The 72,089-nt window shown below is 22.2% G+C and overlaps 6 protein-coding genes across 6 annotated transcripts; 2 read left to right on the top strand and 4 right to left on the bottom strand.

Annotated features, from left to right (window-relative positions):
* Positions 1-3,774: 3,774 nt before the first annotated feature.
* Positions 3,775-4,862, bottom strand: LOC128952799 (heterochromatin protein 1-like). The gene has a single exon (XM_054298247.1). The coding sequence runs from the start codon at positions 4,664-4,666 to the stop codon at positions 3,830-3,832; it is 837 nt and encodes a 278-aa protein (XP_054154222.1). The 5' UTR covers positions 4,667-4,862; the 3' UTR covers positions 3,775-3,829.
* Positions 4,863-8,847: 3,985 nt separating this feature from the next.
* On the top strand, positions 8,848-10,426 carry LOC128952093 (isatin hydrolase-like). Its single transcript, XM_054297432.1, has 3 exons — positions 8,848-9,334; positions 9,623-9,672; positions 9,748-10,426. The coding sequence occupies exons 1-3, from the start codon at positions 9,093-9,095 to the stop codon at positions 10,389-10,391; spliced, it is 936 nt and encodes a 311-aa protein (XP_054153407.1). The 5' UTR covers positions 8,848-9,092; the 3' UTR covers positions 10,392-10,426.
* An 11,358-nt stretch (positions 10,427-21,784) lies between these two features.
* On the top strand, positions 21,785-61,466 carry LOC128966322 (hemicentin-1-like). The gene is made up of 19 exons (XM_054313172.1): positions 21,785-21,841; positions 40,394-40,456; positions 55,822-55,856; positions 56,000-56,077; positions 56,198-56,231; positions 56,365-56,409; positions 56,494-56,637; positions 56,813-56,923; positions 57,014-57,091; positions 57,166-57,291; positions 57,559-57,708; positions 57,801-57,935; positions 58,301-58,462; positions 58,580-58,736; positions 59,622-59,759; positions 59,831-59,946; positions 60,021-60,362; positions 60,468-61,115; positions 61,180-61,466. Exons 2-19 carry the CDS (start codon positions 40,402-40,404, stop codon positions 61,446-61,448), a joined length of 2,823 nt encoding a protein of 940 aa, XP_054169147.1. The 5' UTR covers positions 21,785-21,841; positions 40,394-40,401; the 3' UTR covers positions 61,449-61,466.
* Positions 61,467-63,524: 2,058 nt separating this feature from the next.
* Positions 63,525-66,281, bottom strand: LOC128952829 (double-stranded RNA-specific editase Adar-like). Its single transcript, XM_054298283.1, has 6 exons — positions 66,096-66,281; positions 64,734-66,017; positions 64,505-64,635; positions 64,240-64,428; positions 63,933-64,142; positions 63,525-63,860 (listed from the first exon to the last, which is right to left on the bottom strand). Exons 1-6 carry the CDS (start codon positions 66,187-66,189, stop codon positions 63,525-63,527), a joined length of 2,244 nt encoding a protein of 747 aa, XP_054154258.1. The 5' UTR covers positions 66,190-66,281.
* Positions 66,282-66,627: 346 nt separating this feature from the next.
* On the bottom strand, positions 66,628-68,211 carry LOC128952818 (tigger transposable element-derived protein 4-like). The gene is made up of 4 exons (XM_054298271.1): positions 67,471-68,211; positions 67,155-67,428; positions 66,727-67,064; positions 66,628-66,678 (listed from the first exon to the last, which is right to left on the bottom strand). The coding sequence occupies exons 1-4, from the start codon at positions 68,209-68,211 to the stop codon at positions 66,628-66,630; spliced, it is 1,404 nt and encodes a 467-aa protein (XP_054154246.1).
* Positions 68,212-69,237: 1,026 nt separating this feature from the next.
* LOC128952190 (kielin/chordin-like protein) lies at positions 69,238-70,863 on the bottom strand. The gene is made up of 4 exons (XM_054297539.1): positions 70,818-70,863; positions 70,158-70,697; positions 69,601-70,074; positions 69,238-69,527 (listed from the first exon to the last, which is right to left on the bottom strand). Exons 2-4 carry the CDS (start codon positions 70,324-70,326, stop codon positions 69,283-69,285), a joined length of 888 nt encoding a protein of 295 aa, XP_054153514.1. The 5' UTR covers positions 70,327-70,697; positions 70,818-70,863; the 3' UTR covers positions 69,238-69,282.
* Positions 70,864-72,089: the final 1,226 nt, after the last annotated feature.

Genomic DNA, 72,089 nt, shown 5'->3' with positions numbered 1-72,089 from the left:
TCTTTAAGCAATATATATATATATAAATATATGAGAGATGTGATGATGTGATGGTGTGATGGATATAAAGAGATGGCAATTCATATCAAGTGAATCCATGCGATAAAATAGCGCCTCTTTTTTTCTCACACAAGCCTTCAATACATTTTACTTTATATTTATATATATATATATATATATATATATATATACTGTTGTCTCCACAATATATTTATTATAGTTTATATTTCTACAATATATATATGATATACATGTATAATATAGTGAACAGTCAATTGTGTTATAAATGGCACACTTTTTCACAATATCTCTCTCTCTCTCTCTCTCTTTCTCTCTTTCTTTCTCTCACTTATAGACAATAATATATTCACACAAAACTCTATTACATAAACAGTAATTCAATTTTGGTTTCCATCGACTGATTGATTCGCTTATATAAAAGTATATAACATTTATATACTGTATATATATACTAATGAATAAATTTTTTTTTCTCAGTTCCAAGTAATTCAATTTAAGTAAAAAGTTTAGCTATATTGCTGTTATTATTATTATTATGTTATATATATATATATATAGTATTGTATATAATAATGTTACTTATAATTAATAATTTACAATCTTTTGGGGTTATCTTAATTGCATCAAAATATTAAAATTTTAACACATAAAGTATCTGAAAAACAAGTATATATATATTACAATAGTACTGTATTTCTTTTAATAGGTGTAAACTAATTAATATATCAATAAATTTTAATGTACTAATATATTTATATACAGCAGTAAAAATTGATATCACTTAATTTAAACTGTGCACATATATTTAGTAGTATTAATATATATATATATATAAATTACAATAATAATAATAATAATAATAATAATAATATATTGTTTTATTCCCCCCGACTTATGTGTAACTCAATATGATTCGTATGAATGATTAAATTAAATTAAGTTTTACAATGTATAGAAATACATGTTTAAAAAGATTGTCTATATATATATCAAAAAAAATAAATCTTAATGAAATATATTTAAATTTTCAAAATGATTTTACAATGATTTCAATAGTTGTTTTTTTTTATAATAATGATGAAACAATCAATTGTCTAATAATAATAATAATAATAAGATAACGTTAAATCGATAGACAATTTTATTATTTTATTTTTTTTGCTCACTAAGAGATCGATAGGCATTGGGATATGGATGGCTTGGATGGCATATAGATTGTCTTCAAATGTATCAAATGATTTACAACCTTTTTAGTGGTTAGACATCAATCATTAATACAGTAACGCCAATGCAATATATATATATATATATAGTAAGCAAAACTTGAATTACCATAAAGTCATCACTTACTATACCGTATAGTATACTATGGTGTATATTAACTGTATATTACTTGTAAAAAATCATTTTACACTATATTTTTTTTAAAAATGTGTATAACTATATCATGATATGGATGTCTTATTAAGAGAAAAATATTTTTTTTCCTATTTAAAAATAATATAATAAAATTGACAACTTTTGAATTGATAATTTTATTTTAAAATCAATAATTTACAAAACTAATGTATATAATTATAATATTCAATATATCGATATATAAATGCTATGATATAAAAATAATGCCGTATCGAGAAAATAATTTTTAAGATATATAATATATAAAATAAAAGTTTATATATAAATATTTATAAAGTATATTTATTTGTGAATAAACTTTTTTTTATTATATTATTATTATTATTAATTTGTATAATGCATTTTTTGACTGTTAATTATAATAAATGACAAAACACGCAACAACAACAAAAAATAAAACAAAAGTTTTTATTATACTAAAAATAAATTATATATTTTTTAAAAAAAAAAATTTATGACAAAAAAAAGATATTATCATCAAATTGTTTACTACTAAATAGATTATGATCGACAGCATCAACAACAACAACAACAACAAAATATTAAAGTATTAATATTTAATAAGTCTATACATAATCATAATAATGTAAATACCCTATTGTGTTATATACTGTAATATATTATTATGTAATGTATAAAAAAACAATGCATTAACTCAATTAATATTATTTATCAAATTTGGATTCAATATATATATATAGTGTGTTATTAAGTAAGTGTGTGTATGTGTGTGATAATGATGTGAAAAACTTTTTTTTATATATAGCAAACAACCTTAAAAAATGATTGATAACTTCAAACGCCTTTATATAATCATATGGTTGTCCCTATCGGACGGTATGACTTCTTATATATGGCAATTAGAGAGAGAGAGAGAGAGAGAGAGAGAGAGAGAGAGAGAAAGAGAGAGAGTCTCTGGTATGTGACTCTCAAAAAAAATGAGATGACATTAAATAAATTGATGTCAAATAAGTTTTATATATAATAATAATAATAATAATAATAATAATAATAATATTATTATTAAATGATTCGTTAATCTCTTATATTATCTAATATAAGCTATCGTTCAGTTTTGAGATCTTTTTTTTTAATGATCAGTCAATTTCAATGTCTTTCAATGAATTATCCGTTTGAAAAAAAACACTCAGACATAGACTTTTAACTCCTTCCAACAAACTTGGGTCCAATATATTGATTATCTCCTAAATATATATATATATAAAAATAAAATCAATAAAACACTTGTTTTTACACTACTGTCTCCTTTTAATCATACTCTTCATCCTCTCTCTCTCTCTCTCTTTCTCTCTGTATTTAACTGTCAACTTACTGGTAGATATCAACAACAAAAAAAATAAAACACATTGATTTTGAACCAGCTCTGCCCTACCGTACCGGGCACCCGATGCTGATGACCTTACCAAACCAATTTAAGGGTTGTCCATGTTGTTTATTTAATTGAATAATAAATTTAATAAATAAACAACATAGATTTTTATTAAATAAATTTGTCTGTATATGTATGCATAAAATTTTTTATATTGTTCACATATACAGATATATATTACATATATTGTATAATTTAGTATTAATAATTTATTTTTAATAATAGTTGTTTACAAATAGTTTAAATACATTTTATATGTTTATATATATATATAAACTTATATATTAATTTATTAAAACAAAATAACATTGCTTATAAAAAAAAAACCAAAGCAATAAATTAATTAATCCAAACTAAAAGTATTGGTCACAAAAAATTCAATTAATTAAATTAATTTCAACTATAATATATATATATATATATATAAAAGTTAAGGCATACATACATAAAATGATATTTTAAATGATTTTAAAAAAATAATATTTAATTAATTTTAAAAAAAACATTTATGAATTATCCGATAAAAAAACAATGTGAACAAAATCACACAAATTTATGAAAACATGAAATAAAAACTTATTGATTATCAAAGTATATGATATATAAAGTATATTACTGTATAAACTTAATGAGGTATATATATAATAAAAAAATATGATATCATGAAATCACACAATTGTAATTATAATGCCAACAACAAAAAATTGATTTATACTATTAAAAAAAATCAATGATTGATTGATTGATTTAATAATAATTATTTTTAAAAAAATAAACTAAAAAAATATTATGCAATTGATTATTACAGTATTTATATATATTTTTTATGTATCAGCAAAAAAACTAATAAATAATTTTACCGTAAATTTTTATTTCCTCTCCAAAAATATCACACACAATATATATATATAAATTATATATATATATCAATACAAACAACTAATCAATTTAATAATAATTTAATTATTATTACCGTATGATTGTCTTAAAATTAATGAATCAATCAAACAATAGCCGAGACTCATAGTATTTGATAACCAATTGCGGACAAACAATGTTTGCCTGTTTGCCCAAAACAATGGACACCACCTCATCATCATCGGAGTCCGCGGTGTCCAACCATTTAATCCAAAACCAAATGTTTTTGCCGTCAAAAGCTGCCTTCACTATCTTCTCGGGTCTCAATCCTACCGGGAAAACAGTGTACACCACATGCGGACACCAATGGCACGGCTTTGAACAGCTTTTGGTGATAACTCGTTTGATTGTTTGACCGCAAGTGGTATTATTTGGTTCACATATTGATGACGATGTGGTTGTCTCCAGTCTATCATCAGTTGTTTTGGTGGTCACCTCCTCCTCCTCTTCCTCACTGACAACTGTCTCGTCCGAATCGGTGTCCGATAACAATACTAAGTCGCCGTCATTTTCATCGGTTGTATTATCGGCTACTACTGTGGCCGCCACTGTTGTATCGGTTATCGTCGTTGTAGTTGTCTCTGTCTTGTTGTTGTTGATGATGACCTCATTGTCCTCTGGAGGCGGCGGCGACGCTGGTGGCACATGCATCGACTCAAACTGTCTGATCAAATGATGACAACCATCGATAAGATTATCGATCGGTTCCCATGTGTTGTCCTTTTCGTCAAATTCGCGCCATTTAACCAAATACTGGACCTCATCGTTGACTAGCCGTCGGTCGCGTATCTGTTCGACAACAAACAACGATTGGCCAACCAATGGTTGGCCATCGGCATCACTATCATTGCCGTCGTGTCCATCGCCACCACCACCAACACCACTACCACCAATCGGATTAACCTTTTTCTTGCCCATCAATCACTTGTTTTGTGGTTATAACATATGCACTGATATATCATATGATATGATTGTATTAGTGATTAGTATTCAACAATTAGTAAACAACATGTATTGCAATCATTGTAATCACATATAATTTAGAAGATTGTAAACACATTTTTATTAATTAAAAACTATAGTACTGTTTGTTACAAAACAAAACAATTATATACTGTATATTAATAATTAGTTTTTAAACAATCAATTTATTATTATATTTATTTTGTTGTACGTATTATATTATTGTTGATGCAATAAATTGTTTGATATTAATACTATACTATACATAAACACTGTATTTTTGAAACACACATAAACAACAACTCATATCATATATGACATCACATACTGTATTAATACAGTATAAGCATAGGATTTGGCGCACAGTTTAAAAACACACAAATGTTTTATTACAATAACATATTTACAGTAGTATTATTTAAATATATTTTTTTTAGTAATTTTATTTGTAAAAAACAATTTATACATTATATATATATATATATATATATACACACATATATATATTCACAATGTATATATATATGAATTGTTTTTTACAAATATAATTATTAAATAATATTTAAATAATACTATATATAGTATATATATATACTAGTATATTATAAGTTACATATATGTAATACGTATATGTAGTATAATGTATTTTACTGTATATGTAATATATATAAATAATATATTTATATATATTTAGTATGCCAAAAATTAATATATTGATAGTTGAATATATATAAATAATTTAAATGTTTTTCAAAAAAAATCTAAATAAATAATTTTTTAAAAATATGTGCAATAAATGAAATTTTCAATCAAAAATTTTCAAATTTAAAATAAACAAGTTAAATTACAACATTGATAGAATTAATATATATATATATATATATATATATATATAATTATCAGTTTAATGTAAATTTTGCTATATATATATACAATATAATGTAGTTATATTGATTAAATTTTATTACATTAATTTAGATACTATATTATATACGGTATACTTTTTACTTTTTACTTTTTATTTGTAGATAATTAAAACAAAATTAAATTAATTAGTGTTCAAACCTAAGTGACTTCTATACTATACTATATACAGTATATACTATATATATATATATATATATATATATATATATATATATATAAGTATAAATTTTTGATAAACAAATTATTTTTTGAATATTTAATTGAATTATGAATATATTATATTTATTATACATTTGAAAAATGTTGTAAATAAATAAATATACTGTATATTTCAGTACTATAGAAACTTAATTAGATTTTTATTTTTAGATAAATTTATTAAAAATTAAAATCTATATGATAGTATCATATAATGATAGTACTTAATGCTATAATTAATTTTAAGTAATAATATATTATACATATCTACTGTAATATAGTAACTGTATATCAATATTAATGTATAGAAAATATTGACTTAATTTTTAAAATAATTATAAAATATATAAATAGATTTTTAAAATTTTGCATAAATATTGTATAAATTATAAAATGCTAATAAAAACAATTGTCGCTAATTTTGGATTCAATTATTTTATTATTATTTTTTTTATTGAATACTTTTTTTGGCTGTTTTTGTTTTAACACTAAAAATTTCACAAACAAAAGGCTATATAATAATGTATGATATAATGAAATATAATATTTGCTTAATAAAAGAGAGTTTTCATTTTGGTTATAGAGTTTATAATAAATGCAACAAAAAAACAAAAAAATATAAATTAAATATATATATATATATATATAATATATTTTAACAGTTGAATGAAAGCTATTTTCATTGATGTTATCTTTTAGTTTTGTGTTACGTATATAATTGAGTTTATTTTAAATGTTGAGATAATTAAAGTAATTTTCTCTCTTAATAATTGACTTTAATTAAATTAAGTTAAACAATATAAACTCATAGACAGTTTTTAAAAATACAGATTAATATACTGTATAATAATAATAATAATTTAAACTAGCACTATGAAATCTAAATTAACAATGACATCATATACTGTATAATATAATATATATATATTAATTTAGTTATAATTAAACATTTTTTTTGTTGTTGAAATAAAACAAATAAAAAGTATTTAAGTTGAATAAATTAAACTAAAGTGTTGTCTATAAATTAAAAATAATAAAATAATTAGTACAGTATTATCATAATAATCGTTTTAATAATGATGATATTTAAAACATATATATACAATTATAGTATATTATATATATATATATATTAGCAATTTAAAATAATCATATGATATTAATATATATATACGGTATATATAAAGATAAATTACTTAATATATGACTGACTATTAATTATTTGAGAAAAATATTTTCATTATTCAAAAAATTTTTATTAAAAACTATTTGTTTGTGTCCTTCGACTTGAATCTGTTTTTGACATTTCAATAATAGATATAAATTTACTTATTATTCTAAGATATTTATAGAGAAAAATTAAAATTAAATTATATTCAACAACAAAAAAATTATGATATCTATATATTATATCTAAAAAAATAATAATATAAAATTAACCTTAATTTTCATTAATTATAATTATTAATATTCAAAGATTTCCAACAAAATAATAATATTAATGATAAATTGTAATTATATAATAATATTCATCTATTAAAAAAAGTTTTTTTTAAATTTGATAATTTAATATATAATTAATTTTAGTTTAATAATTATTATATTATATTATATATCATTAATATTATATTTTTGTTTATTATATTAAATTTTTATAAAAAACAAAAATATTTATTTTTAAAATTAACTAAAATTAATTGTTAAATAAATACTACATTACAGTATATAAATAAGATAGATTAGTTTTTATATTATAATTTAATTTAAAAATAATTAAACATTTTTTAAATTTCTATATAAAGTTATATAATTACTGTATAATATATAATATATATATATATACTGTATATAATTATAGTAATAATTAAAATGAAACAAATCATTTTGTTTACATTGTATATTGTATTGTAATCATAATTTTCAAGTAATAGATAGCCAGTTGTCTATGTGTTTGTATGTATGTGTTTGTATGTATGTGTTTGTATGCATATGTTTGTATGTATGTGTTTGTATGTATGTATGTGTTTGTATGTATGTGTTTGTTTGTATGTATGTGTTTGTATGTATGTGTTTGTATGCATATGTTTGTATGTATGTGTTTGTATGTATGTGTTTGTTTGTATGTATGTGTTTGTATGTATGTATGTGTTTGTATGTATGTGTTTGTATGTATGTGTTTGTATGTATGTATGTATGTGTTTGTATGTATGTGTTTGTATGTATGTGTTTGTATGTATGTATTTGTATGTATGTGTTTGTATGTATGTATTTGTATGTATGTGTTTGTATGTATGTATGTATGTATGAGTAATGTTTTATAAGTTGAAAACCAGATTTCTTCTTAAAGAAAGTGTTCACAAAAAAGTGGATATAAATTGGATACAAATGTTTTGCCTCTAAAAGAAAAGCCAGTTTTTTGTGGTGGTGTTTGTGTGAGAGACACCACCCGAGGCATTGATTACAATAATACCGGTATATGTAATACATTGTCACAAACACACACACACATTGAGAGAGAGAGAGAGAGAGAGAGAGAGAGAGAGAGACTAGACATTCATGTTTGGTTAGTAAAAGTATATATAATAACATTATATACTAACTCAAAGTTTTGTATATACTGTATATATAAATTATGCCAATATATATATTTATTGACCATTTTGTTTAAACTATCACAATTATTTACTATTTCATTATATATATATATGTGTGTGTGTTATCTTATTTAATCAACAATTATATAAATATTATATCATAATTTTGTTGTTGTTGTTGTAAAAATAAGTATTATTACTATCGTTTATATTTGTTTATATAAATGGTTAATATTTTATCACATAATTTATACTGATGGTATATTATTAATAACATATTAATATATAAGAAGTTATTAATAATTATAACTAAATGATAGTTAAATAAACTATTAGTTATTGTATATACAGTACATATACTGTATATGAAATGATAAAATATAAATAACTTAAATAAATGGTTATTTAAACATTGATTATTGAAACTCCGATACTATGATGAGATAATGAGATCTAATGTCTGGCTAGTAGTGAATGTCTATAACTTTTAAGTAAACTATAAGTTAGGACTATAACTAAGTGACTGACTGTTGATAAGTAATAGTTTTAATTGAGTTTAACAGTGATTACACTACACTAGTGATTGTATTACTACTAGTATTTAGTATTAGTAGTGTATTATTTTTAAATGATTGGTATCATTACCATTACGACTAACTTTGATGTCAGTATCGATAATAATAATAATAATGCTAATGAAAGTCATTTGGCCGGTTGTTATGTTATTGGCATCACTGGTAGTGATAGTCCAGTCGACTGAGACAACTACTGTAATCAATGGACAAACAGTTGTGGATTTAACTCATCCGCTCAATAGTCAAACACTTCACTGGATTGATGCCCGAGATTTTGAGCTTAAGATCACTGTTAACGGCACAGTTAGACGGGGAGAGTCAAACATTTGGTACGTTTACAGTATTATAAATATATAGATATATATATAACAATTATTTATAACTAATTTCATTAGTTTATAATATATTTACAACTAATAGCATTTCTATTACTAATATTTTCATTATTATTGTTGTAGTGATAAATATCATTGAATAGCAAATTATAATATAAAACTAAAAAATTATTGAAAAAAATAAAATTAAATAAATTTATTATATAAAACAACAAAAAATTATATAACAACTAAATTTTTGTTTAATTTACAATTTTTGTTTATTATTATTATAAAATCTAGGGTACAGGCTGATGAAATATATATGGCTACACATACGGGCACACATTTAGGTACTACCATCTCATGATTATCATAAACTTAATTAATTAATTAATTAAATATAAAATGTATATATTTATATCTAGACGCTCCGTGTCATTTTGCCCGAGGCAAGTGGTCAGTGGCCGACATACCGATTGTAAATTTTGTCCATCGGCCGGTTGCCCTAATCGATATTGTCGACCAATCGATGGCCACCCGTGACTATGAACTATCGGTTCGTGATATTCACGATTGGGAAAAACAAAACGGTCCAATAGTTGACGGTTCGGTAATATTGGTACGAACCGGTTGGGCCCGATTTTGGCCAAAAAAGTTGGAATATTTCGGTACGGAAACCAAAGATGAAGCCCTACTACACTTTCCCGGCGTACATCCTGAAGCCGCCCAATGGATTGTCGACAATCGCCAGATTATGGGCATCGGTATCGACAGTCCGAGTATAGATCACGGCCAAAGTAAACAGTATCGATCGCATCAGATATTTGCCCAGAAAAATATCTATCATTTAGAAAATATTGCTCAAAATATACACAAATTACCAGCAGTGGGCGCCCACCTAACATTATTACCATTGAAAATAGATGGGGCCAGCGGTACATCGGTTAGGATAATCGCCGAAATTGGTGTCGACAACACTATGGCATCGATTTCAAACAGCCAACAATGTTTTGCACCAAATTTATTACTATTGCTATCATTTGTTACATTAAGATATATTATCTCCTAAATTATCGTATATATATATATATATATATAGTATCCTATCCTATCATATCTATCGTATCTATTATTTTTTATTATAGTAACAAAAATAAAACATTATATTATATAGATTTTTTATTACAGCAATTCACTCAACATATTATATTTGCATCATTTCATACCAACTATTCATAGCATATATACTATATATATATATATATATATATAATATGATGATATTGTCATACAGTTTTGACTCTCAAACTCACTCATCATCCGATATTTTATATACAATAGATATATATATATATATTATATGATATTAGCTGAATGAGTGACTCTACTATCAAATAACATTTATTGGCCCCTAAATTGAACTAGTTTAGATATACCACCCAGGCAACATTTATTATTGCTTTATTACCAAAACAACAAAACTAAAATAACAATCTTCAAATTACTATACTGTACTGTATATATATATCATTATACTTAATATATATATATACATTATATATATTTTATATAAAATAGTAAATAAAAAAATTATCAACTTTATTTTTATGAGTTCAACGGCATAATAATAATAATAACATTAAAAATAATAAATAAAAAGTCATTTTTGACATTTTTAGTTAACAAAAATATTGTTTTTTTTGTGTGTAATTAAATTGTGTCTATTAGCTATTTTTATTATATTCAATATTGATTTAATAATACTAATAATAATAATAAAAATAACTAATTAAATAAAATTAACAAATTCCGTATTTCTAATGTATTTGAATTTACATAATAAATTAAATAAATAAATAAATATTTATTAAAATATATATATATAATGTATGTTTTTATAAAAAAAAGTGCTATCTAAACAAAACCATTGTATATTGCTATATATAAATTGATTTCATATATATATATATATGAAAAAAGATATACTATATTTGATGTTTTTATTATTATTATTATTTTTCTGGCCATTTGTATTGTTATTTTTTGTCTTTACAAACACATACACACACACACAGACACACAAACTGCTAGAGTGAGGCTCAACTTAAATATCAATTTGAAATATATATATATTGTATATATATTGTATATATAGTAATAAATATAACCAATTGTGATGCTAACCATTATCTGGTCAATTTCAGTTTGCTATACTAGATATATATAGATATATATATATAAAATATAATCAAATTTAGATTCACTATAGTTTCTCATCTAATACTGTAAAATGTCGTCAAATATTATTATTGTTTGTAACAACTAAATCTGTTATTTTAGTTTCTATATTATTATTATTATTTATTATTATTATTATTATTATTATTATACTGTAAATTTATTATAATTGTAAATTTTATTAATATAAAATACTATATATATATTGTATTTAGAAAATAAAATAAAATACTAACAATAAAATAAAAACTAATTTACATAAAACAAACAAATTAGTTGTAAATATTGTGGTAATACTATAATTTAAATTATAAATTTCTATTGCATTTTAAAATACATTTAAATTAAAGTTTACTTTACAATTTCTACAAAATTTATTTATTTATTTATTTTATTATAAATATGTTTATCAAACAATTTGTATAAACAAGTGACTAATGAATGAATAAAATGTAATTATTGTATTAATTGCTTACTATTTATACAAATGTATTATACCAGTGGTTTTATTTACAAAATAATAATAATAATAATAACTTATGAATTTTTTGTAAACTTATAAGTTTTAATTTTAATTTTAGTATCAGTATAGTTTTTATTATTGTTGCAATATATCAATATACTGTATAATAGTTTTCAAGTAAAAAAAATCTTTATATAATCATTTTATTTCTAAATTTATTATATTAGGAATATATTAAATATAGTCCTATTTTTTATTGCATCAGAGTATGTGAGTGAGTGAGTGAGTGATTGAAAGAGAGAGAGAGAGAGAGAGAGAGAGAGAGAGAGAGAGAGAGAGAGAGAGAGAAATAAAGAGATCAATAAATGTCTGGTAAATGACAAGAATAGCTAATATAGAAACCAAAATGTTATCAAATAAATTATAGACTAGAGATGAGAGAGCAATACATCCACTAAACACAGTGCCCACTATATACAGAATATACTGTATATATATATATTGTACACTATGTTTGCCTAACCATTCCCACGACGACTAGTTTATATCGATAGATAGAAATATACGAAATATTATTATTATTATTATCTAATATTAGATGAAACGAGAGATCAGTTAAAATATATATATATATATAAAAATAGATACAGAATATTAAACGGAATACAACAACGAAACAAAATAACATATAAAAAATGTATTCAATTTTATTTTCATCAATTAATATATATATATATATATATATATATATATATATATAACTAATTTTTAGTTGTTTTATATATTATTTAAATTTATATCTAATTTTTGTAGTTTGTACACTAATAATACTAATTAATTATTCGCTATATCATATTTATCAATTTTTATTTTGTTATTGTTACATACTCTACATGTTTATTACACAATTATACATATTTTTTATTATACATAAATTTTTTCAAAATGTAATTTATGACTTAATTAATTACACAACTTTTATACATATAAAGGTTAAAATATAATTATAAGTTATAAACATTTAAACTATATCATGTCATTTATTTTTTTTATATATATATATGAAAAAATTTATTCATATCTAAAAAATAATTTTATATATGAATTCAAGATTTATTTTCTATAATAATACTTATTTTAATGTGCTTTCTTTAATACATATACTATACAACAACAAAACTACTAACAAATAGAAGATTTTTAAAAATAAAAATTTACAATCATATAATATATAATAATAATACAATATATAAAATATAGTATACTGTATATCAATAATACATTGTAATCTTATGAATTTTTATAACTATATTGTATATATATATATTATATGCATTCACTTTATTTTTTTATTAGTTATTGTAAGTATACTGTACATGCATTATATATATATACAACAAAAATAATTCAAATGCTAAATAAAATTTTTAGGCAACACACAAAACAAAAAATATTTACTATTTACGATTATAATATTAAAGTATCATACTATATATATATACATACATACATATCAATATATACGATTAAATTGTATATAAATATATAAATATGATTATGTTCATTTAAATAATAGAAAAAAATTATAGTAAGCATTATATTATATTATATTATATTTAAAACCTAAGCAAAAGCATGTATTTGCATATATTATATCATTTTTTAAAAATTTGTCTCATGAGATGTAAAATTTTTCAAATCAATACCATAAATGGTTATATATATATATATTTCAACAAAAGATACGAAAAAAAACATTTATTTTGTTCACAAAAAAAAATAAATATCAGATAAAATAAAAAAATAAAAAGAAATATTATGTTTTTGGGTTATGGGTTTGGGCTGAGCTTATGTGCTGTCATTTTAGGGCATAATATTTATTTTTTTGTAAAAATATAAATATATATAAAAAAATTTATTCAACAAAATAAAACTAATGCAATGTTGTGTGTGTGAGAGAGAGAAAGAGAGAGACAAAAATATTTTGTTTAAATCATCAATAAATAACTTAAATATTTTGCTGAATATGTAAAATTTTTGATACAATTTAGTTATGGGAAATTATTATCATTATAATAATTACTATATATATGTGTGATAGTATATTATATTTGTAGTATATTGGTAGAATAGTAAACCAATAAAAATAATTATATATTTATACAGTATATATTATAATACAATATAATTTAATTATATGTATTTAACACAATTTATATATTAGTTTTTCATAATTATATAATACAATTTTATATATAATCCAAACTAACTAAAAGACTAAAAGACTAGTTAAATAGACGTCAAAGTAATTAAAGATTTTGTAATTTTAAGATTTTATTTTTTAAAAACTTTTCCTAAATAATTGAAATGCCTTTTTCTTTTGTATATTAAATTATTATTATTATTATTATTATTACTACTACTACTATTATTATTTTATATTATATAAATAGAAAATGGGAGAAAATTTTGAGAAACTATAGAAAAAATGTTAATTACAATTTTAACACAAAATTTTCAGCAAAACAAAAACATAGTGAAAAAAATATGTTTCACAAAAGTGTCAAATAATTTTGTTATACAATATATATATACACTATATTCTCCTCTAATGTTATATAATATAATTGTAGCAAAAATTTTTCAAAAGTTTAATTTCAATTTAAGCTCATTAACTCATAATAATAATAATAATAATAGCTGTAAAAAATATAGGGATTGTACTAAAAATAGCATATATAGCATATATGTATATTATTACACAATACATGACAACACAACGGGAAAAAAAATGTTATATGAATTTTCAATTATGTTTTCATTTGGTGTATATAGTTTCATAATTTGTTTGCAACTAAAAATAATAATAATAATAATAATAATTGTTTATTACTACTAAAATTCAATTATATGTAATTATTCACATATTTATAATTTAATTGGAAATGTCACATTGTTTAATAATAATAATAATAATAATTAGTTGCACACAAATTGTTTTCAAATATTATATGCTTAAAATGTTTTAAACAATATATAGAAAATAATAATTATATAATATATTGTGTTATTATTTTTTTTAAAAAAAATACAAAAAATTAATAATAATATTAATATATTAATACTATACTATTAATATATAAATTGCTACTAAACATGTGGTCACTTCAAATAAGACTCTATCGTTGATATACTACTACTTTATTATTATTATTATTATTTTTTGATAAATTATTAAATCTATCCAAAATAATCAAATATAATAACTTTATAAATATTATATGCTTACACTGTATATATATATATAAATTTATTGATAATATACTATATATATATATATATAGTATTTTGATGATTACACACACACACACACACACACACACACACACACACACACACACACACACACACACACACACACACACACACATACACAAAGTGTGCAAAGCCTTAAAGCATATGAACTGTTGACAAATTATAGTCTACAGCCATAAAAACTTATATATCATATCATATTATATTATACAGTATATACTGTTATAGTAGTGTTTAATGTATTAAATGAAATTTTGTAAAGATTTTTTTTGTGCCTGACTCTATGTCAATAATATATATATATATATAAAAAATAAAAGTTATATCACTTTCTGTTAGCAAAAAATATATATATATAAATATGATCGTCATGTTATATGTTATATAATGTTTTATATACACTTTATAAATACATGGCATTTATGGACACATATATACAGTAATATATAGGAAATGTCATTCAATTGACTGTCCCTTTTGTGTAGTGTTTCAACGTTTTATTGGCATCTTATCAAAGACATAGAGATATCTAACACAACAAATAAATAATAATAATAATAATATATAATATAAAAAAAAATGCCAGAAATAGCCGAAAGACATCATAATTCTCACTGTGTTTTCATATTTTCAATCTAATGGACTCTTAAATACATATATTAATGAATATTTATGTTATCTTTATTTATATATTTATTTATTTTTTTATTGCTCACTAAATTATTTTATTTTATTTTTTGCTAAAAGTTATTTCATCAATCAAATTGTTGATTATATATATATATATATATTTACATTCATTTACTACTAAATATGACTACTAAAATTTTATATTTAATTTTCAGCTTATATATATTTATATAATAATATTTAATAAATTATAAATACTGTACAGTGTATATACTGAACTATAAATTTTATGTTTTTTTATTTAAATATTTTTAATGTATGTATATGTATGTATTTATGCAATATATATTGTACTATACTTAATGATAAAGTAATAAAAAAACTTTATTTTTTTCATAATATACAGACTTAATAATCGCATTAAAAAATTATTTGATTTTTTTCATTAGTTTAGAAAGATTTTTTTCATATAAAGTATAAATTTGAAAATTAAATAAGTTTATAAAAAAATTTCAAAATGCAATCTGTTTTTTGAGTATTATTAAAAAAAAATTTATATACAATAACTAAAATCTATATTAATATATCTAGCAAAAGTTAAATTAATATTAATAAAATCATGATTTTATTATACTTTATATTTAATACTTAATATAATTTATTTATATTTTTTTATATAATATATTAAATAAAATAGCATTAGATTATTAAATTTAAGCTAAATATTTATTGAATTTGTGCAAATAATTTAAATTCAACCTAGGTTATTTTTTAATAAAATAAAATTACTATACTGTATATTGTATCTATATTATTAATATCTTATCTGGTTTATAAAAAATCAAATTATAAATATAAACAAGCTAGTATTGTATAAATTTATATATTATAATTATTGAACAATCAAATTATATTAAACTTATTGCAAATTATTTTCTAAAAAGCTTTTTATTATTATTATTATTAATATTATAACAATGTATTTGTTAATTTCTAAAATATTTTTGCAACATTTGAGCAAAAAATTTTTACGACAATAACACAAAAAAATATTACTGTTTATAATGTCTTCATATAACTGATATCTCCGGGCTATGACTGATAGCAAACAATTTATTAAAAATAGTAAATTATTTTTAAAGAATTTTATTTATGGAAAAATTACAATATCTTGAAGCTATAGAATATTTTATACAATACTATATATATATTCTCTATAATAATAATAATAATAAGTATTTGATATATACTATATTATCATTCAATTTCATTTATACATTACATGCATACATACAGTACATTAACAAATGTTATGATGACGTAAAGTAAATATTAGTTTGGGTATCTACACATTAATTACTATACATATATTATATACTGAATATAGCAAACTGTTTGCCATTAATTTAGATAAAATGTTAGCAATTTTTATATATGTAAAGAATGTTTAACTTAGACACACATAGAGAGAGAAAAAAAAATTATTGAAGAATTTATTTTTAAAACAAGAGTTAGTGTTCACTAAATTATTAAATGAGATGTTGTACAGTATGTGTGATAGACAACACACACACACACACACACATATATATATATATATACATACATACACACACACACACACACACACACTCACACACACATACATACACACACACACATACATACATACACACACACATATACATACATACATACATACATACATACATACATACATACATACATACATACATACATACATACATACATACATACATACATACATACATACATACATACATACATACATACATACATACATACATACATACATACATACATACATACACACACACACAATACATAGACAGACAACACACACACACTCACTCACAAATTGAATCATTGCATGTGTGAAGTGCTAACAATGCCAACAACAGTGCCTTAAAACAGTGTGTGTATGTGTAATATACAGCTAACATGTCATTAAATATTATCTTTGAATTACTTTCAATAAATAGACAGTGCGTCTAAACTACTAAAGGACTAAAAGTATTGAAGATAATTAATGTTTTGTTATTTTACAATTTGCAATTCACTGGAGGTCTATATAGTATTAATCGTTATACCGTTACTCCGTCAACATTGCACTGGCATCTCTCTCTCTCTCTCTCTCTCTCTCTCTCTCTCTCTCTTCATACATATGGGTTATCAATGATAGTTCAGTAGTGTTTGAGCTCAGTTATGTAGAGCTCAAATGGTAAGTCCAACGTTAAGCCCAATGAGTTGCTGCAATCATCTTCTAATGCAATATTCTTGTTTTAATGCAATCAATTGAATGTCCCCTTTAAATAATATATAAAATATATATATATATACAAAACATCAGGTATAGCGTTATAGGTAAAGCCTTATAGAAAATACCATACAATCTTTACAGAGTTTATAAGTAATGCCAAAATAAACAGCAAAATGTTATACCAAATAGACTAACGTACTAAACAGGTATATATATATATATGTAGAATATTCTATATATAATATACAGTATATGACTATACAGTATAGATATACTGTATTTTATATTGATATATATATATATATAGAATATTCTACATGTTTAGAGTTTATAGACTATACATGTATATATATATATACATATATATACAGTATCGTATAGTTCATGGCTTACTACTACTACTACTACTACTACTACTACTACAGTATACTGTTTTGGAAACTATACGGTCTAAACATAATAAGCTGTGAGTCTTGTATTTTTTAGTTACACTACTTGTTATACAGTATTACTGTTTGGTATATATATATAAACTGTATATATTTTATACACTATTTTCTTTTCTACTATTTTTTTATTATTGCTTTTTTTTGTTGCTCTCACTTTCGTTGTCTAAGTAATTGTGTTGAGCACACATAGACTATATAACAGTAGACTACTCTCTATATATAATATTAGTCAGACTTTCAAGTTATACATGTTATTATTGAATTCAATTTATATTAGTTTTACTATACATTACTTACTACTCTCTTATCTCTCACTATATGTTTTTTTTAAATATATATAATGTATATATCTTTTATCAATTGTTAACTAAATGCTAGAGTAAAAGTTCACACATCCAAACCAAAAAAAATTATCATACAATTATTGGAAGTAATTTTTATCAATTTATTTATTTATTTTTTAAAAATTTCCTCTAATGATGTATATATATAAATGAAGTGTTATGTCAATTAATAATGATTATCTAGTTGTCTATATTAATGCATACTCATATTAATATTATTTAAATGATTTAAAAAATAACTATTTATTTATTTATATCGGCACCTAATCACACACACACACACACACACAATAATTATACTTAATGTTTGTATCAATTTATATATATATATATCAATAAAATGATTAATGAAATAATAATGAAAGTTTATCAAATAAAATAAATAGATATATTTATATTACAGTATTATATAGTAAAAGAAAATTAAATATAAATTATTACTATCATGAATCATATTATATATATACAGTATATAAAACAAGATTTTGTTATGCAAACACTTATATTATTATTATTATTTTATTAAATGTAAAATATAATATACTGTGTTAAATTACAAAAAAAAATAATTAGCTATTTAAACTATAGTGTTAATAATAAAACAAAATTTTTAATCAACTACTACAACTAATTTAGACACTTTTTGTTGTTTATTTTGCAATTACACACTTGCAATAAAACTCAATGCTGTTCAACATTGCATTAAAAGTTGTATCGTATTATATATATATATATGTAAAATAAGATTAAAAAAAATTATTATTGAAACATATACTATATCTTATTGTCAATAAATGTAATCAAACAATGAATTAGCTTAAGTTAAACAAATATTTGATAAACACATACATACACACACATAATAAAAAAAAGATAAATAATTAAAAATAAAGCAAAACAAATTGTTTTATTATTATAATAATAGACTACATAATAGTCTAGTAAAACAACATGACATGGTGTCATTTAAAAATAAAATGTTTCACCATGCTCAAACATTGCATATACATTACAGTATATATATTGTATATATTATACATTATTGTACATTTGATAATTAAATTGAAATTTTCGGCTCTAATAAAATAAATGATAGTTTTAGTGTGTATTTAAAAAAGTGATAAACTATGCATTGAATTCCCAAAGTATTGGTTCACTAAATTTATAATTGAGTTGAAGTTTAAGCTAAAAGTTTGAACATATATACAGTATATATATAGAGAGAGAAAAGAGAGAGAGAGAGAGAGAGAGAGAGAGAGAGAGAGAGAGAGAGAAGCATCACTACACCAGTTACTACTGACAATAAACTGTATGTACATATTATAAGTTATTATAGCTACACATACACATACACATACACATACACATACACATACACATACACATACACATACACATACACATACACATACACATACACATACACATACACATACACATACACATACACATACACATAATGTTAAGCATATATATATATTGTATCATATTTTTTGACTAAAAGTGTACGTAAAAATAAAACTAACGGTGTATGAGATGATGCAGTATATGAGCTATTGATATAATAGCTAACAAATATATATATATATATATATATACTGTATATATCTATAGAGTATATTGTATTATAAATGTTATATAATATGTGTAGAGCAAACTGTATTGTTTACATGGAAACGGTAGGTATAGTTCATGCGCTTACAGCTATAGCTATACACAGCAATATTGTCATCCTTACACAGCGTCTGTATCTCTCTAATGTTGTACCGTATATATCATCCAACTGTGTGTATGGTATGGTATGTATGTATGTATGCGTTTATTGTGCTCCTATGTGTTAGTGTTGTTGAACTGGTATACAGTACAACATATAGACAGCACACACACACACACACATACACTGACAGTATAGCTATCACTTGGTTTTTTGTTGGTGTGTCTCATATAAGCTAACAGTGACTGACTGACTGACTATCAATGAGTAGCCACTCTATCATCACATTGAATGCATCGTAAAGTTTTCATGTAATTGTCATTTACTTAATTTAATTGTTTTCATCGCATCATTTTGTCTATCATTAACTCTATTATTAAAAAAAATAAGTTATAGCTATTCATTGATTATTATTACTGATACAATATATTCATCAAAAAAATATATATAATTAATTTATTTCATGGCACTACTACTACTATATAAAAACATATTGTATTTGTGAAAAATTAATGTTATTATATAATAATAATAATAAATGACAGCACAGTGTAGTTCAATATATATACAGTATTTGTATATTATATACAGTACTGTATATTGTGTGTGCAATTTATTTATAATTTCTTTATATAAATAGTAATGTTATTTAAACTAATCAATTGTTTTTAAAAGATAATAACTTGAATTGATTATTATTATTATCAATTGTGTTATTACATATACTGTACTGTTATATATAAAAACACTAAACGGATATAAAGTATTAGGAAAAGTTACTAATAATAAATAATACACAAAATAAAAGGGATTAAAAGTTATTCAAATACTTATTAATAAATAGATTGAGATTTATTAGCAAATAGACAGCTAATGTGTGTGTGTTTTATGTATTTTAAGTATTTTAAGTACTAATATACTAATAATGAAAACAATAATAACTACAATGAATATGTATATAAAAAATTATAAAATTCATGTGATTTATGTGCTTATGTTGATGTCATCAAATCATTTATGTCTTGTGGGATGTGTCGCACCGGCACTACAATCACAATCACCTGCCAGTGCTGATAGCATTGCTGGTAAGTGCCACACATTTGCCATTTATATATATATACAGGATATGTATAAATAAATATTTTATATATATACAGCTATAAATATATATGTATATAAATTTAATATGATTTGAAAAATTCAAATACATTTGCAATCAGTTATTCATAACTCGTGTCTTAACAATATACTATATATCTATATATATATATATATATCTAAACATATTAAGCATATTTTTTGTGTGTATATCTCTAGTGTCGACAAAAAAAATAAAAATAAAAGAGATTTTCTTCTTTTAGTTAAAATCAATGTTTCGATCAGTGAAAACAACTCTTCCTATAAATAATATAAAAAAAGAGATTTGCATTTCTTCGTCAAAATTTATTTTTATGATTTTGTTGTTGTTGTTGTTGTATATAATTTTGATGTCTTTTGAATTTTTCATTGTTTTTATATTCGCCAAAAAAATAAGAAAGAAATTCATATATACATTAACATATAGTGTAGTATAGTATATATATATATATATAATGTTTATAAAAATTTTGATTCATATAAATAAATAATTATATATATATATATATATCTTTTATATTTCACATGATGTCTATGTTTGTTGATTTTATCAATAACTCAAATATATAAAAATGTTGATATACACTGTATATGTATAAATTATATTTATATTACTTATTAATATATTACAATATATATATATATATATATATTATATACAAATTTATATATTCATAATTTGAATCAATCCAAACAGCAGTTATGTTTATTATTTTTATATTAATATATTAATAATATTTGTTTATTTCCAAAAAAATGTTTTATTACAATATATATATAAGCCGTTTCTAAAAACTAAAATCAACAAATAATAATACATTATTATTATTATCTATTAATACATTAGAATAATACTAATAATAAGTATTAGTTAGTTTTGAATTTTAGTTTAAATATTTATTATTAAAGAATTTGTACATTTTTAAATATTTAGTTAAATTATTATCCAAATTAATCAAACTGTATTATACTGTAAGTGTTAAAGCTATAAAATTAAAAATAAATTATTATTGTTAGTGATATACATGTACCTATTATTATTATTACAATAGCACAATCATAACTAATGTTTACAATTTTTTTCGTGTAAATTAATTATTATTTTTTTGAAATTATAAACCACACCAAAGTATAGTAAAAATAAAATATTTAACCAAATAATTTTTTTATTAATAAATAAAATTTTTTTAAAAATTTATGTTAGTGGAAAAAAGTGATAATTGGGTGGTCGTCCCAAACCCACCCCCTTGGTTATGTTGGTGACCATATAGATATATATATATATATATATATATAATGTCCATCCTGTGTGATCATCCCTATGTTGTTATTGATAGCTATCTCTCTTTTTATACACAACTATACTGTCCTCCTCTATATATACGGTATAATAACTTATATACAGAATGGTGTATGTCTTTAGTGATCGATTGTGTCGACAAATTAATATCAATTTTTCTCTTTTCTCTCTCTCTCTCTCTCTCTCTCTCTCTCCATTCACTCACTAACAAACCTAACTTACATTCACTGTTTCACTCATTCATATAATGACTACAGTAGTCACTCAGTGTCTCAGTTACTCACATATATATACTCTCAATCTCTAACTGTAAGTGAGTTTTAGTATTAGTTTTCTTCCAGTGTTTCACTTTTCTCTCATCTTTTCTTTTATTTCTCTCTCTCTCTCTCTCTCTCTCTCTCTCTCTCTCTCTCTATCATGTCTTCTTAAACTTGATGTTCATATAGTAGTAGTTATACTCAATATTATATATATATATTTATATATATAAACACAATATATATGAGATTTTACTGTTTATAAGTACACTTGTGTTCACTCTTTTCTGTAATATTTTGTTTCCTTTAAATGTTTTGATAAGAAATGAATGCATTCTTACAGAAAATATATTTAAAAATAATTTATATTTTTATGTTTCGCTTAGTTTATCATGAATTCAATGAATTCAAACATTTTTTGATCTTTAGCTTAATATTTACAGTATTATTATTATTATTATAAATTTAATTTAAATATTTTTATAGCACTTTTATTTAATCTTTTATTTGTTTTCAAATTATTGTTTTGTGTAATTTAAATATATATATTATATTTTAACAGTAAATTATACTGTTTTGTAACAGAAAATTAGTTTTATTTTTAACTATTCACTTAAATAGATATTTATTTGAACAGCACTTTACTATTAATAAAAAAATATAAGTAAATATTTTTTCAAGAGAAATATAAAAAAATCAATAAATTAATAAATAGATCTCATGTATACAACAATAATAACAAAATATACTTTAAAATACTTAATTCATACTTCAAAAAAAATTATTAGATAACAAAATATATTTTTTTCAACAAAATTTTTGGAATAAATTTTTTTTTTACTTTTTTCTATTAATACCGTATACGATAGCAAATTAATTATATATGAATTAAATTTTCAAAATGCAACATGATAGAAATAATAATAATAAAAAAAAGTTAAAATTATAATCTAATAATAATGATAATAAAAAAAACCCTAAAAGATTTAGATTAACTGATTATAGACTACTATAAAGTCAAATCAATATATTTAGTGGTTAGGCATCGAAATAATGTTATCATATTATATCATATAAAGTATAAGTTACAGTATATACCATACATTTATCAAATTTCAACAATTTTCACTCTAATAAATCTTTAGATTTTTAACTATATATTGTAGAATAGTCTCTCTCTCTCTCTCTTTCTCTCTCTCTCTCTCTCTCTCTCTCTCTCTCTCTCTCTCTACTCACTTACTCACTCACCCGCACATAGACTTTCTATGTCTCAAACAGACATCAATTTTTTCTTATATAACTTCATGAATCATTTGTATGTGTGTGTGTGTGTGTGTGTGTGTGTGTGTGTGTGTGTGTCTATAAGTCTAAAGCAATATCAATGATATCAATCTACTAATGATAATAATAAATGTTAAATGAAAAAAAGTGATATGTATTAATCGTTTCATTTAATTTTTTAAATTTGCCAAACAATTATTATTTTAAATTTAATATTTTGTTGTTGTTGTTATTTAGTCGTTATTAAAAGTGACAGTTTATTTTAAAAATTAAACAAAACTTGTAGACATGTAGTCAACTATAATAATAATAATAATAATAAATATAATTCCTAACAGACTATATATATACTGTATATATAATATATGTGTAGTATATGATGAAAAAAAAAACAAAATTCAGATATAATAATAAAATTGAGTGAACACAATGCAAAAGTAAAATAAAAATTTGGCAAATGGTTGATGTGGTGGTCACACAATAAATTATATCTAAAATATAATAGTAATTGTGATTTTTCTATATTTTCTATATATATATATTGCTATAAATATATATCTGCTTTATTCAATATTTTTCTAAACTATACTCTCTTTTATATGTAATTTAATACAATACAGTACAGTAGTGTTGATGTATTACACTTTGATTGTATTAAATGTATTATACGATTAAATCGGACGTAGCATTTGAAGCACTATTACTATTATTATTATTATTATTATTATTATTATTATTATTACTACTACTACTACTACTACTACTACTACCATACAGTATAGTATATGTTCATTATTTTTGTTATTTACAAGTGTTAAGAAAAATATATATGATTTTTCTATTGACTACAATATATTTCTAATAATTTATATGAAAAAATACCCACAATTACAAACTAGTTGTACTGTATATATTGTACAGTTGATATAATAATATTATAAATTGTATTATATAATATATTTAGATATATATATATATGCACTTAACTTTTTTATATATGCACATCTAATTTATTGACAATAATCATTAATAATAGAGAGTATTACATATTTAAGACATATGCATCATATTTTATATATATTAATATATGAATCATAGACTTATATAATAATAGTATTATAAAGACAGATATATTTATACCGTAAATATTAAATTAATGATTTCATATTTATAAATATAAAGTTAGATATGTTATATAATGTTATATATATATAAATCTAAGCATTTTCAATTGATTGTTTTATAAATATATGACATTTTGTTTATAAAATTAGATTTATTAGTTTTTTTAAACTCTAATATTTATATATGCTTTATATGTTACACACATAATAGCTAATTGTACTAAAACATATTTATCAAACAAACAAAAAACTATCTATTATAATATATATAATTTTTATAAATTAAAAAATAATATATATACTATACATATATATATAATTCATAATATTGTTTGACATTTATGTTGGATATTAATAAATTAATATTTAGTTAATAAATAATACATTAATTAATTTAAACAAATCTAATAACTATAAATTATGATAAATCATTAATATCTAATTACAATATTACCTATGAATTTATTTTTAATAATTATTAGTTTTTTTATACATTATTGATTTTTCTATATTTATTATTTAATATTATTTAGTACTATAAATTATATACAGTTCAGAAAAATAAGTTTATATAAATATATTTATACTTGAATAAGTTAATATTAAAATCTTTTAATATTAAAATTTATTTATAAAAATTATAGATTTAAAATAAATTAAAAATTTAATTCAAATGGATTATTAATCTTATTAATAAAAAAATATATTAGTTTTTTAAAAAAAAAAAATCATTATTAATTTAGATTTTAAAACTTAATTACGGATTAATRTCTTTTTTATACATAAAGTATTTTTAAAATTAAAATATCATTAATTTTTTTAAAAATTCACTAGCTATAAGCTTATTTAAAATAGAAAATAATAATTGAATATTTGCAACTATAAATATAAATTTTAATAATATTTTTTTGTTAGTTTTTTGTCAAATATTTTTTTGGGCTTCAAATTCTAAGAAAAATACAAATAAAATATTTTGATTGTAATAATTTGGTTTCAAAAATTTGATATCTATAGTAAATAAATATAATATCTATTTATTTTCTAATAATAATCATCAATTAGTATTTATACTACAATTATAATTTAATATGAAATTCAATAGTTATTGAAAAAAATGATTTAAAATCATAACTAAATTAAATTTATCTTAATAAGTGGTCTATTAATTATAAATAAAATTGTATAAATAATTGTTTTAAACAAAAATTATCCAATTATTGATTACTATTAATCATATTAATAAATAGAAATACAGTACTAATTTATTGTACACAATATTGAATTTGAGACAAACAAATAAGTAATGTATTTTAAAAGCAAATCATTCAACACAACAACAACAATGTTTTAATTGAATACACAATATAATTGATGTGTTGTTTTTGATTAACACTGAAAAATACTGTACTGAAATAAAAACATTTATTTCATTTGCTTTGAATATGTTTGCATTGAAAATGTGAAAAATACTGGAATATATATATATATATATTGTTTGCGTATGTTTTTCTTTTATTTATTATACAGACTCGACTCCCTGTCCCATAGCTATAATCAATCAATTTTTAAAACTATGTTTTCACTAATAGTATTGCTATATATATATATATTGTATACAGTATTTATTTAATACATGTATTTTAAACACAATATAAAAAAACTAAATATATTATATACTGTATATATACTGTATATAAATAGTATAGAGAAGTATAGCATCGTATACTACTGTAAGATATATAGGTAATGCATAATATTTATACTAATACTATATAATGCATACAAAACATATACAGTATAGTATAGTATAGTATAGTATAGTATAGTATAGTATAGTATAAACATATCATCTAATGTTACATAAGTAAGGCTTGCCATTTAGGTAAAGGATTGTCACTCTGTTGTTAATGTATTGTCACAGTTATGTTGTTAAAGGAGTGACTGACTCCCAGTGCAAACGAGTGCCAGTAGTTGACTATTGACTGATTAATAACTGTTAGTTTGTCATTGACTGCCAAAAAGCTATACATCTAAGTGTTAACCACATCTCACTTACAATTGAGACAATGAATCAAATATATATAATGTATATATATATATATATATATATATATATATATAGTGTTTGTTTGCGTGCCATTCACATCATTGACACTATAGAAAAGTGTTTCTCTCTTTTAACACACCATAGACACCAAAAAGCAAGCAATGGCTGATAATGCCTGAGCCCGAGTTAGCCCCAGAGCCTCAGTGGGCATCACTTCATCACTACATTTATTACTCTCTTGAATCACATGAATAAAGCAATTATTCTCTTTATCTCCCTTTCTCTCTCTCTCTCTCTCTCTCTCTCTCTCTCTCTCTCTCTCTCTCTCTCTCTCTCTCTCTCTCTCTCTAATTCTCTCTTTCTTCGTCTTTACTATTATATAGACTACTGTACTGTCAAATCACTTGAATCCATGCATTGAACCACTCATTCAAACACACTTTTTTCTCTCTTTCTGTATTTTTCTTCATTTAATTTGAAATTGTTTAGTAATAATGAATCCAAAACTCTAAAAACTAATTTTCGTTTTGTTTTTTGAAAATTGATTTTTTTTATTATTATTGTTGTTTTAACTTTGATATAAATTTACTATAAGCTCATCTGAAATAACATTGATTATATAAATTCAATGTTTAAATCTTATTTTATTTTATTAAATTATTGTGAATATTATTTTTCACTAAAGTTTGTTTTATTTTTGTTGGTTAGACATACATGTGATTTATAAAACTATATGATAAGCAAACAAAATCTAATAAATTATGTATTATTTATTATTAAATATAAATATTTACGATTTCTATAAATAAAAAATTTTATTTTTTAAAATAAATTATAAAACATACTGTTATAACTAACAATATATATTTATAGCAAAATTTAATGTACAAAATATAATAACTTTTATATTAATTATTTAGATATAATTTAGTTGATTATATGACGATTGTTTATTTTATAGTTAATATTCATGTTTTAAATATTTAATAAGTAATAACAATAACAATAATGATAAAATTAATAAATAAAAATTTACTATTAGCTAATATTTAATTAACTTTAATTTATTATTAACCATTGAGTCTCTTTTAATATATTTTTTAAATATTTATGGACAAATATTTATTAATATAAAATTTATTGATTTTAAGGGATAATAATAATAATAAAAATTCCAGAATAATCTATTAATATTTAGTATACAAGTTTGTAATGCAGTCAGAATTTACAAAATAAAAATATTTGAAAATTTCAAATATATTAGAAAATTTCAAGGAAAATTCTATGTTATGTTTATTTTAATCACTAATTGTAATCACCTGTAATATTTTTTAATAACTATAATAACTACTGTAAACTAATATTATCAGATAATATTGTAAATTAATTAATATCCAAAGTTACTCGGAAACTATTAAATTTTATCAAATATTTTTTGGTTAAATTTTCAAGATTTTTGTTGTTCAACATTTTATGATTAAATTTAAGTTAAAAGACTAAAATTTAAAAACAAACAATACTTTATTTTAATTGTATATATATATAGATTATAATTAATACTATAGTGTTTTAGTATATATATAGTATAACTATTATGAGAATCCAATTATATAATAATATTAATATTTTAATATTTTATTTATGCGAAACATATATTTGGAAATTTTTATTTCCCAATTTCTCTCTCTAAATGTAGTAATAAAAACAATAATTATTACAGTATTTAAAAATACACAATTATATAGACATATATTAGTATAACATATTAAACCTGTATATAAAATTCTAACAATTAAATTAATTTTTATTAAATTTTTGGATTATTTTATTTGTAGTAACAGAAACAATAAATGACCAAATTTTTTGTTGTTGTTGTAAGAAATAGGATATGATTTTTGTATTTATATAATATAACTGTTGTATTGTTTTTCATATATATATATATATATATAGTAGATATATATATATATATATATATATGTCTTTATTTTTATTTTCTTTAATCCGATTTAAAAGTAATTCTTTATATAAGACTTTATTTTTTGGTTTTTAAAACGTCTTATTTCGTGATATCATTAGATATCTTCATTTCTCTTTCTCTCTTTACTCTCTCTCTCTCTCTCTCTCTTTCTCTCTTCTGTTTTTTCTAATAGCTTTTAAAAACTTAATGACATTTTTTCTTTGTTTTGTCTTAAAATGTCATTTATATAGACATAGACTAAACAGTACACACACTAAAAAAATTATTTCAATTTAGAAAACATTATTGAAATTTTTTAATATAAACTATAAATTAATTCTTAAAATAATAAATAAATCCGTTTTAATGTATACAAAAATAAAAAATTAAAACTTAAATAATATTTACATTAATTAAATTTAATTTAACAGTATTTTTATTCAACAATAAATCTAATGGGAATATCTTATATTTTATGTTAATTATTATTGTCTTTTTTGAAAAATACATTAACTTTAAATAACATAAATTATTATATATCTATTATATTATGATTTAATTTTTAATTAACTTAGATTTGATATTTCTAGTAATTAGTAAATTGATTTAAAAACAATATATTAATGATTTATTTTTCAGTTAAAGTATATTTAGATTCTCTTAATATTTTGTTTTATAAAAATATTGTTTACAATTGAAAATTATATTAATATTATGACTATTTAAATACAAATTAGTAAATCAACAAACATTTAGTCTAAAAATAAATTGTTAGCATAAGCTTATTATTATTACTAATATGTATAATAAGATTAAACAATAATAAATATTTTAAAATTTATATATATATATTTATATATAATTATTATACTGTATTAATATACAGTGATTTTTAAGTACATAAGCAATGGTAAATTAAAGCTCATTATAAAAGTATATATATATATTGATTATTTTTTGTTACTTAAATTTATTAATTATAAATTATGCATTACATCACAAAATGTTATGATATTAGAGTTTAGTAAAAATAAAGTATATAAATATATAGTAATATATATATATATACCGTACTATTAAAACGGAAGTTTGTTGTGTTTGTGAGATAAGATTATTATTATTGGGTTTAAAAACAAAATTTAATTATGATTTAATACGAAATTAATGAGCAAATTACAATATATAAATAGTGTGATAATTTAATAATGTTTATTTTGTGATAGTAGTAGTGTATTATAAAATGATAGATTAATTTTTCAGCATTATATTCTAGTAGTCAATTGTGATTTTATATATATATACAAATATATTATAAACTTATTATATATATGCAAAAATTTTGTTTTGCAGCCTCATTATATGCAATCAATAATATTTAATACATTTTATATTACTCAGTATTATTATTAAATATTATGTAATCATATTGATTCACTTAATTTTATTAATAATAATTAAAAAATAAGTTGATGTGTTTGTAGTATATAACAGTTAATTTGACTTTAGATTATAAATCAAATTAATAATAATAATATTTTTGTGTAAATAATTTTTTTAAAAAATACTTATAATTATTTTATAATGAATTGCATTAATTGTTTTTTAATATATTTGATTCTTGATTATTAAGTCTAATATGTTATCATATATTAATTATATATATATATATATCTATAAATTGACATCAATATCACTAACTGTAAAAAACATTTGTGGTTAATATTGCGATAATAATGTGCTATCATTTGCCAAATTAATATATCGTAATATATATTATATATTTGTCCACTAATATTATTGACTGTAATATCTATTGTGTAAATCTATTATTTTTATATCAATATAAGGTATTATTTCATGTTTTATTGAATTATTTGCTTCATGTTTCTGAAATGTCACTAATTTACTGATGATATATATATATATATATATATAGGGTATATATACAGATAATATTTATTTATATTATCAAATATATATTATCAATGAAATGTCTTTATTAGTTAATTATAACAAATTATAAAACATTAATTTACTTTTAAACAATAATAATAATCTATAATTAAATAAGTAATATTTGTTTTATAAAACAAATAAAAAACTGTTTGATATTAAATTATTTGACATATCAATAAATAAATGACTTTTTATACTAAAACTAGTATTATTATTATTATATATATTTATATACTTTATATATATATATAGTATATTGAGATAATTTTACAAACATATAACACTAAATTTTTATTATTGAATTTTTGTTTGGGATTTAAAACCATAGGATTGAAAAAAATATTTTGGGCTTAGTTTTTGAAGTTTAGTTTCCCTTAAATTTAGTTTTCAATTTTTTTAGACTTAAATCCTTAAATAAAAAAAATCTTATCGATATTTATATTAAATCTACAGTCATAAACACTATAGTATAATATATAGTAATATAAGCGATAGGAGTATTGTTTAACAGTAAAGTTTCGCATACAATGACATTGAGAGTTCACATATATATAAACATTATTTTAAGTCTCTCTCTCTCTCTCTCTCTCTCTCTCTCTCTCTCTCTCTCTCTCTTTCCTTATATAATATAAAAAAACTTATTGTATGTATGAATCAAATGTAAGAAATGCTATAGAAATACAATCAATAAATCATAAATTTTTAAATGTTATCAACAAATTCGACGACATTTCGTAAATATATATTATACATATAAACTATTATATATATATATATATATTATCATCTATATATATATATATATATATATATAGCAATATATAGAAATATGAATCTTAAAATTTTAAAATTTTTTTTATTTCTCATGAATAATAGTGAACATTATTTTCTTATATTCAATATATATATATATATTGTATAATCTCTTATATTTAGCATAAATGACTATATTTCCTACTAATACAGTATAAACTAGTATTTTGTAAATTTAAAAAATACTAAAATAAAATAATATTAAAAAAATTAGTTTGGCTAATTTATATTATGTTGAATAAGCAATTTAGACTATTTAACAAAATAAATAAAATTTATTATTCAATAAAAAATATCACTATTTTTACAATAAAATATAATAACTTATATATATATAATTTATATACAGTAAATATATATATATACTTTGTATATTAAACACTACTATAATTTAAAACCTAATTTAAATGACTTAATTAATGTTTTTAAAATGATAAGTATTAAGTTAGCAAATATTGATTTTAATTTAACAAAAAAAAAGAGAGAAAATAATGATAATGATTGAAATAACAATTGAAAATTATAAACTAAAATTATATTATGATTGTAAACGTAATTGAATGCTATAATCATTTGGACAAATACTATAGACTATTTAATGATCAAAACATTTAGCTTGAAATTAATTTTTTTTTAAAATATCACACAAATATCAATTACTGTTTATAATCTCATTTAAAAAATATATCTTTATTATCGTTATTAATAAAATAATTTTAAAATACTTAAAATAAAACATATTTAGTTTGATTTCAATCGTATATAATACAAAATACTACTGTAATTACTATTTAGTTAATTATTTTTGAAAATTTCGTAACTATTATATAAGTTGTTTTTAGTTGTCTAAATAATAGCAAATTTGTTTTTCAAAAAATAGACAACCAATTTATATATAAAATATAATACTGTTAAAATAAATTAATAGATAATTATATTATACTGTATATACAATTAAAGGTTTATCGGCTAAAAGTTATTATAAGTAAAAATAAATGGATCTGTGATTAAAAAGTGACACAAAGTCTCAAAGCTATGTTTTAAACAATGTTTTAAAATAACAAAAAACAAATTATTCTGTATTTTATTTAAGTCTTGATTTGCATCATAAATGAGATGAGATTTTTCATTTGTATTTTCGCTATTTATTGTCTTTATATATATATATATATAAAAGACAGTGAATAATAATATAATAATATAATGTTGTTTCATTAATCTAATGTTTTTTTTACTAAAGTTTCTGCTAAAATTTAAATTTTAACAAACATATAATATACTACTAATGTATACACTAGTATACAGTAGTGTACAATTATTTTCTATAAAATATATAAATCTTTATTTTATTTTAGTTAACTTTATTTTTATATATATAAAAATAAATTTCTATACTAAGTAATAGTAAAGTAATAATAATAATAATAATTCACTTAATGCTATTTGGTGTGATTTTTGGGGCGCAATTTATAAGTTTGTGAATACTGGTATATATATATTGTACTGTACACTGACATACTATACAATGTTTTTTTTAAACAATATTACTAGAAATGACATTTTGTTGTGGAAATTGACAGCAATTCATAGTATTTGTGTCTATCATTTGATGTTTTCTATATATATATTAGTAATCATACAGTTTCTAATAATATCAATATTTTGTATAGCCTTTATACTGTATTAGTAACTTATCTTTATAAATAATCATTGATATTAAACATTGTATAGTATATTTAGCTGACAGTATTCAGATGAAAATTTTTTCAAATCATCTAAAATATATGACATACACAACAATACAAGTATATAAAAATAAGTAGTCGTTATCTTGAAATTAATAGAGAATCGAGACTATAATGAAATATTTTTAAAAATAAAATCATCTTTTAGTAGTGTTAATAATAAAAATATTTATTATAATATAAATACTTTTTAAATAATTGATGACAAATATATATATATATATATATATATAAATTTATATATATGAATGAATGAAATCTATACTTATTATTTTGATAAATAATTTTATAAATAAAATATTTAATTAATTACAAACTACTAATATTCGACATAAATAGTTATATTTATGTTTGTTTTCTATAAATAGTTTGCAATTTTTTAAAAATTTATTATATTATTATTTGTATTAAATACAATATATATATATCTAGAATTAATATTAAAAAATTTATCTAAAAAATACTACTAATAATAATATGTAATATTTTATTTGGAAAAATATTTAATATAATAATTTTTTAATAAATGTCAATTTTAAATTGGTTCAATTTTATTTGATATCAGACATAATGTACAATATAATACTAATACTACTACTAATAATAGTTTATGTCTATAGAGTAATATAATATTGAAAACACAATTTTTCTCGTTGAATACCATTACTGTTTATGTGGTCAATATATACGAGATATATGCCGTATATATACAGTATTATATATATATATAATATACAGTATATCGATCTACAGTAGTATTGCCCGCAAACTCAATAACTCACTAAAAGTTTGGCCGTTTTTGGTGTAAATGGTTTGGCAGTACTAATAATAATAATAATAATAATAATAATAGTTTGTTGGTATTAACCAGTTTTTATTCAAATGATTGTACAGTATTATCTATTAGAGATACTTTTAGCTAAGTCTACTTATATTTTCATATATTATTATTATTGATATTTATATAATAATATCATTTTTTAATAATATATAATATTTTATATAATATATAATAATATTTTAATAATCTTAAACATTATAGAATTAATATCTATATATTAATATATAAAAATACAGTATAATATTTTTAATAACTATTTGATATACCGGTTGGTATTGTATATTAGCATATTATATATTATATATTACATATTATATTAATATTGTATACATAAATTTGTTAAATTTATAAAGAATTAAAATTAATTATTTGTTAATTTTAATAATATTAGTATACAATGGATTTTTCTTGTATTTTTTTAAATCTAAAAATACTATAGTATTAAGTATTTTATTTTATTAATATTGAATAATTTGCTGACTTGTATTAAGTATGTATTAAGTTGTCTCCAGTGTTGTAAATATTTTACTTATTAAGCATATTGTGTTTAAGCATTTAACTTATATATATTTTTCGTATTTTATGTTTAAATCTCTTAATGATATTTTGATAGTATTAGACTAGACTGTACTTTACTGTACTGTACAAAGTGCCATATATTGTAATGTTATTTAATCCAAATGCAATTACTTATTATCGATAAAACATTAGACATAATTTTATTTTTTTCTGCTGAGATTATTGTGTATGTGTTATCTATTTATATATATATATTAATATATAAAACATATATTTGTAAATACTATTTACTTTACAACAAAATTGATATTTTATATATTATTTTTATAAAATAATAATAATTTGATGCTTTCAAAATTTTTAATGATTAATTTTAATTTAATATTTAGTGTATTTAATAATAAAAAACAAAAACTTTATTACTATTTTAATAGGGTATAAATTTATAGATATATAATTATTGTATGTATTGAGTAGTATATATATACCGATATATTGTTATTTGTTTTGTAATGATTATTAGGATATTAATGAGTTTAATAAATAGATAAGCAATTGATTATTAAGTTATAATTATATTATGATAGTAATTGAATGAATAATTGTTTAAAAATCAAACATTTTATAACTTTATTATTAACTTACTGTAAATTACTGTGCTCTTTATTAATGTTATATTTTTTAATATATTAAAATTGTTAAATTTATTTTAATTTTTATTTAATATGAAGTATATGTATAAAATAAAAATAATTATTTTATCTATAATATATTAGAGTTTTAATCTTATGCTACAATAAATTTCAATTATATATTTAAATGTGTGTGTATTCTTATAAATAGGTATTTATTAAAATAATTTAAATGTATTTTTACAAAATATAGATATATCATAGAGAATATATGATACAAATTTTTATATATATAACAGAATTGTATATATAACAGTATAAATTATGTATATTGTATTATATATACAATTTTTATTTTATAATAAATTTTAAATTATGATTTTATTTAAAACGAAATATATTTATATAATGTAAAAATTATTTTAACAAAAATTCAATGGTTTAGTAGAGAGAGAATCTCATAAGTATTAAGTCGAGTGTAATGTTAAAGCATTTATTGGGAATCTAAAAGTGAAATTCACTATAAATTTTTACTGTATGTATGTTTGCGTGTCTTTTCAATGTCTACATACATGTAGTACTGTATATACAGAGCATAGTATTGTACCTTAACATTACAAATGCATTAATAATAGTCATTTTTTAGCCAATTGTATTGATTATATTGCATTAATATTTCAAATATTAAGCCCTTAATAAATAAACTAACAAAACGAAACAAATTATACAAATTTAATCATAAAATATAGAATTTTTTTATAATCAGTTTTTATAATCATTTTTTATATAGTCATTCAACCTAAAAATTATAATTTTAATAACAATTGTATAGTTAAGATATTCTTAAAAATATAGGTTTTATTATTATCTAATTTCTTAACAGTTTTGTACTAATATTATAACTATTATTCTGTTTTTCATTAAAAAAAAATCTATTGTTGATTACAATTTGTAGTTTAAATAGCATTCTTTAAGTTATATATTAGATTTGATTATACTGTTATATAATTTTGTTATTATATAGATTTTAATGTTTAACGCTATTGTTTTTTGTTGTTGTTAAAAATATGTATTACTAAAACTGTATTAATGTGCTGTATTGAATGTATAAATTTTACATTACAACATTGTCTTATATAACATATGCATATATAGCGTGCAAATTGGTGTTTAAACAAAAAAAATAAGCAATAGATTTGATTGTAACTTATCATTAGTGGCAAACATTATAATATTTATACTCTATATTGAAGCGACCCATAGGTTTCAAGTGATCATCATATCATCAATCTTGATGGAGGTGTAAATGCTAGAGTCATCTCTAACACCAGTCACATATTTTGCACACACATACACACACACACACAATGCCAGTATGTGTGACTAACTCACTTACTCACTCACTCACCCACTGTTCCCTCTAAGTGTCAGGTGATGCTATAGTTGGCAATAGTTTAGGTGTGTGTGTGTGTGTGTATGTCTGAATGAGTGCCTATTGCTTTCCATACCAGTCCATGCTATCATCGACTCAATTGATGATCACTTTTTTAGTTTTGTTGGCCACTATTATTGTGATTGCATTTTATTGTGATTGTTTTTCAAAGAGCACTGTTAGCAATATTGATAAAAACATTAGCAATCATTAAAAACTGTTATATATATTATATTGTTTGGCATATATTTATTATGAATGACTCGATTGTATTTTATTATTTGATTCATTGATTATAATAATAATAGTACTGTATTTATTATATAACAAAACTTAAACGTCAAATGTATTGATAACATAGCCTTTATTGTTATATACTACTAAAATTAGCCCACATTTGCCTACTACTACTACTACTACTACTACTACTACTACTACTCGTTGATTATCTATCGATATAACTTATAATAATAGATGTTTAACTGATATTAATACAATTGTCAATAAAAATCCAGTATAACAATTGGACATTAGGTTGAAATAATTGTGATAAATGTTTAACACAAAACAAAAAAAATGTGATGATTATATAGTAAATAAAGGTATCAAATAATAATGATTATAATAGACGATGTAGTACTGCATTGAAAGAAAGTGCATTGATTTATATGATGACAACAAATACATTATACAGTGGACTGTATTGTAGTGAATGTGTGTGTCATTTGGTTGTCTATGTTTTGTTTGTACTAATCATTTCCTATTTTAGTCCATCACTTCCTCTACTACTGAAACTATTGTCTAAATGATACTAAATTTTTGGATTTATTATTAAAGTAAATGCAAATATACAGTACTGTATTGTATATATATTTACTATACTAACCACTGGTTTAAATTAAACGTTATCTAAAAATACTAAATGTATTTGAATTATATAAATACAGTACTCATATTAACAAAAAAGTTAATATATTTCCTGTCTAACAATTTGTTTGCATTTTTATCTTAATTTAATTCAGGAAAATATAAAAAACATAATAATAATAATTGTACTTTTCTATCACCTTTATAACTTATAAATATAATAAATAGTATTTAAGTATTTTGTTGTAATAAATATTTTTTATTTTATATGATTAAGTTTTTACTAATATATTTATAAATATAAAACTTATATTTATTAACAAAAAAATTTTTAATTATCAATATGATCAGTTATTAATAATTAAAATTATAATGTATTATTTAAAATTGTCAGTATATAAATTTATAAAAATTTGATAAATACTTAGTTAAAATTATAAAATTACATAAAATATAAATTAACAAATATCATGTCAACAATTTAAAAAAAACTTATAGATTATATCTATATTATTTATATAAAGTAATTATATTATATATTACTATTTATATGTATAAAATTTTGGTAATAAATTATTACCGTATAATAGTAATATCATAATCTAAAGTGATTTAATTTTATAAAATGTGATTTTAAATTAATATAAAATATAATATGCATTATTAGTAATAATAATATAACATTATATTAATATATTACACATCTTAGTCTGACATCTATATTATATATAAATAAAACGATTCTTGTATTTAAAAAAATCAATAAAATATTTCGCATTTTCTACAATAGGTTTCACATTAGTATACAGAATGTGTATTCTATATATAAAAATTGTTTTTTAAATATAATAATATATTCTTATTTTGTTATATAAAATATAATATAGTATTTATTTAATTAGATTTAAATGTTATCTATTTAACACTAATCAATGTATTTTTAATTTAGTAATATATATTGTATATATATAGTATATTAAAATACTAATTAAAAATTGTAATTATTTAAGAAAATGCAACTATTTTAAAATGTTAATTAATTTTTCTCATTAATTTAAGCAAATACATTACATTAAAGTGATAGAAAATTGTAAAAATATTTTATTTTTTGTAGAAAATGTATAATTTAATTTTAATAATACTCTTTTACTTTCTCTATAGGAATCATACGGTATTATAAAAATAAAATATTTGTTTAGTCTTATAAAAGCTTTAAGTATTACATTGAACTAAAGTTTGCATAAATATTTAATAAGAGGCACACATATTGTTATAATGATAAATACAATAAAGTGCTTAACTGACATTGCATTTGTATTTTTAGTGACAAATTAATATAAATGATGATAACATTTCAGATTTTACTAAATATAACAATCATAGAAAAATATATACAATTTTTAAAAATTTTACATATTTTTTTATTATTTAAAAATTTTTCTTTGATTGTAAATTAATATAAATGTATATATATATACTGGGCTATCAATCATTAATCATAAATTATGAAACTATTGGATAAAATTTGAGAGATGCTTATAAATTAAATTATGATTACTAATATATAATTTGATGAATAGACAATGTTGATATAAACTTATAAAGTTTTTTTAATAAATATATGACACAAATTTAAATTACAATATAATAATTTAAATACATAAAATTAAATGTATTACTTATAATATACTAATTAATATGTTTTATTTGTTTGTTTGATGTCCAGGTGCTAACATGCAAACTGAGCCACGATCATCATTGGCTACTCAAAAATTTTTATCCCAAACACGTAAGTATATATATATAATATATATTTAAATAGTTAATTAGAAATATTTTAATTAAAATCTAAATTAACACTATTAGTTATTTAAATAAATTTAATTCAAAATATTGATAATTAAAATTAACTCTTCAAAATTATAATGTTAATAAATTAATAATAATAATAATAATAATAATAAAACAAATATTTACATTGAAATTCTTAATTATATGTTTATATAGTATTTCTATATATATATTTCTATAAATATATATATGTTAGATATTATACGAATTAATGTATTAATGTATTAATTAGTATATATTTCAAAATCACAAATATATACAATAGAAAGCGTTATTTTCAGTTATTTATATAATAGTAGTTTACAGTGATATGATATGATCCTTCAATATATAGTGTATATCATATATACAATATAAAATACAGTATAAATACAGTATATTTACGCTATTTTTATAAATTTAGCACACGTTAGCACTAAAACAGTAATTGTTAGAAATGTATAATTTTAAAAAATTCTTGTATTTATTTATGTAATTTAATATAAACTAAACAAGAGTTTTACGCTCTGAGCATATTTAATGGATACAATAAAAACATTATCTATTCAAATATATAAACAAATATTTTAGTCTAATTTATGCTAAAATTAAACCAATTTTTACAAACTAATACAATCTAATAATAAATAGATTTTTTTTAAATATAATAAATAAATTACATATCTATAACTTAATTTTAAAGATTAAATATTAAAAATATATATATTTCTATTCTGTTAATATAAAATAATATAAAAATTTATAATTATAAATAAATATGTAAAAGTGTATACACAATATATTTGACATTTTAATTAGTTTGATAAATTTATCATAATTTTTATATTTACAAAATTTATAATTTGTTTTTTAAATCTATCAATTAATATATATATTTATATACAAAATAAATAAAACAATAATTAAATAACAACAACAATATATATATATATATGAAAATATATATTATTATCGATTACACGATATAAAGGTGTAGTTTGTTTGAAAAAAAACACAAGAGATAGAAAACTTGGCCCTAAATATTGATCGATTGCGCCAAACGTTATGCGCGTTTGCTTTCAATAAGAGAGAGAGAGAGAGAGAGAGAGAGAGAGAGAGAGAGAGAGAAATAAAGAGAGAGAGAGAGAGAGAGAGAGAGAGAGAGAAATAAAGAGAGAGAGAGAACTGTAAAAGTTGTAGTGAAATATCGGTACAGTTTCTGACAGTTCACTGTTTGCTGTATTTTCTCTCTGTATTTGTTAAGTTAGTGTTGTGACTGTCATAATGTTGCGGCACTGGTATGGCTTTGGTTGATGGCATTGGTGGCCACCGATGCCAGTGACAGATATTCGTGCAATTCTTTTATCATTTATTGAGAAATTGTTTGTTAAAAAAATAAAAGTTTGTATCTTTTGTAACGCTTCTACATTTTGTTGCAAATATTTATTATTATCTATTTTGTAATTCAAATCTAATCTTTACGATTGAGAGTATTTGAGAGATAAAATTAAATAAATAAAATTACTTTACATCAATAAACAATTAATTGAATAACTTTTTTTTTAAAAAAACTAATTTTTATCAAATTATCAAAAATATTATTAACTATTTCAAAAAAATGTATAAACTAGTATTGATTAATAGTTAACCAATAGATAAATTGGAAATATTAATAATAATCGGTAAATATTGTGTGTGTGTGTGTGTGTGCTTTTTGTTGCTTAACACTAATAATAATACTAATAATAATACAAATAATAATAATAATATGATAGACATGAAGTTGTGTCAGTTTATTGATATGAAACTAATAATAATAATAATTATGATCATCATATCAAGTCATGTAATAAGTGTGGTGTGTTCAACACAGTCACAATCACCCGCCACTAATGAGCAACCATTTGGTAAGCATTGCCAGCTCTCTCTCTCTCTCTTCTCTCTCTCTCTCTCTCTCTCTCTCTCTCTCTCTTCTCTTCAAGTCATTTTATATCAATATATATATATATATATATATATATATGTTTCAAATTCAACGGCAATTGCTTTCATAGAAGTGAAGGTTTTTTTCAATGGAAAATCAATTTTTCAATTGAATGTGAATTTATGTTAAATTTTGCTGATTTTTATAAAAAGTAGCCCTATTTCACATTTTTTTATTTTTTATATTTATATAACAACAATCTATATTGCAGTAGTAGTAGTACACTTGCAGTTTGTAAGTTATGTATGTATGTATGTACAGAATCTACTGTATCTATGATATTGCTTTTTTTGATTAGTACAGTACAGTTGATCTGTTCATTCAAAATAATGATATGATTATACTGTATTTAATAACGTATGAGTGGAAAACAAAATTTGCTTTTGGTGTTGAATATAATTGTAATTTTAGGAAATAATAATAATAATAATAATAATGCTACTCTTAGCATTTATAATTTTAACATTTTTTTAAATTAAATATATTTTTGATAAATTTAAAACAAATTAACAAATAAGATATTAATTGTAAAATTTTTATGTTTAGTCAATTAGTGTTTTAAAATGTGTTTACTTAATATACAATAATAATAACAACAAAAAGTTTTTCGTTTTTAAACAATTTTGAGAATTTAAAAAAATATATTTTTGATAATTTCATTTTACAGTAGAAATAATAATAAAAATTGCTATTAATTTAAATTCTTATTTTCCTTCCAATTGGGAACCAAACATCCCTTTAACTCATGTCTCAGAAACTATAATATTGTTTCCCATTTGTGTCATTAAATTGTTGATTGAATGGACAGTTGGTCACAATGACCCCAATTCAACAATTTTTGACATTTATCATCAAAAAGATTAATTTCCTATGTTTTCAGTTTTCAATAATATTTTACTTCAATGCTATAAATTTTCTTTTTATTACTGTTTATATATATATATATATATATATATATATATATTATTTGATACTTACTTTATATATTTGTGTTTATTGTTGATATTTAAACATATAATACTTTACTGTCATAAATATGAGTATTATTAATCTATTTTACAATAGAGAATTCAATAGTGATACACAAATTTATCATTACTTACTATTTATATAATAATAATATATATATAATATCTTATTATAGATAAAATCAGTCATTTAGTATAAAAATCTAATATAAATTAATAAACAAATAGAATTTATATATTTTTAAAATTTAAAAATATTTACTTAATAAAAAAACAATTTAGTGTATATAAAAAAAATTTATAATAAATAATATCCAAATAAATTTGTTTAATACAAATAAATTATAGATAAAATTAAATGATTTATGGTTATATAGTTTTAGCAAATCTAGCTAGATCAACTAAGTATTACTGGTTGTCTATTTACTATTTATATTATATATATATATATACACTGTATAGACAGTATAGAAAATACATGTACAGCTATATGTTAGGTATAAATTTATACTGTTATGTGTGTTTGTGTATGTATGTATGTATGTGTGTATGTATGTATGTGTGTATGTATGTATGTATGTATGGATGTATGTATGTATGTATGTGTGTGTGTGTGTGTGTGTGTGTGTGTGTGTGTACTATAAGGCATCACACCGTTAGTGGAAAACATATGAGACATAGTGTATACTGTATTAAAGGCATAGGAATACAGTATTGTTGAAAAGTGTTTCACGTTTGGCACATTAGGCACTACATACTAACTGTATGTCTATACAGTCTAGTTCTGTCACTTTCCCGACATAAGGCATACAATAAAGATTTACTCACTTTAGCCCTTATTGTTGTCTTTTAGTGACAACACTAAACATATAGACTGTGTTAGAGAGAAGATCTCACTTTGGTTTCGACTCTCACATCCATTTCCATCCATTTTTCTCTCTATTTTTCACATCACATCACACTTTCCAATCTTGTCATGTCTTTTAACCGTACTTTTAGTCATATCCTAAATATTTTTTTTATTATTTACATACATTCAAAAATACAGACACACACACACACACACACATACACACACACACACACATACACACACATACACACACACACATACACACACATACAAACTATAGATTATTAATATAAATATTTAATATATATATATATTATATTAAATTTGTATATTGTATTATCTTGAATAACATGAGTGTTAGTCAATTTTTATATAAATTAAATTATTAAATTAAACATAATTTGATAATTGATTATTAAACAACCTTAAAAATTATTATAATTATTAAAATCAAATAATGCTTAATTGCTATTAATTTATTAATAGATGTAATTAAATGTGATGTCATATTAATTGAAAATTGTTAGACTCGAAGACAATGGTTTTACGATATGATTAATGAATTGATTGAGTGTAGAGTTAATACAATGGAAAGTCTATTTTATTTATAAGTAATAGAGTTGTGTGAGTACTGTATACTATCATATAATTTATATATACTATGTATATATATATATATATATATATATATATATAGATGAATATATAGTGATAGTATAGTTTGTAGTGAAAAGACATGTTAGAATTGGTCACATTTATAACCACTTATTCTCATTAAATGATGGGACAGTCGTGTGTGTGGCACGACATTCACCAAATCAGACTCTTGGGAATCAATTGATATGAGTGTAGAAAATGTGCTGCAAATGGAGTGAATGCCTTAGCTCTCTCTCTCTCTCTCTCTCTCTCTCTCTCTCTCTCTCTCTCTCTCTCTCTCTCTCTCTCTCTTGTTCATAGATTGAGTATTTGTTATGTGAGCCAACCTTTAACCCAATATATTGTATATATGGAGACATTTCGGTTCAATATATATTAGCTGAGAATCACATTTATTACAACATAAAGCTAAATATCATCCCTAACTCCTATCTCCACTTTTCATCCACTGTCTGCCACACTCTCACTCATACTATCACTCACTAACTCACTCATTCACTCACTCACTCACTCACTTACTCACACATTCAGTTTCTCACTAAACATTACTAATAGCAATGTTGTTGTACAATACATATTAAAGTACAGATACTATATATATATATATGTATAATAGTAAGGATGGAAAAAAGGTAGAGAAAAGAGTATTGCCTTTTATAATATGGATTTTCGTAAAAATAACTTTTCCTCCCATTTTTCTAAATGAGTTTTCATATACACTATAATATTCATCCTCCCATTGTTTAGTCAGCCATAAAATCTGTATTATAGTATTATGTATATATATTTGCAGTATTTGCCACATACAGTACAATTGCATACAATTTTATACAATTTACACTTTGTTTGTAAGCTATTGCTATTGTTTTGTTTAATATTGGTTACTGAGAGAGAGAGAGAGAGAGAGAGAGAGAGAGAGAGAGAGAGAGAGAGAGAGAGATTACATTTATGTAAAATATAATATTATCATAAGTTTTGTACATTAAAATATATAATGATACACATTATATTTCTATATTCATATCTAATTTGATTAATATTTAATATTATTAATTTAATTGATAATTTTTAATAAATTTGAAAACAATTGTAAAATTGGAGTTAAGTTTATATATAATAATAATAATAATCTATTATTGCCAGTGATTTCCAAATGATAATTATATGTTTAACATGTTTTGCCATTAGGATAGATGTGTAGCACAACTGCTAATGAATGTCTCTTTTTATCTAATTTTATGAACAATTGATTTTCCAATCGTTTTACTTATTTCTCAAACGTTGTTTCAAACTAATAGTTTCATTACAAAATGATATTAAAGTTAACAGTAATAATAATAATAATACTACAAAAAATCAATATCTAATTAATATTTATATTTTATATCCGCTTTATAATATTTATATACTATAATAATAATAATTAATTCAATTTGTTCGCTTTATTTTTGTTATTTGATAATAAAAATCTTCTAATATTTTGTTTATTGATTCTAAATTATTTTAGTTAGAAAAAATTTAGTTATAAAATATATAAGTTTTAATTTAATTAAGTACATAATAGAAAATCTATGTTGTGATTTATTATTATTATTATTTACATAATTTTTATAAAAATTAAATAGTAATTTACTCAATTAATTAACTAACTATACATTGACATAAATGATTTATAAAATTTGAGTATTTATAATAGATTTTATATTAATAATTTAACATTAAGCAAAATATGATAATATATGACAGCTGTATTATTTGATTTATATTATAGTTAATTAATTAATATTGATAAATTATTTAAATTTTTATATTACATCTATACTTATTATATAAAAAATGCCGGCCATTTTGTCCACGGTTATATATAAAAACAATTTTCATTAGTTTACCAAAATATAATATCACTTAATATTAGTTTACATTTTCATCAAATATCTATTATCAATAAAATCTAAAATAACAATATAATTGCTTTAAATCTAAAAAAATAATTATAAATTATATTGGACTTTATATTTTTAATATAAAATATACTGTATATTTATATTGATAATATAAATTTGAAATCATACTATATTATGATTTATACAGTAATACACTATTTTAATATATGAAATCTACATTATGTATGATATATATATCATAGGATTTTAATGTAATAATTGACTTTTGTATATCAAATATATAATATTTGGTATAAAATGTGAAACAATGCAAACATTTGGTTGTTTAGCACTACTACTGCTGTACTACTCATGAATGCAGCCATACGTGAGGCCAGACTTTTCAATGATGAACACAAACACTGAAATCTAATCACGTCTTTGACTCTCTCATAGGATTACATTATATTTTAGTTTTATATATACTGTATATATATATATATATTTATGTCTATATTGATCCATCCATACGCTTAATTAACATTTAGTTAATTATTTAAGTTAAAAATTTTTATTAAATAATTTTTACTTAACACAAACGTCACAATATATATAAATATATTATTACTAACATTTATATATATAATGAAAGATTTAATGTTTTACTATAAAATACAATTAATATAAAAAATTAAAATTTAACATGACAATATATATATAATTAAGTTAATCGTTGTTGAAATCAAAAATATGTTTTATTTAAATAAATTATATTAAAATTTTTTAACATTGTTCAATGTTTTATATAATACAATGTAGTATCAAAGTAAAAAATTTAAATAATTTAAAATTATAATATCTTCAACAAAAAAATGCATTATTATTAGTATTATTTTGGCCATAATTTACTATAAACTTTTGGTAACAATAATAATAATAATAATACCAAACTATAGTACTATTGATTGTACTGTAAGTTTTTCGGGAGACAATTGAATCTTATAAAAGTATTATCTATAATATGAATCATTGAGTGTCTGAATGAATGAATGGCTCATCAAAAGTGAGGCTCAATTCACAAGAAAAGCAGATCTTTTAATAAAAAGAAACGGAAGAGAATTGATGTTATTATATGGCAACGGATTAAATGAGTTCAATAATAATAATAATAATAATAATAATAATAATAATAATAATAATAATAATAATAATAATAATAATAATAATAATAATAATAATAATAATAATAATAATAATAATAATAATAATAATAATAATAATAATAATAATAATTGTATTGTATATCACAATGAATCATAACTACTGTATACTGTAAATGAAAGCAAATACTAAAGAACTTTTATTTTTCTAAGATATTCAATGCAAACCATACAATCACTTTCTATAGTATTATATATATATATAAGCTTATCAAATGATAAGTTATAATTTTTATTATTATCATTATTAAATAAAATTGTTATATGATTAACTAATTTAGTTAGATTAACTTAAATGGCTGTATATTGTTGGCTATTTAATAACATAAATTTAAATTTGACACATTTTAAACAAAAATGTTTATTTTATAATATTCTAGTTATTATTCAATACACACTATTTGCAACTACTTATAAGATATTTATGTGTAAAATATATTAACATTTTATTTATAGTTAGATCACATAATGTATTCATTTATCTCACATTATTATATAATACAAACACATATTTTATGTGTCAATACTACAGACACCCCTCTACTGTTGTATGGTTTTTCTTGTGTTGTCTTTTAATATATTGTATATATATATCCAACAACATATAACATACAGCACCGGCATTATTATATAATACCAATGTTAAAGCTAAACGTTGCCTGTATTTTATCAGTTCAACTCCTGTATGTATGGTGTGTGTGTGTGTGTGTGTGTGTGTGTGTGTTTTGGCACATTTAGCAACCATAAGCCATATATATATTAAATGTAACATATATACAGTATATATATATTGTGCACTCAGCAATATTGGCAATTTTTCAGACCACTTACTTTTGCAACGAGTTTTCAATTGATTAGAAAACCGTCATATAATTGCAGAGCACATATATAAAACACATACACACAAAACAAAACTATTATAAGTTAAATATATTGTTTGGACAAAATGCCAATACTATCATCAAATATTATATAATTTAATGGCCACTTGACTTGTGTGCCACTATTACTATTACTACTACTACTACTACTTGTGATTATTTGAACCAATGCCTAGATTTAACATAAGACTCTTTGACCAACTAATTAATTACAATATATTATTATTATTATTATTACACCAAACTACAGTATATTACACACTAAACATTAAACAATAAATCATTTTATAATATAATTAAACTATATATTAAATTGCTTTAGAAATTTAATATATAAACACAAACACATAATATTTATATATTCTGAATATAAATATATTTTTCTGTTTTTTATATTATCTATTATATGACTTATCATTAATTGTCACAACATTATGATTCATATATACTGTATATATACAATACTGTAGTATGAATTTATACAGTATATATTAAATATAGTGTAGTTTATTAGCAATAATAATAATCCTTAAAAGACACTTTGCTGTAATATTTTGTTTTTTATTATTGTTGTACTATTAGTAATCATTTTCAATACTATTTTGTTGTTTGTTTTTTAAGACATTATATTATACTTATATACAGTACTTATACTTAAAAAGTAATTGTATTTGAAAATACTGGCTAACAAATAATTGTTAACAAGTTATCAAATTTTAAAGGACTTTATTATTAATATATTTAGTATTGTGAGTGATACTTAAACAAAAAGCTTATTTCAAATACTTTAAACTATTTTTTTATTTTGAAATACAATGACATTTGCAATAAGCATAGTATTTATTTAATATTCGGAATTGTATACATGATATACAATATATATATAAGCAATAGTCAATAATATATATTTTATGAAAATCACGTTTATTTGTGGTAAACGTGCCATTGATGTTTGACAATATAGCAAATGCTAGAGTGAAACACATATATATACAGTAATAGTTAGTAATATAGTAGTGAATGTATGGGTATGGGTATAAGTGTATTACAGTAGGTATGACTATATATATATATGTTTGTATATACGATATATACTTTATAATATATATATGATATAATATATAAGTTATTTGCTGCCATTTTATGCTTTTGGATGGCTTAGTAATGCATTGGACGACTGTCTCTAGTATTTCATGCTTTTCTCCACAATTATTGATAAAAAAATTTTTACTCTTCTATTTGTGATCTCAGGCTTTAGGAGCTGTTTATCTAATACTATAACATATTATAACAACAACACAGTAGTAGTAGTAGTAGTAGTAGTAGTATAGTGTATATCAAAAGAAATAAAAGTCATTTATTCTAACCTTAACGTTGAGATGCCTTTCTTTTTATAACATTAAAAATGACTTCATATATACCATACACTACTGTATATGCTATGTAATGTATAGTAATATATAAATACTATATATATATGATATATAAATAAAAATATATATAAATATAATATAAAGAGAATTTTATTCTTTATTTAATATCATTGCAGACTATGTGTTGGGAAAAAACTGTTATTTTATTATTTTTTGTGTCGACTATCTGTTATCACTTGTTTTTATATATAATTAGTTTCATATAATTCAATGTATGGGTTTGTGTTTTTTAGGTTTCACAGTTTATTGACTTTTAATTAATTTTTTTAGATTAGCTTGAACATTACATTAATATTTGACTTGATAAATTTATAAATAAATAAATATTTAGACTACATTAAAGCAATAAAAATAATACATAAACATAAAAAATACAATTGAAATATATAACAACATTAAAGCAAATATTATTTACACAAATGTAAATTACAAACAAAAAAATGTATAAAATATATGAAACACATTGCAGGTACAGTATTATGTATACTATACAATATATCCAATAGATTGTTGGTGCATATTATTTTTTTATTATATATCTATTTTTTACTGTTTATAGGCTTTAGCAAAAAATAAATGCCAAACTATAATATAAATTATAATATAATCTTAGATGTAATGTAATGTAATCCCCACTTAAACCGTTGATTTATACAATGCTTGAGTGAGTTCAACATTTTTAATGCTTTATTTACATAAAGAAAGGAATTTTTATAATTTATTTGTACATAAGTTTAGTGATGATATTTTTTCATATATATATTATCATATAATATATATATATATAAGTCAAGCTTTTTTATATAATATATAATAATAGTCAATACATTCAAGTAATTTGTTGAACCAAACAACAAAATTTAAGTTAAACTAAAAAATTTTCTTATTTAACACATGCTATTGTAATAATTAATTGAATCGCTTGTGCACACAATTACAAGCCATATAATAATACAAAAAAATTTAGTGAAACAGTTAATACCGGTGCTCAGTATAGAGAGAGATATAGAGATATACAATATATACCAGTTCTTGAATGTTGGATAAGTCGCTACAGTTTCACAATTGCTTTATTATTGTATAAGAATATTGAATGCAATTGAATTGCATTTGTTTGTGACTTTCATTTCACACACAAAATACTCAACTAAACCATTATTACATTACATCGTTATATCGTTATATAGTTATTGATTACTCCTTACCCAACAACACACACATAACGACTAACTATACCGTCAATTGATGCTCATTCTCTCTCTCTCTCTCTCTCTTCCTCTCTCTTACCCATTGAAAAGTGTGGTCACACTTTGTTTATATGTTAGCAAATATAGTAATATATGAATGCATTTTTGTTGTGTTGGTATCACTATTAATGAATATTATTATTAGTATTCAATTTGTCAAATCTGCAAATACCATGAAATAATTACTGAAACCTACTATAGTACTACTATTATATATAATATCTCAAGTTATCTCAATTTTATAATATTATATTATTTCTGAGTACCGAGTAAATACAGAGTAAAATATTTTTTAATTAATATAAAAAAGTAATAAAAATGCTAGAATTATTAAGTAAATTGTTTAAAAAAATATATACATATACTATCATACAATGTTTAGTTTAAGTAATTTTATTTTTTATATATATATATTGTATATATAGATATAAATAATTTATACAATACAGTATATAAAAATTATTTAAATGTAAAAATATATATATTTAGTATACACACTGTGTATATACTGTAGTAATAATGCTTAGAGCAAACAAAACTATTTTGATTATTTAATGTCATTCATTCACATTTGCATTGCTATACAGTATTTGTAGATAAGATAATATATTATATAAGACTCTCAGTTAACTTAGTATTAAATGTAATGCCTTTTGGCCAATCACTGCATATGAATTCATCGCTACTTATATACACCACACATACAGTATAACGATATTACCATTTAATATATATAAAACTTAATATTTATAAATACAATATATATATTATAGTATAACATGTTATATAGTTTATATGTACTGTACATTACATAATATACTACCGATATAACAAACATATATATATATAATATATATATACATGTTTATATAAATTATAGTATAGTATATTGTTATTATCAATGCATAATTTATAGATAGAATCACTTTTAGTTTTAATTATTCAATTTTTTAAATAATCATTTATGATTATCAATAATATTGAATTTGTTTTTAAGACTAACTATTATTGTTAATTACTTTACATATTTGCATCATAACTTAAATTTGTTTAAAATATTTAACAAAATTATATTTTTTGTATTAATTGATAAAATATTCAAATTTCTTTATCAAATCTTATTTCAGTATTTAATAAATATATATATTTTTAAAATATAGCTGTAAATTAAAGTATAGTTACACTATAAAAACAAAACAAAACAAAACAATCGATTGTTTGTAAATTTAGATGATTTAGCCATCTAACTAATAAACGATTTGGTGAAATAAAGTAAATCTAATAAAATTTAAGTTGAAATATTATAGTTTTGTCATTAGCCCCTCTTCCGCCCCCCCTACAAATGGGTAAACCAAAATTGTCACAATTGATTGACAACTTTCAATTGTTATCTAAACTTATTTTGTATTTTTACCAATCATTTACCAACAATAACATTATTGCAATGTGTTTTGTTGTTGTTGTGTTGTTGGTGTAAAAAAACATTAAATTTGTATTAACTATATTTTTAAAAAACAAATACAGTACTAACTTTATCTCTTATCTATCGTATTTTATTTTAACAATTTAAACGGATGTTTTAAAAAAATATAACATCAATTGTATTGATATAAATGTGTGACATCAAATATACTTTCTGTATACTATAATATCTATCCATATATAATTTATAAATATAAAATAAAAACTTTTTTTTGTGTTAAGAAAAAAAAGTCATTTACATTGTGAACATTTTTTAGTTATAATATAATGCATAATGTTTTTGTATAATGTATGAATCGTGTAAAACGTGTATAAGCAAGGTAATCATATATTGATCATATATATATATATATATATATAAATTATAAGACCGTATTTTGAACAAATAGTTATCGCATTTGAATCGCTGTTAAACATGCGATACTGTACTACTACTACAATACAAAATGCCTGAAAACTTAGTCATCTATACAATTCATATGTCCATACATTACACAATAAATAAGGAAAGTGTCACAAATACAATATAACATTATATCAGTAGACACTATTGACAGTACTAAACACATACACACACATACATACATATACATACATGCACTTTATATAGTAAATAAATACAAATTTATATACAGACAAAATATAATGTATATCAGCAATTGATGCTCCAATAATTCAGTGGCAAAATAAATCAAATAAACACTATGTGTTAAAGTACTGTAATAAGGGATGGTTCTCGTAGTTAAGCAATCAATTTATTGATTATTTTGTAATATTTAATACAAAATATTTTGCTATTAATTATTAATTTATATATATATAAATATATTACTCAAGAATTAAGTTTTAAGTTTAATATTATTAATTAGACAATTTAAAAATAATGCTAAATTCCAATGAGAATAATATTATCTAAATTATTACAATTGATTTATTGATTTATTAAGTACTATAGAGATAGTACTAAAAAACAATCATTGGTATTTTAATTTAAAATTTTCCATTTAATTTAATATTTAAATATTTATTTTATATATTTTTATACAGATTATTAAAAATAAATTAAAATTTAATTTGCTGTTAACTAGTATTTTAATTCAAATACAGTATAATAATAAATGTATAATGTATACACTGTACATTTTTTTGATAAACTAACTATAATTGTATTAATATTTTTTTACTAATATTTAGATATATAGCATTAAGTTATGATAAAATTACTGTTTTTTAGTAATAATTACGTTTGACTATAATATATAAATTACTATGTAAACTTAATTTAATGATAAAATTGTTATTAAGAGTGAATGAGTTGAGTACTATATGTAATATATATTATACAATATATATTTGCTATTAAAGTAATGTATATTGAAATGTATTGTAGAATATTATAGTATAGTATAGATCGGCCAAATAGACAGAGACAGGTGTGTGCGTGCATTCAACTTATATTATAGTAAAGTATATGATATACACCTATAATAGACTGATTCACTGAATACGTCAATAAATATTGATTTAACAATATTTTTTAAAGTTTAGTATTTATCTTGTTGTAAATCAATTGCTAGTATATATATACTGTATATATAGATATTTTTTAGAATTGTTACATTGTATACAACACTGTATTATACAGTGTATATAAATTAATAATAATAATTTAAAATAACAGAATATTAATTTTTAATTAATTATAAGTATAAACTTAATAATTTACATCATTATATTAGAATATTACTAATATTTCAATAAATGTTTTTTATATGTATTATATAGTTACATTTATAATATCTAATTTTCAGTTAAATAAGTTATATAAATTAGTTAAAAATATCATAAAATTTGTTTTCATAACACTGTTCTTTCAAATACATTACAGTAATTAACTAAAATATTAAGTATTGATAATATAATTATTATTTATAAATTCAAAACAACTTTAGTAGATGACATAGATTGACAATTAATAGCAAAAATTGAGTTAAAAAATATCAGTGTATTGCCAATAGTTAGTGCCAATAGTGATATACTGTATAATATAATATACAGTGTATATATAAGTGAAGTGCTTATGACTGGCAATATCAGTGAATATCAGTGATTGTAGGCTAAGCTAACCTAAGCTCACATATAGAAATCAATGTGAATCTATGGGCCTAACAGTAAACTAATAGTAACAGTAAACTGGAAATCGATGACAAATGCAACAAAGATTTGCAGACAATTTAAATTTCAAATTGCGATCATTAATAGCACGCCTCCCATAACTTACTACTAGACTATCCCTTAAACCTATATTATATATTATATATATATATATATATATATATATATCTTTTCAACAATCATTTGCTACTTTAATAAGACTTATATATATATATTTTTACTGTTTTTACAAAACAATTTTGCATTCATTCAATTTTTCTTATTTGTATAAAATTTTTGGAATCATTTTAAATTATTCTCAACTATTAATACATATAAATTTTACATTTAATTATTATGTAATCAAATCTGTTATTATATCAACAAATATAGTTATATTTTTGTAAACAACATTTTATTATTATTATAATATATATTTATTATAATAAAAACCATATTTAAAATATATATTTAAAATATAATTAAACATTTATTTTTTTAATTATAAATATATTTATTTTAACTATATTTTACTAAAATTATTTGATTTATTCTATTATAGCTTCAATATTATATACAGCTGTAGTAAAAGGAAAGGTATGTATATTATAAATACATAATTTGTTGCATTAATTGTTAAATTTAACATAAATTTAACAATTAATCAATTATCATACATAAATAAAAATTGTTATATTATGTAAAATTAAATACATATTTATTATTTTTTTAAATGATAGGTTGCACTTCCATGTGATATAACTCCCCCAACATTAGATGATCAGGTGGTACTTATACTATGGTATAAAGATGAACAGGTATCTTTTTATATAATTAATTATAAATATGTAATTGTATTTATACTAAAATAATTATTAAAATGTATACAAATATATGTTATAATTATTATAAATATATATTTATTAATATATTCACAGTTAGCGCCAATTTATACATTGGATGCCAGAAGAGGTAAAAAATGGACAAATTTTTATTAATCATTAATATCATTAAAAATTGATTTATTATATTACTTTTGTATAATTATTAATTGTTTAAATTGATTAATATTTAACTCTATATAATTATAAAATAATAATATTAGGTAACTTAGAACAGGCCCGTACATTAACAAACAATATATTGGATGGTATGTCTATTAAACTATTGGACTGTATTGATATAAATATAAATATGAAAATTTCTAATGTTATATAATGTTGTTGTTGTACAGGTCGGGCATATTTCAATCTACACAATAGGCCGGCATTCCTACAGATTGATCCAATACGTGTGACCGATGCGGGCGACTATCGATGTCGTGTAGACTTTAGGAAAGCCCGGACTGTCAATACTGTCATATCATTAAAAGTGATCGGTATGTGTGTGTGTGTGTGTGTGTGTGTGTGTGTGTGTGTGTGTGTGTGTGTGTGTGTGTGTGTGTGTGTGTGTGTGTGTGTGTGTGTGACTTGTAATTGATTTACTTGATTGACGACAAACTTATTATTATTATTATTAACAAATTCATTATTTACTTTAAACAACTACTAAAGTGCCGCCAGAGGAACCAATTATAGTGGATATGGATAATAATGAGTTAAGCGGTTTGATTGGACCCTACAATGAAGGCGATGAACTCAGACTGATTTGTAGCACAAGTGGAGGTCAGGCCTACAAATAGTTTATTAAATTATTAGCAAAAATTTAAATAATTAACACTTATATTGTTGTTTTAAATTTGTTTTTTTTTGTAGGCAAACCTCGTCCATCACTGAGCTGGTGGAGAGACTATTCAATAATTGACGACACATTTGAATACAATGAAAAAGATGGTAATCTATATAAATTTCATAATTGCTTTATAATATATATCTATTTTATTGGTGATTTTTTTTAAATAAAAAAGTGACAACAAATCAGTTAACAATAACATCATTAGCCAGACATCATTTGCTGTCAATCTTTACGTGTCAGGCCATCAATAATAATATAACTGTGCCATCATCCACATCCATCACATTAGATCTCAATTGTAAGTGTTATCCAAATTATTATTAAACAATTATTATTAGTATTATCAAAACAGTTCAATTAAATAACTATAGTTATCAAAGTTAAATATAATATCTAATGTTATATAGTTTATATCTATTTTATATATAATTAAAGTTGAAGTAAATCATCACGATTGATTTTTATGTTGATTTTTTAGCTAAATAATTTTTTTTTGCGAATTAATTGTTAAATAAATTTAGTATTAATAATATTGATTTTGATTTTTATAATTTTTTTTAAATAGTAAAACCAACTGATGTACGGATAAGTCAATTGACACCAATCCTAGTGTCCGATAGAGAGGCAACATTTGAATGCAATACATATGGTTCCCGACCTAAAGCCACTCTCTATTGGATTTTTGACGGCTCCAGACATAATACACCACTCAATGGTATTTAATACAGTATTTTCTTTAAAAATATATATTATTTAAAACATGTTATTTTGACAATTTTGAATCAAACATTACAACTATTATTACAGGTGAACATCAAACATCGACAACATTGACTATAACATTAAAACACGCACACAATGATGCCATATTAACATGTGTTGCCGAAAATAGCAAAATTCAATCATCTATTATATCCGATGAACTTAAACTAGATGTCCACTGTAAGCCTTATAAATACATATAAATTTATATATATATATTATTTATAAATAGCTAAATTATAATCTATTTATTTACATAATTTATATATACTGTATATATAGCTACAGATATAATACTGTACTGTTACTACATATACTTTGATTAGTTATTCATAAATAAATTAATAGTTAATCAATTTTTAAAATATTTAAATTAAATATAATATTATTAGTATTAAATGCAATTAGACAGTGTTTTTTTGTGTGAGAGTTATGTTTTGTTATGCAAAAAATGACAATCTCATGTATAAAAACTAAAATTTATTGAATTTTTGATTTAATTGGTATTAATAATTAATTTATGTATATATATATATGTATATCAGATATTCCTCAATTATCATTACAATTGGGAACACCGACCATATCATTGCAGTCATTACAAGAGGGAAACGATATATATTTTGATTGTCATATAGACGCCAATCCGCGACCAAATGCGCCCATTTTGTGGCGCTTTAACGGCAATATCTTACATCCACAACAAGGTTTATATTTTGTGTCTTAATTTTATCCATTAATTTTGATTTGATTTGATTTGATCATGGTGTTATTATTAGTTTTATATACTATATTAATGATAAACTGTTAATTTAATTTATAAGGTATAATTCAAAGCAATGTATCGTTGGTATTACAGCGAGTGACTCGTAGTCAAAGTGGGACCTATCAGTGTGAGGCCAGTAATCAACAGGGAATAGCATTAAGCAATGCTATACACCTTAAGATCAAATATGCACCCGTTTGTATCACACATTTCATGTATGTAACTAAATTATAATACTATATATATATATATTAATATTATTTTCTAATTAATGTAAATTTTAATTACAAATAATAATATTTCATTACTAACAACAACAGCAACAAAATATTTTTAAAAATTTATTGATTTAAGGAATATTCTTTATTTAGAAAAATTGTTTACTTTTATGATGTGATAATATTATTCAAATATTATTCTGATTATTTGTTGAAGTTTATAGAGAGTAATCAATGTATGTAAAAAAACTAACTTTAAACGACCCAAATGTCAACTAAATGTCAATAATTTTGTTGGTATATAAATATAATGCTATATTTGTATCAAATTATATGCGTGATTAGACATTAAGTACTATAATAGCTTATGGACAGTTGTATTTATGCTATGGGATGTAGTACTTAACAACCCATTTATAAGATGCAATAAAATCAATATATTTTAACAAAGTATAGGTTTTGGTAAAATTGATAACAATTTTGTTACCAACATTTTTTTAGACATTTTCCGAGTCAATTGATAATAAAATTTATTTATTTTTTAAAAAATAGTATAGTAACCTAAAGGATAATTTAAAAAAACTAGAAATTATTATCACATTAAACTTAATAAATTTAATTTGTTAAATTACTAATTAATTGAAATCATTGTTATATATATTATACAATAATCACTAAATATAAAGATTAATATGGCTTTAGTTTGATTGTTTCATTTAAAAATAATTATTTTAATTAAAAAATAATTTTAGTTAAAACCTATAAATTTAGTAATTATTTGAATTATTTCTACTAATATAATATAAATAACATTATGATTATAACTAACATAAAATGTGTTGATTAAAAAATATATATAATCAAAAAATATTTTTATTATAGTCTAGCATATGGTGTATCACTAATGGAAAGTGTGGATCTAATATGTGGTGTTGAGGCCAATCCATCGCAAGTATCATTTCAATGGACATTTGATGGTAACATTGAACTCACGAGTTTCAAGCAATTCAACGAAACCAGGTTTTTCACTTTAAAATTTTTTAAAGTCAATTATTATTTACTAATAATACTAATAATAATCAATTTGTTAGCTCAATATTAAGCTATTCTCCGACATCACTACAAGACTACGGTACGGTTGAATGTACAGCAAAAAATTCAATAGGATTACAGCAAAGAGGGTGCAAATATCATATAATTGATGCCGGTTTGTGTCTATACAAATCATATAATGTTTATATGCATTTTTCTATCATATACTGTATATGTATGTATCCATAGGTCCGCCTAAATTTCCATTTATGTGTCAAGTGGTCAACCAAAGTGATAATGCATTGGTTATACTATGCACTGGTAATGAACAGTCGTCATCGCAATTAGCCAACAATTTGACATCAAATGAAGTGGATGTCGCAGGAGATCCTAATTTCAATCAAATAATGATAAATAATAATAATAATAATCATAATAAACAATATGCAAATTCCCAAAACAGTTTGTCCCCAACTGTTTTAGTCTATCCCACCACATACTATATGTGCGAAGTCTATACACCCGGTAATCAACATTTAGTGGCCAATGTTTCACTGCCAGCGAGTCTAACAACAAATTCAATACTTTCAGGTACTGAATATATAATATATTCTTTAAGATAAAAACATATTCATAAAAATTTATTATAATTAAACGATATGTTTTGTATTTGTTTTTATTAATAATAATACTTAGATTCCGGTAACACAGATAGCACAATATGGAGTACTGGTAGCACAGTTGGAACTGGTGGTACACCACCGACCACCACAACCACAACAACAACATTTCAGTTATTTGTGCCAAATCTGACTCCAGCCACTAGTTTCCAATTAAAATTGTTTGCCATTAATTCAAAGGGAAAAAGTGATCAAATCTGGTTAAGGGCTCAAACATTACGGCCGGCCGAGAGACTGGTCGACGCCGACAGCAATACAAACAACAACAACAACGAGTTGTTAAATACGGGCCAAACATTTAAAACTAAACCTATGCTAATGGCTCTACTGATTGGCGCCGCTGTCGTCACAGTTATTGTCATATCATTGGGCATTATTGCTGTGGTTAGAGTCAGGAGAAGCAGTTCCGCTAATGTGATCACTAATGAGAGCACACAACCTAATAGTAGACTACAAGATAGGACTACTGTAAACACCATCTTCGAGGAAGATGATGATTGTCAGCCYTGTTATGGTGACGACTGTTGCGATCAAATGCTGTTAACGTCGACCACAACTTCAAATCAACAACATTTGCAACAATCAGAGCCACAAATGTTTAGCAATTGTAATACAACTAAAGGTCCGCCAGATATCATACCATCATTTGGTTACATAACAACAGGTAATAATACTGGTCTCCAATATTTTGCCAAAAAATAATTGTTTTACTTATTTAACTTAAAAAGGTTATCAAAATGAAGACAGCATTCAATACGTGCCTACAAGTGATGGTGTTATCCATTACGCAGAGCTAGCCTTCTGTGGCCAACCAATGATACAACAGAGCGGACAACAGACACCAATAACAGGAGGAATGACACTCTCGAAGAGCGGTTCCCAACAATTACAACAACAATGTGTAGAATACGCCAAATTAGAGTTCAATAAAACACAAACACCCGTTCAAAGGGTTAACATAATCGGCGGAAGTCCTAAGTTTGAGTCTACAGTTTAATAATACATATTTTTAATTAATTTATTAATTAATAGATTAAATATAACAATAATAATAATTAAAATTTAAAAATTTAACAATAAAATCAAATGGCAATCAAATCAATTGAAATGATTTTATATCTATTATAGTTTGGAGAGATTCGCCATTTTGTTGTTGTTGTTAAATAGTTGAAACAATTATTGTTAAATTAATTGGTAAAAGTGGTCCACAAAAAAACATTGTTATTATTATTAGCACATGAATTAATTGTTTAATTGATAATTTAAATAAATAAAAAATGCAATCAGATAATAGTCACTAATATAGAGATAGCAATTATGAAAATTGTTTTTTTAAAATGTATTTATTTTACATTATTATTAAGAAAACAAACTTAGAAAGACTTGTCGTCTTCCTATTTAATGCATAATAATAATAATAATTGATAATTAATTGATAATTAATTGAAAATAATAATAATAATAATAATAATATTGTATAATCTAATATAGCAATAGTTATCAAAGAAAAATATAAGCCAAATATCTTAATTATTAAATATATAAATTGATATATATATATATATATATATATATAAATTATTCTCATTTAAAACTGTGATATATTTTAATAAAACACTTCACTTTTGTAAATATATTTATATTGTAAAAATATGACTAAATTAAAATAAAAAATTAATTTAAATTATTTGTGCTATTAATATATATATTTATTTTAATTAAAAATACTTTATTGTGTTTACATCACAGAATATTTTTAGATTTTTTACAAGAAAGCAATTAAAGTAATAATAATATATTTATATATAATTAGCGAAACAATAATAACATTAATATTTTAGTTTAATTGGTATGACTTTGTTGTCATTAAATAAGAGATAATATAATGATTTTGAATAATTAAATTTCAATGACAAATAAAATAAGTAAATAATTAATTTTGACAATATTTCCTCAATTGGTTTAACACTACAGTATTGTATTTGAAATAAAGTTGACATTTTTCCTCCTTAAGTACAAATTGTATACTAAATTGTTATTATTGTCAATATACCTAAAAAATAAAATAAATCAATTGAATTATCTTATTTTTTTGCTAAATATGTTTAATAATATAATTAACAAATTAAATTATTCAATAAATTTGATAAAAATGTTGTTAATAATTGATACAATTATTGAACAAACAGTCGGTTTATCAATTAGTGAGAAAAATTTTGTAACAAATAAATCATCATTTGATTTATTAGTAAATGAAATGCCAGATATAACTAATATAAAAGTCAATCACTTAACTGACTATACATTACTAATGGAGTGTTTATCAAAAATGAGTGTCGAGTTCGGTGACTGTAATAGTGCGGCCAATGAGACTGGCCATCGGGTGATGGCCGATCATCAAACTGATACTATGGGTGCGCTTCCGCATTATATTCGATGCTGTGGACTGTTGTCATTAACACAGTGTTGGATGAGTGCAGCCAATAGTAAATGTAATTCAAATGAAACACAAATCATACCTAATTTACCCTATATTTTAATACCACAATTCAAAAATGATTGTCAATATTATATTAGTTATCCGCATAAATGTTCGACACATACATTCAATTTATGGCATATATTGACATTTCTTCTACTAATACCTATACTATCGTTTGGATTCATTGCAGCCGTAATATTGTGTTTTTGTCGACAAAACTATTCCTATTTAAGACAAAGTCATTATTAGTGTTTAACTAAATCTTTTTTTTAAATCTATTTATCAAATAATTAACAAAAAAAATGTAATTAAATTGTATAATTAAATAATTAAATGGTTAAATAAAATTAATTTATTATTTGTTATATTTAATATACTGTGATGAATGATTCTTAATTTCATATACAATATTAATTTCTACAATCTATATGTGATATATAAAACTGTATTAAAAAACATGAATTAATGATGATTTTTTATGGTATAACGATATGAAAAATACAAAATATATATTAACCAATAGATTATATGCTAAATAATTGATGAACCAATAAATAAAATTTGATTGTTTTATCAACTAATACATAAATACTATAACCTAAAGAGATCTATTTCAGTGGGCACTTGGATCCATTGGCCCAGATTTTGTTCTTGAAATGCTTGCATACACTGTGTTTTGGCTCTTTGATAGTCAAGTGATGCTGTTTTGCCGTCTCTATATACCAGAGGAATGCTGTTACCCAATGGACAGTTAGGTAACGGTGTTGTGTTGCGACCTAATAGTGCACAAAATCTTCCAAACAATGACCGTTTGGCTAAACGTGAGATAATATTCTCGACATGAATTCGTCCGCTTTCGGTGGACACCACTTCAGGCTTTACATCGCCTTTAATCCAATTTAATGCATAATTAGGTGCTTTAGTCAACTAAATATAAATAAAATATATTAATATTATAAAAATTGTTGCAACAAAAAAATCATTGATAATAATTAGTACCTGACGTGTGATATCTTCTTTAAGCTGACATTTAGCGACTTTAGACTTATTTATCATAAAATTTGTCGGCAAATCCTTTAATGAATTTGAGTCAAAATTTAGATTAAGTCTCGAATGGATGGCCCGAACTAAATGATCGTAATTGAAGAGTGAGGCCACTACTATAGACTCGATATAAATGGGTTCAATTAAATGGCTTAACAATGCACCCTATAGTTTAAAATAATTTTTTTATGTCTTAATAATTAATCGGTAATTATTTATTTCCTTATATATACATTTTAGTACAGTATTATCAATGTCTAACCTGAATGCCGACAACATTCCAGACGGCAATCTTATCGGAACAGGACATGAATTGTAGTCGTTGTTGACCCTGAAGTATGCCATCCCATGTTAGGATACCATCTCTTTTAACAGGTATGGTTCCCTCTCCGCCTTCAATTTTGGCTCTTAATAATCCTCTCGTTTGCCTATTAGGATGTGCATCACTTTCCTAATTATCAGTAATTAAAAAAAAAAATTTTATGAATTATAACTTAATTAAAAAATAAATGCAAAACTCTCAATACTTCTTCTTTAGGACTAAACACTCGGGAGTCACCGCACGGCGCCGTACTTATGAATAGATTTACTTTTATGTGTTTTTTAATACGAAAACCGTATCCATCCGGACGTCTCTCGACTATAAAATCTGGTTTATCTACAATCAGAAAGAGATTAACAAAAAAAATAATAATAAATGATTAGAAATATAATTAAATTTTTTTTTAAATATGTGTAACAAAAACAACACCAAACCTTCATAACTATTATCAATAAGTTTTTCAATTTGTGAATATAAATAATGAAGAAAAGCACGTCTGGCCAACACTTCTGCGTGACAGTCGTTGAGTGCGTAACCATTCATTGATAGGTTGTCTCCTTTAACACATTTGGTACCACTTGTCATACAAATGATATCCAAAAAATCGGCATCAGTTTCATCAGTCAATACAATAGCCGAAAGAACTGTCCATTTCTTCAGATCTGTCAATTGTTGCCAAACTTGATGACACGTTTCCATTACTTGTCGACCAATTCTGTCGGCAATGGCTTGTTTCAGAACAAGCGGTTCTTCAGCAATAGTAATAGTATTATTCAAATGTATTAAACCATCGGATTTTTGTCCCGATTGTGGATTAACAGTAATGTTATACAACTGAAGTAGTGCTTTGGTGGCGGCCTCACATTTGGCCAGTTTTTTAGTTCTGGCCGTACCAACAAAACACTCGTTGGCCAGCGGTAACAACAATCTCATTTCATATGAAAGTGATTGCAATTTGTTTGCAGTCTTGAGTTCAGTACAAACCCATTGAGCATTTGGTTGCAGTTCGTGGATCAATGAGACGGCATTTGAGTTAACCGGTTGGTTGTCTGACTGATTCATTACTCGCAAAATGATTCTCTCTTTTTTGTTTGTGACGGCCATCCCTTCATCACTGGTAGTCATGTTAGTGGTGTTGGTGTCAGCGGTCGATGACAATAACAATACTTCTTGTGATGATTTTTGCTCACAATTATCGTTAAATTCAATCAAATCGTCGATCAAATAATCATCGCTCGTAAAGTCGTCCACTTTCTTCTTCTTCCTATTATTATTATTATTATTACTATTACTGGACACCTGCTGACCGCTGACAACCAAATTGCTACCACTATTATGATGATTAAGATTATATGGCATAAAGTTTGTGTCAAAGTCACTGTAGTTGTTGTAGTTGTAGTTGTGGTATGAAGAATGTTGCTGTTGTTGTTGAGATGTATTGTCATATGATGTCCGCCGATAATACGGTTCATATCGATTGCGCGACCGATACTTGAGTTGTGGCCGATTGCTGTCAAAATAGTCGAGTGCTTGTTTGGCTGCTTCGTGTCGGGCCTTCTGTTTGGTTCGGCTTTGTCCGCGAAATGTCAGTCCGCTTACGTGGACAGCCATATGAAAGACTGGGTCGTGTTGCGGACCCGTACGGCCCTCCTCTACATATTGTGGCAATGGATTGGCAAACATTTCGTTAAGCATTTGTACCGAACTTTTGACAATATCTGAAACAATATTTGTAACACTCTTTATAATCACCGATAGATTCATACAATTATAATAATCATTGATTGTTGTCTTACCCTTTGTCGACATCAATGATCTGTTATTGTTATCATTATTAATATTCATCATATCGTCGATGACTATCACCTCTGGATCAGTTGTATTGGCCATTAATCAATAAGATTGTGTGTCTATTATATCTATATATTGTTATTATTTTGTGATAACAATGACTACTATTTTGTGAACTAATTATGTGATTAAAAAATTGTATAAATAATTAACATTTAACTTGAAATTCAATACATTTAATAATAAACTATAGTATACTGTATTGTTGTTATTATTAATAATATTATTTTAGGGACTGTATTAACATAGCAATAGCATTATACTAATACAGATAACTCTCTATAATATGAACATAGTTTGGGAATAAAAATTATTTCACAATATAGAAAGTTTCATATTAAAGAAAAAGTTCTGTATTATGAAAATAATATTTATATTAAAATTTTTCATATTATAGAATTGGAATTAATAAAAATCTTTTATTTTAAATTTAATGAAAAATATTACAAAATAAAGAGTATATTAATTAAGTTTAATTCACTTAAAGTAATCAGTAATTGATGTTTGTTTGAGACTTTGTTTCTTAAGCTTTAAATCAATTAATGAATGTTTAATTTTATTTAAATGTATCAATACTTCAGGTAATTCTGAGATAATTAATGTCTCAAGTTTTGTCACCATTTCTAAGCCATCATTAACTGTAAGACTATTATTATTGATAACAAAATCATTTAATGGCAACTCATTTGATGTCATAATTTCAATATCGGTATCATTATTGTCGATATTATCATTAATAGCTTCTTCAAGCAAATCGTTTTTAAAGTCATTACTATGCAATTGTAAAGAGTCTTCAAAATTATCAATCTCTTCAAATGTCATAAGATTTTCGCCAATACATGACTGAAATGTTTCAAATGAATCGGCGACCACTTCTTCGACAATAGTGTCACTGTTGGTCTGAATTTCAAATCCTGAATGTTTATAACAATTAATAATTGTATCACATTTTACATCAGTCCATGCAATCAATGTCCACTCAATACATGATCTTAAATCAATACTTTTAATCATGTTTTTCAATTCAGTACCAAATTCAATATTATTGTTATTAACAGTTGATTGGTATAAATCATGCATATTATTAGTCAAATGTCTTATTAAATAACTTCGATATTTAGCTTTGAATGATCTGATGATTCCCTGATCCAGTGGTTGAAGACGTGATGTAGTGTTAGCCGGAAAATATTGAATCTTAATATTTGAAAAATTCAAATCATCTGGTATTTTATGTGCCGAACAGTTATCAACAAATAGCAATATTTTGCGATTATTTTGCTTAAAATGTTTATTAATTGTTTGCAACCAATCAATAAATATAGTTTGTGTCATCCATGCACTTGAATTATTATAATAATGTATTCCTAATGAATTGATACTGGTTTTCATATTATTAAAACATCGAGGTTTACGAGCGGTACCAATGATGACTGGCTTTAATTTTTCACCAACAGATGAACAACACAAACCTAATGTCACTCTTTGCTTGAATTTTTTTTTACCAAATTTATTAACTCCTTTTAAAAGATACGACTTTTTTGGTAATAATTTATAGAAAAGTCCCGTTTCATCGAAATTGAAAATGTCTTCAATATTGTAATCCTTTAGTAAATCTTTTAGATTTTCTATCCATTGTTCAACAGTTTTATCATTTATATCTGCAGATTCGCCACTATATGATTGATACTTAATTTCATGTCTTTTTGTAAATTTTGATAGCCATCCATCTGATGCTTTAAATTGATTTAAGTTAAGTCTTATTGCTATATCTGATGCAAACACTTTAATAATTGGTCCATCAATTGGCACTTTATTTGCGTTAGACAATTGTACAAACTTTAGCACCAATTCATTTAATTTATCATTTGGCGTACGTCTGATCCGTTTCTTATGTTTGTTTGTTTGACTTAAAATATAATCAGTATTTTTGATGATGTTGTTGACGGCACCGATACTTATTTTGTATTTTTCCTGTAGTTGTCGTTGATTTAACCCATTTTTGTAATCAATAATTAGTTTACTTTTATTGCCAAATGTTAAATCTTTTCTTGATTTAGCCATTTTGCAGACACAAATAACTTTCACTCAATAATTTTGAATACAATATACTGTATTGACAATAATTATTATAAAAACACGTTTATTTAGACTATCAATGATTGCTATTAATTGTACATTGATTGCAGTCTCAGTCTATAATAATTGTTACAGTTTTACAGTATATTTTTACAATTTTCATATTATAGAAAACTTATTATTATTATTTGAATTACAGTTTTTGTTCATAATATAGAATATAGAGAGTTTCATATTATAGAATATGTAATACATTATAAAGTACTGTAATGTCATTGGTATTAAATATTTGTTCATATTATAGAGCTTTTTCATAGTATAGAGCGTTCATATTATAGAGAGTTATCTGTATTATTTTAGATTATATAATTCATAAAGCATCAATTATTTTAATACATTCCCTACATAAATGTTATATAATAGATAAATTGTTAATATTTAAAAATTAAGAAAATACTATTATATAATATGAGAATTAAAATTTAATAAAATTATAATCATTTTTATTAGAGAATTAAAGTCTATTTAAACTATAATAATAATTGTAACAAAAATAAAATAATATAATATTGATAACATTTAATAATATAGTAGTTAAATATTGTATACAAAAATAATCATATTATAATTTATTACAAAAAAGTGTTACACTAATTATAATAACAATTAAATTTTAAATAAATTATTTTATATATACTCTAGATATGCGGATTTGTGGTATCAAACAAATAAAAAACAAAGATATAAAAAAGCATATAAATTATAATATTTGATAACAATAATTATATTATAATTGTATCATATATTAAAAAATAAATTTTTAAATTACTAAAATAGTAAAAAACAAAATTGCCATTAATTATATAAAAAATATATTTATGAATATATTTATGACAAGACATTAGTTTTAAGTAAAATATATAATTATATAAAATTAATGTAATAAGCTAAACATTAAGTATCAATACTTTAATAAAACAATAATTAATTAATTATTATTATGTAATAATACTAATCAAACATTAGAAATAATAATAATAAAAAATATTTGAATAATTAATTGCAATTATATTTTTGGCAACAAATATGATGATCCCATACACCGACATAACAATTGTTTGACTGCGGGGTCGGACAGCTCTTGTGTATACATGTCATATCTGGCGGTACAGAGCACTGGCATTCAACACACGGATTATCTGTTTGTAGTCTGTGGCCAATCGGATATTTGTTGCCATTAAACAAACAGACCGTTAGATTTGACACTTTTGTTAGTCTATCTGTTTGTTTGTTTTGTTTGTCTAAAATGTAGTTTTTTTTATAATTAAAATATTTTATATTTAAAAAATCACTGAAAAATACTGATATACTGACCACATATATAATCAATTGGACAGCACGTGCTCTCGTGATAAACAGGTAGACAACCGGAAGTGAATTGTGAGTTCAACTGGAGATCACAAGTCTGTCGGTAACAGTGTTTACTCTTCAGTGGATTGTTTTCCAGCCAATCGTCAGTACAAATACATGTCATACACATGTCTTCCTCTGGATATATCTTTTCTCCTAAACGATAGTCTTTAGATTTGTATCGACAAACTTTGATATCTCTTTTCGGTTGACCTAATTTAGGACAAACCATTTCACCGCAACATTTGTCCCGTCGGTAAGCAAAATAGCAATTAGGTTCGGGTTTTAAGCCAAACGCCGATTCCGGACATTCAATGGCAATACTGCAGTCAATTCTGGCCAATGAATGGCCACTTTGACGACAATCACATATACGACACGGATTTTGGGTTACAATTGTTGAACCAATTCGGTAAATACGACCCTCAAAGTGACATACTTTACATTAATAATAAATATAATTTTATTATTTATTATTTAGTTTTTATTTTAATTAATAATAAATCAATAATAATGAATACCCGATTGATTTTGAGGCAAATTGTCATAATTGCAGTCAAAAGTTTTAGGACATCCGCATCGGTCATCATATATTGGTTTACATTGTTTTGTATAATAGTGCTGAAGATATCTTTGTGATAGACATAGTTGAGAACAATTGACTGACTTGTCTGGTGTACGACCAAACATAAAGGGTTGTCTTGACGTACGGTTTGTATCGACTAATTGTGTTTGCAATGCACTTACTGACCAGTCATCCGGTATATTCAAAATGTCATTCCTATGAACCCGTGATGTTGTGTTTGTTCGGCCATAACTAGTAAATCCATCTGAAAATTGTTGTTGTCTTCTACGCCACGAATTAGATATACGCGGCGCCCGTGCCGTCCATTCAGTGTCCGGCGGCTGACGAAAGCTTTCATCTCTGTTAGCATTTGTTCCGGTGTTGACATTAAAGTCAGTTCGTTTGGATTGTCTTTGAAAACCAAAGTCTTTTGGATCAATCCTTTCAACTTTTGCCACAATTTGTTGATTCAAATTATCATTTTTTCGGTAAATGTCTGTAACAAACAAAAAATATATATTATTTAAGTAAATATAATAATATTTTTATTAGTAAATATATAAAACAAATTAAAAAATTAGAGTAAATTAATATAATACTATTAATTATAAATTACCTTGACAACATATTAAATTTAAATATATAAAATAAATCAAGTAAATCAAATTATATTTTTTATAAATCATAATAATAGTTAAAGTTTATAAAAATAAAAGTTATTAGAATTTATTATAATAATTAATTAATATTAAATATAAATAATTATCATTTAAACAATCAAATAAAATGAAATGTTATTTATATAAATAAATATAATTATAATTTTAAAAATAGTCAAAATTAAGTATACGCAATTTATTAGATGACMTTGATAATTAATGAGTAATAAATACTTTTATAGTTATTGAATATTTCAAAAAATAGTTGTAATAACTTGTTGTGAATTTAATTAAAAAGTATTAAAATCAAGTTTGACTACAAAATTAGTAACTGTTTTGTTTGTAAACAGTTTTTTAATGTATGCGTCCGTACAGTATATTACCTGTCATATCATAACTGTTATATCTGTTAAATCTAAGTCACTGGACATTCATAATGTTTGACAGACTCCCGACCCGTACCGACAGTCCATAAGTGTTACAATAGGGGACAGTGTTTAATGTCTTGTGTGAGTGTAAGTGTATGACTGATATATTTACTTATAATAATATACAGTATAATATTAAAGTTAACTTAGCAATAGAAGATAATCTGACATAACTACCGACCTACCGGCCGCCACTAACCTAATCTCATCTAACCTAACCTAACCTAACCTAACTTAACTTAAACTAACCTAACATAATCTGAAATAACTAGCGGCCTACCGGCCGCCATTAACCTAACCTAACCTAAACTAACCTAACCTAAAGTAATCATAATAAAAAATATTTTATTTTTCAAATTATTTTAAAATTTCATATTACATTTACATTTTAATGATTCATTATTCCTTTTGTGGTTATTTATTTAAATCTATACTTAAAAAATGTTTACTTAAAAATGTTTACTTGGCCGCCATTTTCTCTATGTTCCTGAAGAGATATCAAAATTTTAATGCTGATCCCCTATACCTTATTTTTTATGCTTAATCTAAATCTGAAGTCAAAATTTAAAAAATTAAATATATATATACATTTATGTATAATAATGCTCTACACTATACTATATGAACTGCTTCRCACAGTCTCATAAAATTTTATATCCGTATACTAGTCATCACCCCCAACTTAAATATACACTAAATACCTAAATACCTAAATATACGGCGCGGGCTATATAATAAAGTCCTGCCCAGATCTGAGTTTGTATCAGTTCTGAATCCGGTGTCAGATCTGAATTAGTGTCA

The sequence above is a fragment of the Oppia nitens genome, unplaced genomic scaffold (assembly GCF_028296485.1).
Source record: "Oppia nitens isolate AA-2021 unplaced genomic scaffold, nextdenovo-longstitch-racon4-pilon3 scaffold11_pilon_pilon_pilon, whole genome shotgun sequence".
NCBI classification, from domain to species: Eukaryota; Metazoa; Arthropoda; class Arachnida; order Sarcoptiformes; family Oppiidae; genus Oppia; species Oppia nitens.
This window is presented reverse-complemented; position numbering and strand designations above follow the sequence as displayed.

Coding starts and splice junctions, on each gene's coding strand:
- LOC128952799 (XM_054298247.1), bottom strand. CDS start 4,666: ATGGGCAAGAAAAAGGTTAATCCGATTGGTGGTAGTGGTGTTGGTGGT.
- LOC128952093 (XM_054297432.1), top strand. CDS start 9,093: ATGTCAGTATCGATAATAATAATAATAATGCTAATGAAAGTCATTTGG. Junction 9,335..9,622: donor CGGGGAGAGTCAAACATTTG/GTACGTTTACAG, acceptor TATAAAATCTAG/GGTACAGGCTGATGAAATAT. Junction 9,673..9,747: donor ACATACGGGCACACATTTAG/GTACTACCATCT, acceptor ATTTATATCTAG/ACGCTCCGTGTCATTTTGCC.
- LOC128952829 (XM_054298283.1), bottom strand. CDS start 66,189: ATGGCCAATACAACTGATCCAGAGGTGATAGTCATCGACGATATGATG. Junction 66,018..66,095: donor ATCATTGATGTCGACAAAGG/GTAAGACAACAA, acceptor ATATTGTTTCAG/ATATTGTCAAAAGTTCGGTA. Junction 63,861..63,932: donor AAGAAGATATCACACGTCAG/GTACTAATTATT, acceptor ATTTATATTTAG/TTGACTAAAGCACCTAATTA.
- LOC128952818 (XM_054298271.1), bottom strand. CDS start 68,211: ATGGCTAAATCAAGAAAAGATTTAACATTTGGCAATAAAAGTAAACTA. Junction 67,429..67,470: donor GTGCATGGATGACACAAACT/ATATTTATTGAT, acceptor AAACATTTTAAG/CAAAATAATCGCAAAATATT. Junction 66,679..66,726: donor TTATCTCAGAATTACCTGAA/GTATTGATACAT, acceptor ATTGATTTAAAG/CTTAAGAAACAAAGTCTCAA.
- LOC128952190 (XM_054297539.1), bottom strand. CDS start 70,326: ATGTTTGGTCGTACACCAGACAAGTCAGTCAATTGTTCTCAACTATGT. Junction 70,075..70,157: donor TTTGCCTCAAAATCAATCGG/GTATTCATTATT, acceptor ATTAATGTAAAG/TATGTCACTTTGAGGGTCGT. Junction 69,528..69,600: donor TCCAATTGATTATATATGTG/GTCAGTATATCA, acceptor ACTACATTTTAG/ACAAACAAAACAAACAAACA.